This window comes from Erpetoichthys calabaricus, chromosome 12 (genome assembly GCF_900747795.2).
Source record: "Erpetoichthys calabaricus chromosome 12, fErpCal1.3, whole genome shotgun sequence".
Taxonomy (NCBI): domain Eukaryota; kingdom Metazoa; phylum Chordata; class Cladistia; order Polypteriformes; family Polypteridae; genus Erpetoichthys; species Erpetoichthys calabaricus.
Genome location: NC_041405.2, coordinates 91,324,766 through 91,396,854, shown reverse-complemented (window position 1 = coordinate 91,396,854; position 72,089 = coordinate 91,324,766). Strand labels below are relative to the sequence as shown.

Below are 72,089 nucleotides of genomic sequence, written 5' to 3'. Positions count from 1 at the left end.
GTGTTTGAATAACGTTCCTGTCTCTCTACAACCTCCTGTGTTTCTGCGCAAATCTGTGACCCAAGCATGACAATATAAAAATAACCATATAAATGGTTATATGGTTTCTACTTCGCGGATTTTCTTATTTGGCGGGTGGCTCTGGAACGCAACCCCCGCGATGGAGGAGGGATTACTGTACATATATACATATACATATCTACATATACACATATCTTTGGTTTCCTCCCACAGTCCAAAGACATGCAGGTTAGGTGCATTGGCGATTCTATATTGTCCCTGGTGTGTGGGTGTGTGAGCCCTGCGGTGGGCTGGCACCTTGCCGGGGGTTTGTTTCCTGCCTTGTGCCCTGTGTTGGCAGGGATTGGCTCCTGTGTTTAGGATATAGCGGGTTGGATAATGGATGGATGGACATTTGTATGCATAGCCCCATTTGCCCGTTTTCGTTTTTTTTCATTCTTCAGTAATATTTAAGCAAACCCGGAGCTTGTCAGTTCAAATCCTGGTACTGACACCACTGTGTGACCCTGAGGAAGTCACTTCACCTGCCTGTGCTGCAAAAAACCAAAGTAATGTAACAAATTGTACCTCAGATGTTGCAAGTTGCTGGAATAAAGGCATAAGTCAAATAGATAAATATGTATTATACACATAGGAACTATTCATTTATTTTCAGTTAAGTTATCTGCAGCAAACCTTTATAAATGAGGGTTTCTCCTTTTTAGATAGTGCAAACGGTTTCTTCTTCATTGAGGTTTTCTCTTGGAGAGTTTTTTTCATTTCCTTGAAAATTAAAGCAGCAGCTGCCAAAATATGTAGCTTTCTTATTAATTTTTCAACATTGTGTAAAATAACTTTATAAAGTAACATAAAAGGTTTAAATACTCGTTATCCTTTTACACTAAAATATTACTAAAGAGATACAAAAAAAGTAAAATGCATATGTTGTTTTTCTTTAAGGAGATTAAATACTACTGAAGAAAAAAAAAAACTTAAACAACCAAATGGGGCTATGCATACGAACTTAAAAGGTTTAAATAAAACAGAAATATATACCTTTTATTTTTACTTCCTTAACTTGTGGAGGGTGTATCCTGTAGCAAAGCCCAAAGTTTTTTCATGAAAGCCCGTTTCAGTCAATAAGTCTTAAAAACAGGTGTAAAGATATTGACAATAAGCTATGCAAACCCACCAAGACATGCAATCGTTTAAATCAAGGTGCGAGTCGAAAAACACCATCCGATACTATTAGTTAACGATTAACACATTTCTATATGTATTGTAAGCATACAATACAACTGATAATATGTTGCGCTTATTTATCTGGTGTACCGACATTTTTGCGCGTTTAACGGCTGAAATCTAACGTGGTTTGTGCCCTTCAGAATGAAAACAGTTAGCATTTACCTTTTTAATAAAAAGCGAGCTTTTAAGCCTGAGAAATCACTCAGTAAATGCACACGTTTAATTCTTGATCACTTCAAACAACTGAACTATCCAGAACATTTCAGGCATACATCCAGCATTCAAACTATGTATAAAAAGCACAACTGTTAAAGGAATTCAGCATTTCTTAATTGAAAATGTTCCTTTAATCCTCAACATGTCTCAATGAGTCGTTCTGGTGGTTTTACTTGACATTTTGATATTCTGGTTAATTGTGTTTGCAGTTGACATGTTCTTTCCTGATTTATACTTGTTTTCTCGTTAATATTTGTTTCGCTGGTGTTAGTGTTCTGATTAGAGGTTATTGGTCCTTTGCTGTCTCGACGGTTTCTTCTTAGAACAGCTCCTATTACACAATTCCGTCACATACTGCTCTATTGTTTCTCCGCTTTTCTGGAAACATGTAAAAAAACTTGTGCCAACTCAAACGTCACATTGCGCTTTGGGTTGCAATACGTTTCGAATTTTTCAGCTATTTTGTTCAATTTCATATTGTCTCCATCTTCTTCAAACTGAAAATTGTTATACACCTCTAGTGCCTCTTCACCAATTACTTGTAGAAGCATAGACGCTTTAATTTTTTCACTTTTCCTATCTGCTTCAATTGCAGCAAGATACAACTCGAATCTCTGTTTAAATCTTTTCCAATTTTCAGCTACATTTCCCTTTAACTGGAGATTTGGTGGGGGCTGTAATCCTAACATATTTTTTTTTCTCTTTTGCTAGAACGTTTTAGCGCTTTCTGATCAAGTTTTCGGGTTACTCACAGACACGCAACTCGTTCAAAAGCTGAACCTCTTCTTCACATTCCTCTTCCAATCCGCCACTTCTGACACCATGTAGTGATCTTGTTAGGTTCGTAGTTTAATCAATACACAGGATTGAAAGATATAACTTTTTAATAGACAGACTTTAGAGACATTTACTGTACAAGTTACTAATAGTTCTTTAGTTCACGCCCATTCTCCTACTTGCATCGGCATTCACAGGCATTACTAATCATTCTGTAAGTATCCCTTAATAGACCTTACTAATCAACTATCATTACAAAATCCAACGTGGTTTGTGCCCTTCACAATGAAAACAGTTAGCATTTACCTTTTTAATAAAAGGCGAGCTTTTAAGCCTGAGAAATCACCCCGTAAATGCACACGTTTAAATGCACATGTGTTAATATGCATGCTTACACAGTATTAAAAGACACTCAAAAATTAACGTCATTTACCTTTGTTCTCGCGTTTGATAAAAGGCGAGCTTTTAAGCCTGAGAAATCACCCCGTAAATGCACACATTTAATTGCACGTTTTAATATGTATGCTTACACAGTATTAAAAGACACTCAAAAATTAACGTCATTTACCTTCGTTCCCGCTTTTGACTCGGGCTGTAAATCTCTTCCTTGTTTTTAGTTCAAGTGATTACGTAGGAGGTGTGATAACGCGATACGTGACTCCGCCTCCTCCATTAGAGTATATGGTCAAAAAACAGGTTCCAGTTATGACCATTACACGTAGAATTTCGAAATGAAACCTGCTTAACTTTTGTAAGTAAGCTGTAAGGAATGAGCCTGCCAAACTTCAGCCTTCCACCTACACGGGAAGTTGGAGAATTAGTGATGAGTCAGTCAGTCAGTGAGGGCTTTGCCTTTTATTAATTAGTATAGATATATACATAAATAAATACAGTAAGACCCTGCTTAATGCAGGGGATATGTTCCAAGAAATCCCAGCGCTAAACGAGGTCATCATAACATGTAAATACTGGGGATAGGTGAAACAGGACAGAGACTAAAAAAAAATTCTTTTTTTTTAATTTTGTAACATGTATAATTAAATATTTTTTATTACATTTATTGACATTTTTATTGCTAATATCAATTTTTATTCATAAATAATTCATGAAAATCAAAAATATTTGAGGAAATACATAATTTATGTTCGTGATGGCTCTTAATGTTGCTAGAAAGGCAGCAGCTGCTTCTGTATCTCCACTTGCCGCTTCTCCAGTAATCTGTATGTTATGAAGATTTTTTTTTTTTTTTAAACCAGAAACCATCGATGGAACCATCCTCGACTAGCTATTAAATTTTCACTGGTATTGTCTTTTTCATTCTAAATGTGGTTAAAAATTGATTTCACTTTTTCCATTATGATTGCTTGACTCATCAATCCAGATGGAAAGACGTTTTTCTATTTCCTCGATCACATTGCTTCTGGAATGGGTAATTTTTGTTGCAGAAGTCGTTCTGGTTGTAGTTGCTGATGATACGATTTTCTCTTTATTTTTTAAAATTGTCCATATTGTTGAAGTTGACAAATTTAATGCAGTGCCGATATCAATTTAGTGTTCAACTGCATCTAATCGTCTGAGCACCTGCATTTTAGTTTCCAGCTAAATGTTTTTTCGTTGCAACCACTCATTTTAAAACTAAAAAAGGATTATTGTTCTTTATTACAGTAAAATGTTATGTTTATAGTATATCCTTACACAATAACGTTGATGACCAATCATAAATGACCAGTGACACAGCAGACATACGTAATGTACTGTATTGCACGGATATCAAACGCGCCGCGAGACTGCAGGAGAGTATCTAATTAAGTCATGTGATTGCATTGAAAACCGACATTTTCACCGAAAACCGTGCTTTTATGTGACTACAAAGTGAATCAATGAAAAATCAGTATTCAAAAAAAAAAAAAAAAAATATTTAATACCGAAAGAGCGTTAAACTGAGCAGCATTAAGCAGGGTCTTATTGTGTGTATATATATTAGAGGTGGGCGGTATGACCAAAATTCTATATCACGGTATTTTTCTAAATTCTGCCGGTTTCACGGTATTAGACGGTATTTTTTTCCCCCATGCATGAGTGGATGTTAACCACATTTTCCACTGCAATTACTGCAGTAGACTGGCTAAGAATAACCTATTCGACTGTTATGAGAATTGTACATCGTACAAAAAGACATTTTAATGTGCACACAAGTATTAATCCAGGTTTACATGGCCCCATAAAGTGATAGTTTTCAAGGGGGTGGCACTAAAGAGAAGGAATCACATTGCATAACAGATGCAGTCAAAATATAGAACCTTTTAATTGAACAAATTTTGCAAAGCTTAAACTATGATTTTGACAACATATTTTCAACCATCCAAAGAGGCATTTAGACTTAGTAAAATATCCAGAGGTGTTTGTCAAAAGTTGGATTGCACTGAACACGTCTTAGAAAAGGAATAAATAGTAAATATTTTTTGTAAACCAACTACACTTTCTGTTAATGTTAACAATCTCTGTCCACTGACACGTTAAAAGTGACTTTTTAAACAATTTTACCATCATTAAACTGCATAATATTTAAACTAATAAATAATAACAATAAAATACATAATAGTATTACTGATAGTTGCACCATTACTTCAAGGCTTCAAGCCCAGGTGCATTACACAGTATTCACCAAATTAAAATAAAATAAAACAAGTGCAACTTGGTGATGACATCTTACCAACTGTACCATCATTTAGGCAAACTGCATTAATATGGACCTTGCTTCAAGCTAAGCTATATACATAAATAATAAAACTGCAACTTGCATTTAAAATGCTGTTTGTGGTATAGCCCTTTAGAAGTGCATTAGGGCCACTGTGAAGAAAAAAAAATATGGACACGGAAGAAAAAAAACAAACTATATGTCGAGAATAAATTCGACATGTTGACTTTATTCTTGACATTTCCACTTTAATGTTGACACTTATGTCAAGATTAAAGTCGACATTTCCACTTTATTCTCATAGTTTATTTTATAATTACAGTAGAATGTTGTAAACTAAACTTCATCCTAAAATCAATGTTTAATTTACTAGATTTTCTCAAACCCCGTCATAAGTTAATGCAGCACATCAAATACTTTGTGTTAAGTGTTCCCCGACCCAGTCGTTAATCACTATGCTTCTTAAACGAACTTCCTCCGCACTAAGAGCAGGCGCCTGCAGCAATCACCGCACAGAATCCATTCACTTCATGATATTCCTGCTCTCTACCAAAACTTCAGCTCCTATCTTTCCTTTTTCTTTCTCCAAATTACCAATCACCACACGATAAACGTCTTTGTGAAATTAAAACTAGTTATTAACTTAAAATATCTTCGTTATACATGTTTAATTATGCCATCCATTCAGAGTTGCGCCCATCTCTAAACGAGTCGCCAGCACATCGCAGGATGAATACAAGCAAAACATACACTAGCAAGTACAAAAACAAGTACAACTTGGCTTGCAGTATTATCCACTAGTATAGAAACAGTATTTACACATCTGACGTTTTAAAACTAAAGTATCTCCAGGCGACGGACGTGACTCCTTTTTTTCGGCAAAAGTTCTTCTGTTGTTCAGGTTCAACTTTATCGTCGGCTTCAGTTTCAGAATGCTCTCTGTCCATTTTTCACATTTCACAGAACTTTAATTTATTTGCGCATTTATTTATTTATTTAATTTTGTCTGAAATAGTTCTCCATATACCTATGCTACCGCCCACTATTTGGTGGTGTAGCAGTGAAAAAGAGCCCTAGTGCAACAAATCTGTGTTTAGCGGTGTAGCAGTGAAAAAGGTCCCCACTTGAACAGTTTCCCGCTGCGCCACGTTCCGAACGTCGTTTAGGCAATTTAAACCGGTGTTGCGGTATAAGAAAAATCCATATCATAAAAAAAAAAATAAAAAACGGTTTTCGGTATGAACCGGTATACCGCCCAGCACTAATATATATATATATCTATAATAATAAAAGGCAAAGCCCTCACTGACTGATTCACTCACTCACTGACTGACTGACTGACTGACTGACTCATCCATCACTAATTCTCCAACTTCCCGTGTAGGTGGAAGGCTGAAATTTGGCAGGCTCATTCCTTACAGCTTACTTACAAAAGTTAGGCAGGTTTCATTTCGAAATTCAAAGCGTAACGGTCATAACTGGAACCTTTTTTTTATATTGTATACGGCCATAGCAGGCGGTTGCGTCTTGCATCATCACACCTCCCTGCGGCTGCTGCGGAAATCACCACGCCCCTCACGTAATTGACTGCCTGCCCATATAAAGCCGTTCTTCGCTGCGGTGTGTGAATTCCTTTCCTTGCTTCGCCAAGGAGGCATTCTTTTCAAAGCTTATCCACAGTTTTATAAACGAACGAGATATAAAGCCGTCCTTTTTCCTTGCTTCGACAAGGAAGCTAAGGTGCTATGCAGTTTTTTTGTGAAGCGGTCTTTACACATCTTTTTCGCTGTGTTATAAACGAGCGAGATATAAGGCCGTCCTTTTTCCTTGCTTCGCCAAGGAAGCTAAGGCGCTCTGCAGTTCGCCAAGGAGGCATTCTTTTCAAAGCTTATCCACAGTTTTATAAACGAACGAGATATAAAGCCGTCCTTTTTCCTTGCTTTGCCAAGGAAGCTAAGGTGCTCTGCAGCTTTTTTGTGAAGCGGTCTTTACACATCTTTTTTGCTGTGTTATAAACGAGCGAGATATAAGGCTGTCCTTTTTCCTTGCTTCGCCAACGAAGATAAGGCGCTCTGCAGTTTTTTTGTGAAGCGGTCTTTACACATCTTTTTCGCTGTGTTATAAACGAACGCCATATAAGGCACATTTCATCCGCAGCTTCTCTGCTTTTGTTTTCTTCGTTTATACAGTATATTTGAATCCCTTTCTTTGCCTGACTGCCTGCCGATATAAGGCGCTCCGCAGTTTATAAAGCACATTTAATCCACGGGTTCTCCGCTGTTTTATTGTTCATTTGTTAAGATTGTTATAGTTATTGTGTAGATATTTTACACTTACTTTAGTGTTCAGGTACCCATTTTATTTATTTATTCCGCGGCTTCTCTGCTGCTGTTTTCTTTGTTTATATATTTGAATCCCTTTCTTTGCCTGACTGCCTGCCGATATAAGGCGCTCCGCAGTTTATAAAGCACATTTAATCCACGAGTTCTCCGCTGTTTTATTGTTCATTTCTTAACATTGTTATAGTTATTGTGTAGATATTTTACACTTACTTTAGTGTTCAGGTACCCATTTTCTTTATTTAATCCACGACTTCTCTGCTGTTGATCAAGTACCCATTCCCTTTATTCTTGCAACTCTACCCCTATTAAAATGTCTATCGAGGTGATCACCATCAATCAAAGAACTATCACTTACCGAGTGGTGTGTATGCCCGGAGATGGCGCCTGCCTTTTCCATTCTCTGTGTTACATATTGCACGGACATATCAGGCTCACTTTTGATATCCGCAGGAACATTGTGTCTTATGTATTAAATGACTGGGACAGGTTCAAAGTGTGGACTGATGATGGTACAGGAGATAATTATACTACACAGGAGCACTATAAGACTGAAATGCTTAAGCCCTTCACCTATGGTTCTGCATATGAGTTGATGACTGCCGCTGAATTGTTTGGTTGTCGCTTTCAAGTATACCGAAATGGCCAAATATTTTACACCTTTGGAGAACCGTCAATGCCTCTTAAACATCTTAGATTCACAGGTGACGATTTGAGTAGTGGACACTTTGATGTTTATGAATATTTCAACTCTCAAAACATGGATGCGAAGTTATTGATGAAGCCAGTTGTATGCTTATATCGATTGACACATACCGAATGTCAGTTCAACACAAATCCAGCTCGAGCCGATTATGACAGCAGCAATCCAAGCTGTGAGAACACAGTAAAAAGGAGGCGTATCAGACGTCGTGGTAGATTTTCTGATGCAGCTAGACGGAAGCAACTTCGTGCAGCTGCCGCCAAATACTCGCACAAAAATCCACAACTTAATAAACACACTGTGGCTAAATACTCAGAAGCAAATCCACAAGTTCATAGGGACGCTGTGGCTAAATACTCGCAAGCAAATCCACAAGTTCATAGGGACGTTGTGGCTAAATACTCGCAAGCACATCCACAAGTTCATAGGGACGCTGTGGCTAAATACTCGCAGGCACATCCACAAGTTAATAGGGACGCTGTGGCTAAATACTCGCAGGCACATCCACAAGTTAATAGGGACGCTGTAGCTAAATACTCGCAAGCAAATCCACAAGTTCATAGAGCTTCTGTTTCTAGATACGATCCCAATAATGAAAAGCGGCTCATACGAAAAACAACAGGTTTGGCTCAAAAAAGCCAATTGTGGATTTGCGTATGACCCAAACATACATTATGAGTCTGACAAAACAGTACACATTGGATCCATTGATGTTCACTGTGACTATTGTCAAGCTCAGAAGTGGAAATGCGAGTCTCCTGGTTTGTGCTGTAACGGTGGTAAAGTCTCTCTCACTCCTTTACGTAAGCTTCCTGACCTTCTTGAGAGCCTGCTAAAAGGCGAACATCCTCAAAGTGAGCATTTCTTGAACAATATTCAAAAGTACAACAGCGCATTTCAAATGACGTCATTTGGTGCTAAACAAATCGTTGAGGGAAATTTTATGCCTTCATTTAAAGTTCAGGGACAAGTGTATCACTTGATTGGCAGTCTTTTACCTATGCCGAGTGAGGAACACAAATTTTTGCAAATTTATTTTGTCGGGGATGATGAAAAGGAAGCACAAATCCGCTGCGCTAATTTTTATATATATACATGTGTATATTATATATATATATATATATATATATATATATATATATATATATATGACAGCAACACTCATAACAATGACAACACAATTACATTGAGAATCATGTTACATTATTTTTAAAATGTTTCCTTTACTTTTTCATAACCTCTTTAACACACTACTTCTCCGCTGCGAAGCGCGGGTATTTTGCTAGTATATTATATATATATATTATATATATATATATATACACACACACACACACAGATGTCTCAGTGAGTCAGCCTATTTTGCCCATTATGATTTACTACGAATATCCATCCATCCATTATCCAACCCACTATATCCTAACTACAGGCTCACAGGAGTCTGCTGGAGCCAATCCCAGCCAACACAGGGCACAAGGCAGGAAACAAACCCCCGGGCAGGGCGCCAGCCCACCACAGCGCGCGCGCGCGCACACACACACACACACACACACACACACACACACACACACACACACTAGGGACAATTTAGAATCACCAATGCACCTAACCTGCATGTCTTTGGACTGTGGGAGGAAACTGGAGCACCCGGAGTAAACCCATGCAGACACGGGGAGAACATGCAGACTCCATGCTGGGAGGACCTAGGACACAAACCCGTGTCTCCTAACTGCAAGCCAGCAACGCTACCCACTGAGCCACTGTAACTCCCTACTACAAATATGCAGCATTAAAATAATTAACCATATTGTTCTTTGTGGCAGCTAAGGATATTTAATTGTGACTTCCATTTATTTAATGGTGTACAATAATTTACACATTACAACTATAAAAGAGGCCTTGCAAACCAATCTATTATATGGTGTTAGGCAGTACTGAAATTAAAATAAAAAAACATGATTATACAGAAGGAACTGTGCTGATGTGCTGAAAGTGTCAATGAAGAAGCTTTCTAAATGAAAAGAGCTTACAGTCAATAACATGGTTAACTGCCAGAGCACAGCTGAACACAGTTACCATACATAACATGATTTAGTTATCTACATTATTATTGATGTGTGTTTATTAATCTGCATGCACAGAATTGTGCCCTGTAAATAGAGTTAATATACAACAAAAATTATTGATCAAATTACAAGTCACCTACAATTAGACCTTTAATTTTATATTATTGTTCATCTCCCAATTTAAATAACCATAAATATTTGGGTTGCTGGTCAGCTTGAATAACCATGTGGAGCTGCCACGTGGGGCTTACCACCTGCAAGATAAAGGCCATAGGAGTGCCAGATATGTGTGGGTCAGATTCAAATGTACTGGAGTACCCAATCTTTTTGGAATCCCTGGAGGGTGTGCTAGAGGGCACACCTTCTGGGGACTCCCTCGTTCTGCTGGGAAACTTCAATGCTCACGTGGGCAATGACGGTGAGGCCTGGAAGGGCGTGATTGGGAGGAATGTCCCCCCTGATCTGAACCCAAATGGTGTTTTGTTATTGGATTTCTGTGCTCATCACGGATTGTCCATAACAAACACCATGTTCAAGCATAGGGGTGTCCATATGTGCACCTGGCACCAGGACACCCTAGGCCTCAGTTCGATGATGGACTTCATGGTCTTGTCATCGGACTTGCGGCCATCTGTCTTGGACACTCGGGTGAAGAGAGGGACTGAGCTGTCAACTGATCACCACCTAGTGGTGAGTTGGCTTCGATGGTGGGGGAGGATGCCAGTCAGGCCTAGTAGGCCCAAACATATTGTGAGGGTCTGCTGGGAACGTCTGGCAGAGTCCCTGTCAGAAGCAGCTTCAACTCCCACCTCCGACAGAACACTGACCACATCCCGAGGGAGATGGGGGACATTGAGTCCAAATGGGCCATGTTCCCTGCCTCTACTGTTGAGGTGGCTGACCGGAGCTGTGGCCGTAAGGTGGTCGGTGCTTGTCGTGGCGGCAATCCTCGAACCCGTTGGTGGACACCGGTGGTGAGGGATGCCGTCAAGCTGAAGGAGTAGTCCTACGGGACCTTTTTCTCCTGTGGGACTGCGAAGGCAGCTAATAGGTACCGGCAGGCCAAGCGTTATGCGGCTTCGGTGGTTGCGGAGGAAAAAATTCGGGTGTGGGAGGAGTTTGGGGAGGCCATACAGAATGACTTCTGGACGGCTTTGAGGAGATTCTGGTCCACTATCCAGTGTCTCAGAGGGAGGAAGCAGTGCAGTGTTAACACTGTATATAGTGGGGATGGTGCACTGCTGGCCTAGACTCGGGATTGTGTTGGGTCGGTGGGGGGAGGGGGGGTGGGGGGGAATGAGTACTTCGAAGACCTCCTCAATACCACTAACATGCCTTCCAATAAGGAAGCAGAGCCTGGGGACTCGGAGGTGGGCTCTCCCATCTCTGGGACTGAGGTCATCGAGGTGGTCAAAAAACTCTTTGGTGGCAGGGACCCAGGGATGGATGAGATACACCCGGAGTTCCTCAAAGCTCTGGATGTTGTAGGACTGTCTTGGTTGATATGCCTCTGCAACATCGCATGGACATTAGGGACAGTGCCTCTGGATTGGCAGACCAGGGTGGTGGTCCTCCTCTTTAAGAAGGGGGACCGGAGGGTACGTTCCAACTATAGAGGGATCATACTCATCAGCCTCCCTGGAAAAGTCTATTCGGGGGTCCTGGACAGGAAGGCCCGTCGGATGGTCGAACCTTGGATTCAGGAGAAAGTGTGATTTTCGTCCTAGTCGCGGAACAGTGGACCAGCTCTACACCCTTGGCAGGGTCCTGCAGGGTGCATGAAATTTGTGAATTTCCCCTTGGGATTAATAAAGTATCTATCTGGTTTGGTGGGCTCAGGATTGGGTCACTGCTTTTTGCAGATGATGATGTCCTGTTTGCTTCATCAGGCCATGATCTTCAGCTCTCCCTGGATCAGTTCGCAGCTGAGTGTGAAGCAGCTGGAATGGAAATCAGCACCTCCAAATCCGAGACCATGGTTCTCAGCCGGAAAAGGGCGGAGTGCCCTCTCAGGGTTGGGAGCGAGATCCTGCCCCAAGTGGAGGAGTTCAAGTATCTCAGGATCTTGTTCACGAGTGAGGGAAGAATGGAGTGGGAGATTGACAGGCGGATCGGTGCGGCGTCTGCTGTGATGCGGGCTCTGCATCGGTATGTCGAGGTGAAAAAGGAGCCGAGCTGTAAGGCAAAGCTCTCAATTTACTGGTCGATCTACATTCCTACCCTCACCTATGGTCATGAGCTGTAAGTAGTTACCAAAAGAATGAGATCGTAAATACAAGCGGCTAAAATGAGTTTCCTCCACAGGATGTCTGGGCTTTCCCTTAAAGATAGGGTGAGAAGCTCAGTCATCTGGGAGGAGCTCAGAGTAGAGCCACTGCTCCTCCGCATTGAAAGGTGTCAGATGAGGTGGCTCGGGAATCTGATTAGGATGCCTCCTGGATGCCTCCCTGGTGAGGTGTTCCGGGCACGTCTAACCGGGAGGAGGCCCCGGGAAAGACCCAGGACACGTTAGAGGGACTATGTCTCTCGGCTGGCCTGGGAAAGCCTCGGGCTTCCCCCAGAAGAGCTAGTAGAAGTGGCCTGGGAGAGGTTAACTCTGGGCATCTCTGCTCAAGCTGCTGCCCCCGCGACCTGATCTGATAAGCGGAAGAGGATAGATGGATGAATGAATGGTATCTGAAGGTTCCTCTAGGGTGCTTCTTTCTCTTGCAGGATTTGGCTCAAAGACTAATCAGCACATCATCATCTCATAATAGGCTTAAGTTTCTCTTTTGTAATTTTTCCATACAGTGGTTTCAGCTCTAGACGGTCCTCAAGAAATTGTGACACACAGACATGCACACAGATAGACAGACATACACCCATCATTGAGATATCAATGTTTTCGGTATCAGGGGACCCTAAAACATTGAGATCCCTTGAAAACCGGAGATCTACATTTTTGACAAATCTAAAGCTTTCGCTCCTCCCACATAGATGATAGGTTATGGTGGGGGAGGGCGCAAAGCCAAAAAGAGACAAGGGTATATTTTACTTTCTCAGCCACCTTGAGCATCTCTATACTGAGGTATAGGAACAGAGATGGCACCTGACAGTCGAACCTCAGATAAAAGAGGAGTAATGTGGATTACACATTGGCGAAAAAACATTGGACCAAGGCTTTATCTCGACATGAATACTAGAGAGGTTGAAAAGTTTACCATAACTGCCTAAACATAATTTTGTGTATCTGGCAAAGGCATATGACTTTACAATCAGTAATATCTTGCAGGAGGTCCAACAAGAGCATGGTGTTTTTGAGCCACTGCTATATACCATTGCTACATCTCCACACTGGGGTGAACCAATAGGCCATTTATCTCATATGAATAACCAAAATAAGCTCCAAAAGGAGGGTATGAGGTACTGTTGTGGCTGTTTTTTCACTCAAACAAATTGTTTAAATGCACTATTAATTTAAAAAAATGAAGGTTTTTATTTAAACAGTACAAATTGTTAATTAAAAAGTAAAACCATTTCACTATTAAAACTAGCTTGAAAAATATGAAGTAGTACTGGATAAGGTACTTTATTTCATTTAAACAATACAATTTACTAGCCAACCCGTGGCATAGCATACGCCGCATAATCAGGCCACTTTTTTTAATGATTTTTAAGCACAGGGAAAAATTAACATTTGAAAAATCCGTAATTTAATAAACCACCAAGAAAAGTAACATTGTAACAATGCACAGTACGAACCAACATACAATTGTCCGTGACTGAAAACTGGAGGACCACCGTCGCGACTTCTCCTCCCACTCGGGCTCGTAGGGCGCAGAGGACGGAACGGGAGGAGAGGGGGAAGGACGCCCATTCCGCCCCCTCCGTCATGCTAGTCTGCTGATTTCTCGTTCAGTATGCACTGCCTGCTCATGTGCCCACCCCCAACTTGTCACCGGAGTCGTTTTCGTCTTTGCACAGTCTACATGCACCTGTGAGTCACGTTGACTGTTCATTTTCCAAACAGCGCCTCATTCACTTTTGTCTCTGGTACAGTCCAAATGCACCTCTGCGCCACTTACACTTTTCATTGTTCTTTGCGGTTCTGGCTGCTTTTCTATATATAATCCACCAAGTCACCCGACCATGGAAGTAGCGAGAGGGGGAGTGGGGGTTTCGGGGGTGTACAAAGGGCAGGGACGTAATCAGTGCAAGCGTATGACCCGCACTTACTGGGAATTCCTCGTTCGTGGGGAACAATTGCAAGCCCCGGTTTCCAGCACGAATGGGGTTCAACGGCTTACCCACGTCTCTCTGCGCCGGGTAGACACACGTTGATTCATTCAGTGTAACGCACGTGCAGTTACCTGATGTAGGAATCTGTTTAACATTGAAAGAAGTGTTGTTTCCATGAAATACATTTGAACGGTGGCAATGGAAGGCAAATGAACAGTCAACGTGGCTCACAGCTGGATTGATGCCGTGTTTTGTGTCCCACGACCATGGTAGTAGCGGGGTGGGATGTGAACAAAGGGCAGGGATGTAATCAGTGCGAACGTATGACCTGCACTTACTGGGAATTCCTCGATCATGGGGAACAAATGCAAGCCCCGGTTTCCAGCATGAATGGGGTTCAACGGCTCACCCACGCCTCTCTGCGCCAGGTAGACACACGTTGATCCATTCAGTGTAGCGCGCGCGCAGTTACTTGATGCAGGAATCTGTATAACATTGAAAGAAGTGTTGTTTCCATGAAATACATTTGAAGCGGTGGCATGAGGACCATCTCAGACGACACATATTTGTCTCGGATGTGAATTGCTGTACGTAGCATGTAAAACAGTTTGCAATGGTGCACGCGGTCGTGCGTCGTAACCGAAAAGTCAACGTGGCTCAGAGGTGCACGTGGACTGTAGCTCAAACAAATATAAATGACGGCGTGTTTTCCGAGGCGTCGCGTCCGAGTTGGTGGGCATGGCTCTGCGAGTTGTCGTCGTATCCAATGGTCTTAGAGTTGGTGGGCATGGCTGTCTTGTGTGCTTTCCATGGGTGGCTACTTGTCGGCGGCTCAGTGAATTATATACGGTGGGCATGGCTATCTTGCGTGCTTTCCATGTGTGGCTACTTGTCGGCGGTGCGTGCTTTCCATGGGTAGCTACTTGTCGGCGGCTTAGTGAATTATATAAATATATAAATATATATATATATATATATATATATATATATATATATATATATATATATATAGAGAGAGAGAGAGAGAGAGAGAGAGAGAGAGAGAGAGAGAGAGAGATTATTTAAAAAAGCAAAGTTACATTAAAATAAATTTCATTTGAAACAATAGCTCATAAATGATAAATACACATAAGACAACAAGTTCAGACTGCTTAACACTAGAATTACCAGAGTCTATGAAAAAACTCATAGATCCGGCCCACCTTAAAACCATTCTCACCTCTCCGCCAGCATCCTTTGTCCTCTAAATGTGCCGATAAAAACAAGCTGCAAGTAGCCAGCTATTCCATCCCACCCACCGACTTAGAACATGCACGAGCATCTCCCAGCTCATGCCTTGAATGGTTATCTGGGAGTGAAGTGGAGTTTTAGGGTGGAAATAATAGATTGTTATTTGGAACACACGCATTTCATGTGTGTTCCATTTCTACAGTAATCTGTGTAAACACATTGTTAAAACAGAAACTTTTTCATATTTTAGTAATAAATGTTACAAAATGTAGGCATAAAATATAGAATGTGTGAAGCAGCATGAAGTCCAAACATCAAATAAACACCTTCACAAAAGGTTCAAGAACAATACAACAGCTTCCGTGGTGTAGCAGGCTTACTGACCATCAGAGACCGGAGTTCGGTTCCCCATTGAGGAGAAAGTATTCTTTTTTTTTTTTTCTTCTTTTTAACCTCAAACTGACATAAAATTTTATAAATTGGTATGTACTGTCAGATTAATGAGATCGTTATATTTTCATGTGGGATGCTCCTTTTAAAATATTTTTTAACAATTGAGACTGCAATTAACATGAACAAGTGCCCTTATAACTGTTATTTTTAAGATCCATAACACACAGACAGACAGAGCACTGCGTAATAGAGAGACAGACAGGCAGAAAAGTCACTAGATATATAAATAAACAGGGAAGGCACATGTACTGAAAGGAAAAAAAAAAAAAAAAAAGATCAACATGTGCGTTGATCCTGCTACACCGAATAAGCTCACGCGCTCTAACATCCCCCCCCCCCCCCCCCCCCGATCTGACTCCAAGTAACAGCACAAGTACAGATGCAAACCATGTGTATACTGTATACTATTAACAAAAAGAGCAGCTTACTACTGAAAACAGCAAATATAGGAGTGAGTGGGGATCGAACCGGGGACTCTTGATCACACTTGGTTTGCGTCTGTACTTTGTGGTGCCAACACAAAAACAAGACATTAAATATGATTAGTTAAGGAATTAAAGCTTACCATTAACAGGTAAATCAATTAGAAGAGCTTCTTCTGCCTCTGGAAGTAAATATAGTAAACAGTAATAGTAAATATAGTAATAGTAATGTTAAGCAAATTACTTACAAAAAGGAAATATTCTTGTATTGTACTCTCTCTTGGGCAGAGATTTAATAAATAAAATTACATAAAAAACAAGCAATTTAAAAGAAAATGTTAATTGATATTTACATTATTTTAAGAAGGTGGCATGGTTGGTGCAGTGGTAGGATTGCTGGCCTGCAGTAAGGAGACCAAAGTTTGCATCTCAGGTCTTCACTGCATGGAGTTTGCATATTTGTCCCGTGTGTGTGTGGGGGTTTCTTCCAGGTAGGTGTTTAAGTTTCCTTCCACAGTCCAAAGACATGGTGGATTGGCAATGCTATGTGTGTTTATGCCCAGCCATGGACTGGAACACTATACAAGGGGCTGTTCCTGCCCAGTGCCCTATGCATACTGGGATAGGCTCCAGCCTGCTCAGGATTAAGTGGCCTTAGAAAATGGTTTACACGAAATGACATTTTGGCCACAGCTAAACATTCATTAAATGAGACAGAAATTTGTCTATTTTTTACTAATCAAAAAATCTTTTGTTGAATAATATGGATAAATACAAATATATATTTTTTAACAGTTCATTCTGCAAATTTTAGATCACAATAACAAAATATGTATGCCACAAAAAGTCAATTTTGTCAATGGCCTTAAATAAGTAAAAGTTAAAAATTCTTACCTTGTATAACATGAAACTTATTGTTAATGGGAATAGTAATATGGGGCAGTTTCACTACCATATCAAATTCAGACAACACATTAAACCTTGAGAAAAAGAGAGACAGAGAAAAAAAAGTTAAAAAAGTAACCTACTATAAAACATTAGTCATAAAATCATTACTTTTACCAAATATTTTGACACTTAAAAAAAGAAAACAGTGTCAGTCAAACCAAAACAATTAATCAAACACCCCACCCGTGACCTGGAGAAAAAGATTATCATATATTGAGCAAGTTTGCAGACGCGGTCAAACCACACTTAAGCAGACTTAAGTAAAAATGCCAGCACATATTGGAAAGAAGTAAGGCACATCTATTGTAAACCAAAGTAACATTTCAGCACCATGCAGAACTAGCTGGAAAACTTAAATTACCTTTACTTTTCCAGTAATCAGTTGGTAATCATTTGCAATATGGAAATTTCAGACTTTTAAAAAGTCAATACATTTCTGGTGACTGGAACCAACCCTGGACAGTGTTAATATTGACTTAAATATGAATCTTTATATTTACTATTGTCACTGCCAGAAAGTTGTACTTGACTGCTGAAACCCTTGTCTCTTTCACAGTTCAAAGTGTTCTGTTAAGTAAAGAAAAAACTGAAAACTTGTTTTTGTGTACGTTTACAATTGTGCACTACCCTGCATTTGTGGCTGCTCCTTAGCATTTGGATCTATGTTACATTCACAAACCTGCTTAATCCAATTCCTAGTTTTGGGGGGAAAGAGCATCTATCAGTAGTACTGGGTGCAAGACATCAAACAGTTCTAGATTGGGTGCCAATTTGTTAATATGAAAACTCAAACACACACCCGCATGGTAAAAATCTACATTTATCAAATAACATAACATATACGTCTTTGGGGATGTGGGAGGAAAACACACACAGATGCAGGTAAAATGTGCAAACTCCACTTGAGTTGAACCAAACATGAACCAAACATACTGACTCAATGTGACAGATAAACAGAAAGATGGAAAGTATTTACAGGTTTTTTCGTTTTATATAATTATTAATACTTTGGGTGGGAGGAACAAAACATTACACAACTCCTGTTCTGTCTGCAGAAGGGCTGAGGGACTCAGTCATGATAAAGACTGGAAGAGGAAATACATTCAAAAATATAGACTTGTGCAATTACAAGACTTCAAAAATCCCATTGGTAAAACCAAAAGGAAAGACAAGGAATTGTTGTGAAAAATTAAATAGTTTAAAGATCATGATCTGGAAAATATACATTTTATATATACACATTAATATGTACATCAATGCCACCATTAAACCTGTGTACTGATCATGCAAAAGGTGTGACTTCTGAGACTACAGCCTTTAGCAAACAGGAGCTGCATTATGGCAACGGAACTCATGAAATGGCAGCATCAGTAATGCAAAATAGTTTTAGCAACTGTAAGTAACAATTAAATATCAAAGCCAAAATCAAAATTGAATTATTCATCTTTTAAAACATGAAATGGGCAAGAAAAGTTCTGGGAAAAATGTGCTTAAGGCTCACCTTCACCTTCTACAAAACTACTATGCCTAACTATTCTGGCACAGAGGACAATTTTCATTCAAGCTTTAGTATATTAATACATATACATAATATTACTTCTTTATGCAAAAAGCACGTTGTTTGGGGTGTTGCCAGAAAAAAAAAACACATTGGTTGTCAAACAAACTCATGTGTCTACAGTTAGGAACATTAAATGAAACTGGGTTCTGTGTTTAGATGGAAAGAAAAAGAAAAAAATGTTTTTTTAGCAATAAATCCTAAGGGTGGGTGTTGTGTTTACAATGTGTTTTATAGTGCAAACGTATTGTTCAAATATACTGTCTACCAAGTACATGCGCACTGATATTCATCCAGAGTTTACTGGAAAGAAAAATGCAGCAAAATAAGAGTTATTTGATGTGGGTACTATCTCTGTTTATATTTTAATTATTACACTAATGTAATTGTACAAAAACAAAACATACTGGCAATAACGACCAACTTAAATGCTGATGCAGTAAGCTGAACATTATTCAAAACAAAGAAAAAAAACAAAACATAAGCAGACACTGACTTCCAAGAAAAACACAATGAATCAACAGAGTTAAATTTAATACAAAAGAGATTTTAGTGTAAAGAATAAAAGCTATGGTAAAAAAAAATCTGAAAAGCTGAATAAAAATGTTAGGATATATTGGAAGTATCGTCGCATTTGACACAACTGTCAAAGACTGGTCTACATTGATTGAAAGAGTGTAACTTTATTGTGCCGTTAACAACATTGAAAATGAAAAAAGACAGCTCTGCTACTAAGTGTCATGGGCGCCAAAACGCTTGCTCTGCAGTATCCTAGCACCTGAGAAATCTCATTCGAAAACATTTACGAACATTGTTAGTACAGTACACCCCCAAAATTTGCAGGGGTTACATTCCTAGAGCACCCGCGAATTGTGAAAAACCGTGAATTTTGGATATGGCTAAAAAATGGCTATTTTTATAGTTTGAACCCTAAATATGTCCCCAAAACAATTTCAAACTCAGCTTAATACATTATCCAAAAAATAAGAATGTAAACCTGTATACTGTACTGCTATGACTCCTGCAGTGCTAGAATATAAAATACCGATGTTACCACTATATGTGCATGCAAGCACATTTCCATTGCCAGAAGCCTTAGAAGGTGCAGGGCGTTTCGGCGGCATCTTGGGGCTTTAACCCTTAAACTGCCACATACTTGAGGGTTACTGCATCCCTGGATGCCAAATACTTTTTTGCTGCACTTTAAGTAAACGTCGCAATTCACAAAGAAAAACTGAAATTTTAATGGAACACATTTTTTTTTCATGCAAAGAGCATCACAATTAGTGCAACACTGATCATTTTACACACTGCTAATGAACTGTAAAAACTAAAAAAAACTACTGGAACTATATGTACAAGGTGCAACTGACGCCATGGATGAAATTAAGTAAATCACCGAGCCAACTGTGCTTGAACTGGCAGCACGCAAGCACACAGAGGTAAACGCGGACACTGGCAGGCTAGTCTAGTGCAGCGGCTCAATCCCAGAGACAGTGAAGCTGCAGTGTGTCACGCTTGGGTCACAGAACTGCACAGAAACGCAGGATATTGTAGAGACAGGAACTTTATTCAAACACTTCATACAAACATGTCTCTTTCAGAAGTAAAATGAGCTCAGTATGCAGTTAGTTCTCAATTAAAGAATAGACAAACATCACAGGGGAGCACAACGGGAGCGGGACCCCCAACAAGAGCAGAGGATGTCTGGGGGAGGAGAGAGAAACAAAGCAATCAGTCAAAAAGGTCAGGTGCTGTTCAGGCTTTTAAGTATGCGTAGCGTCACGCAACAGAGCAGCCACAAAAAGCCCAGCAAATAAGGGAGCAATGTGGAAGTAGTCTATCAGCGTTTTTTAAGAGGGGTTTTTTGAGGAGCTTCTGTGTTTTCCAGGGGTGCGTTCAGCCCCCCTGGTCACAAGGGGCTGGCAGTGGTCATGAGCTGGCTGCTCAACAAATGTACGGCACTGACTGATTGGCTCCTGCGTGCTCACAAATGCCACTGGGAAACGACTATAGCTGGCTGTGGCGGTTTAAGGGTTAAGAGAAACAAAATGGAAAACATAAGAACACTCAGCTGGAGATGCATCACAGTCAATCAGCAGCAAGGAGAAATGAATAACGATGTAACGGTCCAGTGCCGCCAAGATTCACACCGTCGAGAAGACGGTGATTTATTTTTATGGGGGAGATTCCAGGGATGCACGCAGCCTTGGCCCAACCCGCACGCACTTACAAACAGAGACAAAAACAAAGCAAACCGGTAATCAAACAGCAAATAATGAATGTAATGAAAACAACGATATCCTTACAGCGATTACACATTAAATACAACAAGGCACCAACAAAACACACACAGTAAATCATGAAAAACAGCAACGGATAAAATGTAATGATGAAAATAGAAAGTCCAGAGATCCGCACGTTGAATGGGAATGTAAAGATAGTTCTACCGCTAGTTCCGGCCCCCTTTTTAAAAGCTGTGCTGACATCCTTTGACCCCAACAGCCCCAGCACCCTCAGCAGAAGACCAATCAGAGCCACTGCAGTGACTGCTGGGAGTTGCAGTTTCAAATTCTATTGGCTACTTTCACCATCCCAAGCAGTATTTCCTCTACAGTTGCTTCCTGTTCTCTCTACAGTGCAGTATTGCCACAAAAAAAGCCATAAAAATTGCGGGAGATATTTGCAGTTTCCGCTAACAATTATTAGATAGGTTCTAAGGAGAAATATGTGAATGACTGAGGCCGCAAACTGTGAACTGTGACTTCATGGGGGGTCTACTGTATAGTATAACCAAATATATTATGGAATTAAGGAGACTAGCCGAGTACTACCAGTTTGGTGTGGACTTTCTGATGCATTGTGAGACAGGCCAGTTTGCGGTAGGCAGTGTGAAAGCATACAGAGACAATTGCTTTCCAAAAGAGATTTGACACTGGAGCGAGCAATGAATATTGCCAATTCAATGGAAAGGGCTGCAATAGATCCATCCAAACTGCAACAAAAAGGACTTCAGCATGCTATGAATAAAATTTCTGTTAAACAACATAGGAAACAAGCATGTTTCTGCTGTGGTAAAGCATCACACAATGCAGATGGCTGTTGGTTTAAATAAAAAAGCTACAGGAAAAGTCACAAATTAAGGGTGAGACATCATCTAATGGTCATATTGAGAGAGCAGAATATGATTAAGAATATGGAAATGATGATCTTTTATGCCTTGAATCTTTCAATGTTACTGAAAATGATCATGAAACCATATGGATCACCCCTGAAGTATCAGGAATAAAATTAAAAATAGAACAAGACACAGGATTTGCCTTATCTGTGACTTCTGCTGCAGACTACAAAAAGTTTGTTTCCAATGTTGCCATTAAAATAGACTGCAGTGGTACTTGAGACATACACAGAAGAAAAGGTGTCCCCCAAAGGAAATGTATTAGTGCAAAACACAGTATTTAGACCTCTACATGTTACAGAAGGAAGGGCCAACCTAGTTTGGTCAGGAGTGGTTAAGCAAAATTAAACTGGATTGGCCTTCAATTAAAAGCACTGAACATGTTGTCACAAGGTGTTACTCGCAAGAGCACTGCTGAAGGACTGTCACAGTTGCTCAGGAAGTCACAGGAAGTTTTTTTAAAAAAAAATACTTGAACTTTAAAGATAATAAAATCATGTACTGAATTAAATGAAAATGTCACTGTTAAATTTCCTAAACCCTGTCTAGTTCCATATACTATCTGTCCTAAAATGGGGTTGAAATTACATAACTTGGTACATTTAGGAATGCTATCAAAAGTGGAGGGGGGTGAGTGGGCTACACCCATTGCTCCCGTTTTAAATATGTGGGGATTTTAATGTTACAATTACTCCAGTACTTCACACTGTTCAATTCCCCCTGATCTTGCATTGCACAAATTGATCGAGAAGCTCTTAACTTTAAGGCCAAAAATTCACACTGATGACAGACAACCAACCTTTAGTGTCATTTTTTAAACCCACAAGGGGTGTTTCTCTGGTCACCACAGCATGTTTACAAATTTGGTCTTTTTATCTAGAAGCACGCTCCTGTATATCGAATTCAAAGAACACAATTAACATGTCAATGCCGATGCCTTATCACTTTCACCATAACAAATTGAAAAACATACCTGTAGATCCACTTGATTATTTATTTATTTTATATATATATATATATATTTGCAGTTGGAGATCCACAAAGGGAGAAAAAACGAATCACGTATCATAAAATAGTTTTATTCCTGAGCTTTCAACCCCTATCAGAGGTCTTCATCAGAGGATAATGCTTAGACTTACAAGAATCAAAGGCAATATATAGCAACACATTCGGGGGCAGGGTGGGTGGAGGTGACTAAGTCCGTATGATCAAAAGGGGGGGGGGGGGGTTTACCGTTAAATTAAAGTGCATATGTCCTTCTTAAGTTGGCATATGCTGGGTTTATGTCCAAGTGTCTGTTGATGGCATTTTCATCTGATAGCCAAGACTCGGCCAACTCTCTGGCGCTTTTTGTACTGGCCTTAAATTTTACTTTCACGTTGTCCCAGTTGAAAGTGTGTCCTGTCGATTTAGTATGTGCATATATCAAAGGGTAAACCCCCCCCCCTTTTGATCATACGGACTTAGTCACCTCCACCCACCCCCCCCCCTGAATGTGTTGCTATATATTGCCTTTGATTCTTGTAAGTCTAAGCATTATCCTCTGATGAAGACCCCTGATAGGGGTTGAAAGCTCAGGAATAAAACTATTTTATGATACGTGATTCGTTTTTTCTCCCTTTGTGGATCTCCAACTGCAAATATGCAAACCGTATCACAGACCTTCTCTTCCATTCATATATTTTATATATATATATATATTTTATATATATATATATATATATATATATATATATATATATATATATATATATATATATATATATATAAATAAATAAATAAATAAATATAATCACAGCGCATCACTTTTTCCACATTTTGTTATGTTACAGCCTTATTCCAAAATGGATTAAATTCATTTTTTTCCTCAGAATTCTACACACAACACCCCATAATTACAATGTGAAAAAAGTTTACTTGAGGTTTTTGAAAATTTATTAAAAATAAAAAAACTGAGAAATCACATGTACATAAGTATTCACAGCCTTTGCTCAATACTTTGTCGATGCATCTTTGGCAGCAATTACATCCTCAAGTCTTTTTTGAATATGATGCCACAAGCTTGGCACACCTATCCTTGGCCAGTTTCGCCCATTCCTCTTTGCAGCACCTCTCAAGCTCCATCAGGTTGGATGGGAAGCGTCGGTGCACAGCCATTTTAAGATCTCTCCAGAGATGTTCAATCGGATGCAAGCCTGGACTCTGGCTGGGCCACTCAACGACATTCACAGAGTTGTCCTGAAGCCACTCCTTTGATATCTTGGCTGTGTGCTTAGGGTCGTTGTCCTGCTGAAAGATGAACTGTCACCCCAGTCTGAGGTCAAGAGCGCTCTGTAGCAGGTTTTAATCCAGGATGTTTCTGTACATTGCTGCAGTCATGTTTCCGTTTATCCTGACTAGTCTCCCAGTCCCTGCTGCTGAAAAACATCCCCACAGCATGATGCTGCCACCACCATGCTTCACTGTAGGGATGGTATTGGCCTGGTGATGAGCGGTGCCTGGTTTCCTCCAAACGTGATGCCTGGCATTCACACCAAAGAGTTCAATCTTTGTCTCATCAGACCAGAGAATTTTCTTTCTCATGGTCTGAGAGTCCTTCAGGTGACTTCTGGCAAACTCCAGGCGGGCTGCCATGTGCCTTTTACTAAGGAGTGGCTTCTGTCTGGCCACTCTACCATACAGGCCTGATTGGTGGATTGCTGCAGAGATGGTTGTCCTTCTGGAAGGTTCTCCTCTCTACACAGAGGACCTCTGGAGCTCTGACAAAGTGACCATCGGGTTCTTGGTCACCTCCCTGACTAAGGCCCTTCTCCCCCGATCGCTCAGTTTAGATGGCCAGCCAGCTCTAGGAAGAGTCCTGGTGGTTTCAAACTTCTTCCACTTACGGATGATGGAGGCCACTGTGCTCATTGGGACCTTTAAAGCAGCAGAAATTTTTCTGTAACCTTCCCCAGATTTGTGCCTCGAGACAATCCTGTCTCGGAGGTCTACAAACAATTCCTTTGACTTCATGCTTGGTTTGTGCTCTGACATGAACTGTCAACTGTGGGACCTTATATAGACAGGTGTGTGCCTTTCCAAATCATGTCCAATCAACTGAATTTACCACAGGTGGACTCCAATTAAGCTGCAGAAACATCTCAAAAATGATCAGGGGAAACAGGATGCACCTGAGCTCAATTTTGAGCTTTATGGCAAAGGCTGTGAATACTTATGTACATGTGCTTTCTCAATTTTTTTTATTTTTAATAAATTTGCAAAAATCGTAAACCTTTTTCACGTTGTTATTATGGGGTGTTGTGTGTAGAATTCTGCGGAAAAAAATGAATTTAATCCATTTTGGAATAAGGCTGTAACATAACAAAATGTGGAAAAAGTGATGCGCTGTGAATACTTTCCGGATGCACTGTATACAGGAAAGAGGTGATAGTTCTTAAAGTGTTTAAGTGGCAGCAACTTGATCTTAAATGTAAAAAAATGTTTTATTCATTCAAACAACAAAGAGAAATGCCATATGCTTAGAATATGCTGTCTTCTTCAGAATCATCATAGAACAACAACCTGTGTTGAAAATAACACCCAGAAGCACCTAAGAAAATCTGCAATTAAAAATATTCTTAAATTTAACACAGAATGTGTACAGATAGGTAGCCACATTATCAACCACATAGTACAAAGTGACTTGATCATCTTACCGTCCTTTTATGAGTAAGTCACTGAATCCAACTGTTCCAATCCAATCCTGTACGGTATGCTCTATCACGGGTAAGCAGCTTGACTGGCTGTTGGCCATTTAGATGAGTGACAGAAATTGCTGCTTATAATTTACATTTATGTTGTCACGAGTAGAGCTGCTGGGATAGGTAGGTGACACTCTTAGAGATCCCTCACCAAAGATGCCACGTGTCACCAAAAGTAAAAGTTACACTTTACCTGCTGTCACAGGTAAGCAGCTAGCTAGGCAGCTGTCTGTTTAGATGTGGGGAGGCAGAACATGCAGCTTATAATTTCCAGCATCCTAAGTATGCTACATATCGTAGATACTCGCATATTAGTCTATCTCGCAGATAAGTCGAGTGTATTGTTTAAGCCGAAAATTACGAAATTTGTTATGACCCGCGTATAAGTCGAAGGTAAAACTTGACAGCTATCAGAGATAGAGGGCGACAATCAGCTGTTAATGGCGACAAAACTCACTGTCACGTCACAGGCATTCCCTCTTTGCTTGGAGAAATGCTAGACTCGTTAACTAATCCTTGCGTGTGCGTGAGTTGTGAAATGTAAACAAAGGCAAGATGGCTTCGATATGTCACAAGGGAGCGAAGCGAGTGCAGAAAAGAAAACACTCTGTAGACGATGTTTTGCACATTATCGCTGAGTCGGACTCTGATTTTTCAGAATCGGATTTTATTGACAGTGGTCAGGAATCGGCTGCCAGCTGAACGCAAGGTTCGCGTGGGAGGAATACCCAGACACTGATCCGTGGGAGCCGAACTGGCTACCGGACTTCACAAGACAGCATGGCTTGCTGTTGGACACCACAGATCACCTGCTGCTGGACTACTTCAGGCTGCTCTCTCCTGATGCTGCTTTTCAGCTACTGTCAGACGAGACAAACAGGTACGCAGAGAAATTTTTTGAATTGCGGGCTGCGCTTGCATCGCATTGATAGTGTGCGTTGCCTTGGTTCTTTTGATTCCAAATCTGGTTGCACGTGGCAGCTAAATGGTAGGTTTGTTATCCAAAACCTGCAAAAGCTAATGCTCAAATTCAAGTATTTCACAGTTTAAAGAATTATTTAATGAAATTAGAAAAAAACTAGCTAATTAGCAATAGTATTGCTGGCTTATAATTATTTCAAAGACCATGGGAAACGGCAGATAACCGGTGACTTAACACCGTGAAGCGTTGAATGTACAGTATAATGTCATTACCCAAATTCTATGGACAATTGTGTTGCCCCGCGGATAAGTCGGTTCTGTTTTTTTGAATGAATTTTAAGGCATAAATTTTTCGACTTATACGCAAGTATCTACGGTAGTCATGCCGTCTCAGGTAGAATAGCTTCTGGCTAGAAGGTAGAAGTGGAACACTTGGAAATCGCTCAACAAACACAACATACTAGGGGATTAACTGCAAGTTAATACTGAGCTGTCAGTAGCAAGTTTTACCATCACCATGCTTAATAAAGAAAGTATCAGTCAGTTCATCTTCACTATTGTTATCTTATAGAACAGGCATGTCAAACACATGGCCCCCGAGCCGCATGCGGCCTGCATGACAGATCCTAGTTAGCACTGAACTTGTACAAAATGATTACTATCGTTTGTGACTGAATCATTCTGCATCTTCGGTGTTATTTATTGACTTTTCTTACTTCTGCCTTCTGACAAAAGCGCGTTTTCCCATGGCATTACGGTACCGGAAACATCATCTGCTAGTATAGCCACGAGCCTTGACCAAAGTTAATGAGCCGCAGCGTCACAACTGAAGTGCTAGGCTGCAGCAGCGGGCAGCAGGGGCGGCCTTAGGCATGTGCAAACTGTGCATCTGCAGTGCCGCCAAATCCCAGGGGCTGCCACGCCAATATATATTGAATATAAAACAGAAAGAGAAAATAATGACACAGCTGACGGCAATGTGGCCGAAAAACATTGTGTTTCTTGTTAATTAGTACGCTGTACATTAATCCCTCACTTATCGCAGGAGATAGGTTCCAAGGCCGACCGCGATAACTGAATTTCCGTGAAGTAGGGACACTATATTTATTTAATTTAACGTGTATTTGGACGTTTTTAAAACCCTCCCTGTATTGTTTACAACCCACCATTTACTCTATTAAAAACAGGGACAACTGCTAAGCAATATGAAATCGGTAGATAAGTTTACACTTACTGTATAGTGAAGTACACGTAGCAACTTGTAGGCGGTCATGACGTCGTCGACCTTGTTGCAAAGATTCCTAAAGCAGATTCCATCCAGACTACTGCCTTATCACGTCCACTTGCAACTCGTTTTGCACCCTTGTTAAAGGACACTACGGACGTAGATCTTATATGCTTTTCCTCCTTTTTAAATAAAAAGAATCGATGTCCTGCAGCGGTGTAGCTGTTCCCTTCCTTCAACATATCCAAAACTTTTACCTTTTCTGCAATCATTTGCATCTTCTGTTGGTGCTTGGACACCGACCCTGAAGCATTAGCAGGTTAATGATGAATGAGTGAGATGAGACTTCCTGGTTAATGCAACACTCCGTCACTGAGCCAATCAGCAGCACACAGGAACTTAACTGCGTGCTCTGATTGGGTAGCTTCTCAGCCATCCGCCAATAGCATCTCTTGTATGAAATCAACTGGGCAAACCAACTGAGGAAGCAAGTAAAAAGACCCATTGCCCGCAGAAACCCGCGAAGCAGTGAAAAATCCGCGTTATGAATTTAGATATGCTTACATATAAAATCCACGAAGTCATGAATCCGCGAAAAGTGAACCGCGAAGTAGCGAGGGATTACTGTATTTACAAATGTCGCTAGAGTCGGAGCAGTAAGCTATATGTAGTATTATAACATTCTGCCGTAATGAGAATATCATGGGTCGCCACTTGGTTTTCAAGTTATGGACACGCGTATATAGAAGCGTGTCATAAGCACGAGGCGGCTATGCAGTGTCCACAACGGACATGGCCATCTGCCGTGCATAAGATACCGTATTGACATTGCTAGGCGAAGGGGCCACCGATTCTTTCTCTGCCCAGGGCCACCACGAGCCTAGAGCCGCCCCTGCTAAGGCTACACTACTGACTGGGCTGCTGAGACTGGCCACTGGGCAGAACTGACCATCACGAGTAGTAATAGCCCACATATTTTCATGTTTTTTTGCTCTAGTTTCATGTAATTTTGTGCTAGTATTGTAACGAACAGTTAGTGCAGACTACAGCTGAAGATCTGAAGTGGACGCGAGAAGTTGGCGAGTTGTTTATTAACATATTTTTGTGATTTTGATTTTGTAAAATTATTGTAGGTCAGGTGGCTTTTTGCATATCGGCTTATTTTACAATATAAACTTTGAAGTAAACTTAGTAAAGTAAAATTTGATTTTTGGAGGATGTTTTCCAGATTGAATTACTGAGCAATGAATTCAGTGAGCATTTTCGTGATTTCAGTTCACACAAACAGGGCATTGTGCTGTTCTCTTACAACGCTGAGAATGCGCCTGAGAATATCCAAATGGAATTGATTGAAGTGCAGTCAGATTCTATTCTGAAGGCAAAATACAACGAAGTTGGTGTGCCAGGCTTGTATGCTTACCTGCCACCCTCGTATGTGCAGATACGTAAGTTGGCATCGAGAGTACTGTCTATGTTCTGAAGCACTTACCTTTGTGAGCAATTGTTTTCGTTAATGAAAGCTACCAAAACCCCACATCGCTCCAGACTTACCGTCGAGCACCTTTCATCCCTCATAAAAGTTGCAGCTGCAGAAGATTTCAAGCCTGATATTGACGAACTGGTTACTAACAAGAGATGCCAAGTGTTGGGACAAAAGAAATAAATCTCACACTGTAAGGCTCCTATATAAGCAATGAATATAATATAATGAATATCTATATATATATATATATATATATATATATATATAATTCACTAAGCCGGGAGACAAGTAGCCACCCATGGAAAGCACGCCGGAAGGGGCGTGGATTCACTAAGCCGCCGACAAGTAAGCCGCTCATGGCGCATACAGGAAGGAGCCACGCCCACCAACTCTAAGACCATTGGATACAACGACAACTCGCAGAGCCACGCCCACCAACTCGGACGCGACGACTGGGGAAAAAACGCCGTCATTTATGTTCGTCTGGGCTAGAGGCCACATGCATCTCTGAGCCACGTTGACTTTTCATTAGTCAACCTCAGTCAAACCTCGGTTCACACAGAGGCAGAGCGAGAGAGAGACAGAGGCACACACACAGGCAGCGCCAGAGAGAGACAGAGGCACACAGTCAGCCCAAGAGAGAGCCGCGCACACACACGGGCAAAGCCAGAGAGAGACAGAGGCACACAGGCAGGCAGTGAGAGAGAGAGCCGCGCACATACACAGGCAGCGCCATGAGAGACACAGACGCAGAGAGAGACAGAGGCACACAGGCATGCAGTGAGAGAGAGCCACGCGCACACACACAGGCAGAGCCAGAGAGAGACAGAGGCACAAAGGCAGCCTGAGAGAGAGAGCCGCGCGCACACACAGGCAGAGCCAGAGAGAGACAGAAGCACACACACACAGGCAGCGCCAGAGAGAGACAGACGCAGAGAGACAGATGCACACAGGCAGCCCGAGAGAGAGAGCCGCGCACACACACAGGCAGAGCCAGAGAGAGACAGAGGCACACAGGCAGCCCGAGAGAGAGAGAGCCGCGCACACACACGGGCAGAGCCAGAGAGAGACAGAGGCACACAGGCAGGCAGTGAGAGAGAGAGCCGTGCGCACACTCGGGCAGAGCCAGAGAGAGACAGAGGCACACAGGCAGGCAGTGAGAGAGAGAGCCGAGCACACACACAGGCAGAGCCAGAGAGAGACAGAGGCACACAGGCAGCCCGAGAGAGAGAGCCGCGCACACACACGGGCAGAGCCAGAGAGAGACAGAGGCACACAGGCAGGCAGTGAGGGAGAGAGCCGCGCGCACACACGGGCAGAGCCAGAGAGAGACAGAGGCACACAGGCAGGCAGTGAGGGAGAGAGCCGCGCGCACACACGGGCAGAGCCAGAGAGAGACAGAGGCACACACACAGACAGATAGATACTTTATTAACCCCAAGGGGAAATTCACATTCTCCAGCAGCAGCATACTGATACTATAAACAATATTAAAGATTGATAATAATGCAGGTAAAAAAAAAAGACAATAACTTTGTATAATGTTAAATGTTAACGTTTACCCCCCCCCCCCCCCGGCGGAATTGAAGAGTCTCATAGTTTGGGGGAGGAACGATCTCCTCAATCTGTCAGTGGAGCTGAACAGTGACAACAGTCTGTCGCTGAAGCTGCTCTTCTGTCTGGAGATGATCCTGTTCAGTGGATGCAGTAGATTCTCCATAATTGACAGGAGCCTGCTCAGCGCCCGTCGCTCTGCCACAGATGTTAAACTGTCCAGCTTCATGCCAACAACAGAGCCTGCCTTCCTCACCAGTTTGTCCAGGCGTGAGGCGTCTTTCTTCTTAATGCTGCCTCCTCAGCACACCACAGCGTAGAAGAGGGCACTCGCCACAACCGTCTGATAGAACATCTGCAGCATCTTATTGCAGATGTTGAAAGACGCCACCCTTCTAAGGAAGTATAACCAGCTCTGTCCTTTCTTGCACAGAGCATCAGTATTGGCGGTCCAGTCTAATTTATCATCCAGCTGCACTCCCAGATATTTATAAGTCTGCACCATCTGCACACAGTCATCTCTGATGATCACGGGGTCCATGAGGGGTCTGGGCCTCCTAAAATCCATCACCAGTTCCTTGGTTTTGCTGGTGTTAGGTGTAGGTGGTTTGAGTCGCACCATTTAACAAAGTCCTTGATTAGGTCCCTATACTCCTCCTCCTGCCCACTCCTGATGCAGCCCACTATAGCAGTGTCATCAGCGGACTTTTGCATGTGGCAGGACTCCGAGTTGTATTGGAAGTCCAATGTATATAGTTACAGTTGGTGGGCGGGTCTCTGTTAGTTGCTTTTGCGAGCAGGCACATGACCAGGCAGTGTGTATACTTCGAGAGCAAAGGTGGACGTGACAGCACCATCTAAGAAGAATCATATTTGTCGTCAATGTGAATCGCTGTATGCAGCGTGTAATAAAACAGTTTGTGAGGGGTATTCCATGGTCTTAGCAGTGTCTGTACTTCGATGTGAATCGATGTATGCAGCGTGTAAAACGCTGTATTGTATGTTGCCCTCTCCAGAGTTACATCTTTTCATTCACCTACAGTCGTATCCTCAAAACCAACCCCATTTGGACAACTGTCTTTCAGGAAGTGTTCACCAATCAATATATAAATTATGCGGTGTATGCTACGCCGCGGGTTGGCTAGTAATATAATAAGGACCTAGCTAAGAGGCTAAGACTAATTCTACACTGTTGTATGGAGACTGTATGGAAATAAATTGCTTTTCTTTAAACTTTAAGTGTTACATTTTTTAAAGTTTTCAGTACTGGAAAGAAAGCTACAGTAACTTTGTATAATAGTATTTGTTACAGTGCGGCCCGCTGATGCATGTATGGCAGTCGAAGCGGCCCACCAATGGTAGTGAGTTTGACATGCCTGTTATAGAACATTAAAAAAAATATGCTTACAAGTTACCATTTTATAAACAAGTTAAAAGCTTTAAAATATTTGTTCAGTTAAAATCATACTACCTGTGTAAACACAATTTTTAATAAGCAATTCAAACCTCCAGCCATTATAATTTTATTTCCTAAGTTCTCATATTGGGAATGGATGCAAAAACATTTTTGAATAAATTGCCTTACTATACACATCAGGCACATATATATTCATCAAAGTTTTCAGATGGGTAATTTATTCACTCATCATGACAAAGCACCTTTCAGTGTCTGATAGTACATCTAGTTCTACAAATGGGATTGCCTTATGTATTAAAATTACCACACCTCTGGTTATTTTTATATATCTCAAAAGAAAAATTTGGTCAATCCAGTCTCTTTGAATGGTCTTTACTTATTAAGAGAGTCCCTGTAAAATACTCTCTTAGCCTTTAGGCTTGTGAGGTGGGAGAATACTTTTTAGATCGATTGAAGTCTTTGACATTCTAGCTGACAAAGTTCAGTGGTTGGTTAAAGGAATACTGCTTCTGAACATCTGGGAACATTTTGTAATCTTAAGTAAAAGCCATGTGTTTTTTCAGAATTTAGCTTTAACACTGAATTCATATAATTATTGCAAGGTGTTACAGCCAGAAATCTTGGATTATTATGAAAACATGCAAGAAAATATCAAACAAAATGAGTAGAAAATAAAAGTACTTGTGGATCATCTAGAAAATACAACTCGCATCAAAGAAGTGGAATGAAAAAATAAAAAGTTTTAGAATCCAATTGCTAATTTCTTTGTGATGGGCTTGTAATGTTTGAGGACAGATACAGAAGGAGCAACATCAGAATTGAAGGACTCTTTGAAAACAATGAAAGTCCTAAAAGTGAATCATAGGGGAGAACTTTAAATTTGACTCTGAGATCTCAACTTCTTATAGCATATGTAGATCGAATGCCTTAAAACATTGAAGCCTGGTTGTTATATTTGATAACTTGATGTCTTGTCTCAGAAATCAGGAAGACTATATTCAAAAACAGCCAAATTAATATCTTGCTGTTTATTTTTCAAACAGTGCCTATACAGAGATAAAATCATGTAGAGCTTCTTGTTCCCAGCTAAACTGATTTATCACCTGAAGGAGCAGAAAAAGCGCTAAAAAGACTGATTACAACATACTTTAAAACATGAACAGGACTCAGATTGTGTCTCTACAAGGCAAAGAAGACTCTGCTTACAACTTGGTCCATCTGTAATATAATACGTTTGCTGCAATTTTACTTTCTTGGACACTTTTCAATCACTATATTGTGGTTTATTTTATTAAATATATGTATATATGTGTAACCATTAAATAATTGTGACAGAACATTTAACACAATGGTAAGATGATTAGACCTGTCCAGATGCATCATAGGTTTACATTTAAATACATTAACATTTGAATACAGCTGTTACAGCTTGCTGTGTCCACAAAAGGAACATACCATTAGATCCATATCTAAACTTAATAACTACAACTGACTTAAGTCTTTTCTATTTTCTCAACTTCTTTTCATTGTGCCTGTGATGATGATTGGTCTGTCTTGGAATGGATGCACATATGATTATCATCTAATATCCAATTAAACCTGTCATTATTTGCTAAGGAAATTGCCCATTTCAAAATGTGGCTGATCAAGAACCGTTAGAATTCAGATTAAAAATCACATTATATGCAGGTAGAGACGAAACTTTTTTTTTTTTTCTTAAACTTGTTACACAATGTTTCTTTGTTTATGTTTTATTTTTAATCACTGCATGATGCACTGGGCTAATAACTGGAAGTGAACTTCATATGAATTTGAATTAAATTCTAACTTCAAACAACAAAATACATAAATTAGTGTACATATATCAGCACTACTAGAAGAAATAAAAAGAAAACTGCACTGTCTTCCATACCATTGTTACACAAGCTTGTATCTTAAGTTTCACCATTGCTTTTCGCAACCGCTATTCAGCCACTGCTAGTTCACTTTCGAAATGCTTAGGAGATAAAAGGGATGATCAGAGAAGGACTTGAACAGAAAATTTCACTATATGCAGATGATATGATACTATATATATCAGATCCACAAAATACTGTGCCTGCAGTCCTAACAGCACTAACAATTTCAAAAGATTTCTGGTCTCAGAATTAATTTGAATCAAAGTGTGCTCTTTCTAGTGAACTCTCAAGCACACAATATTAGATTGGACACCTTCCCTTTCATCAGTTTAAATACCTAGGGGTAAACATCACAAGTAAACATAAAGCTCTTTATCAACAAAATGTTGCTGTCTGCACGGAAAAACTTAAAGCAAGACTTGCATAGATGGTCTACACTTCATCTCACTTTAGCTGGAAGAATTAAAACTGGCAAGATGAATATCCTTCCTAAGCTTCATTTTCTATTTCAAAGCATTCAAATATACATCAATAAATCATTTATTAAAAAGTCAGATTCAATCATAACCTCATTTATTTGGAATTCAAAACATCCACGCATCCAAAGGGCGACGCTACAAAGACCTAAGGCAGAACATGGCATAGCTCTACCCAACTTCTACTTTATTACCATCCATCTTCTACCGCTTATCCGAGGGCGGGTCGCTGGGGCAGCAGCTTGAGCAGTGATGCCCAAACTTCCGTCTCCCCGGCCACTTCTTCTAGCTCTTCCGGGAGAATCCCAAGGCGTTCCCAGGCCAGCCGATAGACAATGTCCCTCCAGCATGTCCTGGGTCTTCCCCGGGGCCTCCTCCCAGCTAGATGTACCCGGAACACCTCACCACTGAGGCATCCAGCAGGCATCCTGATCAGATGCCTGAGCCACCTCATCTGACTCCTCTCGATGCGGAGGAGCTTCGGCTCTACTCTGAGCCCCTCCCGGATGACTGAGCTTCTCACCCTATCTTTAAGGGAAAGCCCAAACACCCTGCGGAAGGAAACTCATTTCAGCCGCTTGTATTCGCGATCTCGTTCTTTCGGTCACTACCCATAGCTCATGACCATAGGCGAGGGTAGGAACATAGATCGACTGGTAAATTGAGAGCTTTGCCTTGCGGCTCAGCTCCTTTCTCACCACGACAGACCGATGCAGAGCCCGCATCACTGCGGATGCCACACCGATCCATTCTTCCCTCACAAGATCCCGAGATACTTGAACTCCTCCACTTGGGGCAGGATCTCGCTCCCAACCCTGAGAGGGCATTCCACCCTTTTCCGGCTGAGGACCATGGTCTCGGATTTGGAGGTGCCGATTCCCATCCCAGCCGCTTTACACTCAGCTGCAAACTGATCCAGAGAGAGCTGAAGATCATGGCCTGATGAAGCAAACAGGACAACCTCATCTGCAAAAAGCAGTGACCCAATCCTGAGTCCACCAAACCGGACCCCCTCAACACTCTTGCTGCGCCCAGAAATTCTGTCCATAAAACTTATGAACAGAATCGGTGACAAAGGGCAGCCCTGGCGGAGTCCAACTCTCACTGGAAACGGGTTCGACTTACTGCCGGCAATGCGGACCAAGCTCTGACACAGATCGTACAGGGACCGGACAGCCCTTATCAGGGGGTCTGGTACCCCATACTCTCGGAGTACCCCCCACAGGATTCCCCGAGGGACACGGTCGAACGCCTTTTCCAAGTCCACAAAACACATGTAGGCTGGTTGGGCAAACTCCCATGCACCCTCTAGGACCCTGCTAAGGGTGTAGAGCTGGTCCACTGTTCCACAACCAGGACAAAAACCACACTGTTCCTCCTCCGAGGTTCGACTATCTGACGGACCCTCCTCTCCAGGACTCCCGAATAGACTTTTCCAGGGAGGCAGAGGAGTGTGATCCCTCTGTAGTTGGAACACACCCTCTGGTCCCCCTTCTTAAAGAAGGGGACCACCACCCCAGTCTGCCAATCCAGAGGTACTGTCCCTGATGTCCATGTAATGTTGAAGAGGCGTGTCAACCAAGACAGTCCTACAACATCCAGAGCCTTGAGGAACTCCGGGCGTATCTTATCCACCCCCGGGGCCCTGCCACCAAGGAGTTTTTTGACCACCTCGGTGACCTCAGTCCCAGAGATGGGGGAGCCCACCTCCGAGTCCCCAGGCTCTGCTTCCTCATTGAAAGGCATGTTAGTGGGATTGAGGAGGTCTTCGAAGTACTCCCCCCCACCGACACACAACGTCCCGAGTCGATGTCAGCAGCGCACCATCCCCACTATATACAGTGTTGACACTGCACTGCTTCCCCCTCCTGAGACACCGGATGGTGGACCAGAATCTCCTCGAAGCCGTCCGAAAGTCATTCTCCATGGCCTCCCCAAACTCCTCCCACGCCCGAGTTTTTACCTCAGCAATCACCGAAGCCACATTCCGCTTGGCCTGCCGGTACCTATTAGCTGCCTCCAGAGTCTCACAGGACAAAAGGGTCCCGTAGGACTCCTTCAGCTTGACGGCATCCCTCACCACCGGTGTCCACCAATGGGATCAGGGATTGCCGCCTTGACAGGCACCGACCACCTTACGGCCACAGCTCTGGTCAGCCGCCTCAACAATAGAGGCATGGAACATGGCCCATTCGGATTCAATGTCCCCCACCTCCCTCAGGATGTGGTCGAAGTTCTGCTGGAGCTGGGAGATGAAGCTATTTCTGACAGGGTACTCTGCCAGACGTTCCCAGCAGACCCTCACAACATGTTTGGGCTTACCAGGCATCCTCCCCCACCATCGAAGCCTACTCACTACCAGGTGCTGATCAGTTGACAGCTCCGCTGTCTTTTATACTCAAGTGTCGCATATTTTTTTTTTTTTTTTTTGCAACTTCAACAGCAATATAATGCACAGCGCTGTATTTGAGCCACAGAGAGAAAAAAAAAAAAATTAAGGACATGTTTATTTTGTGATTAAAGTGGAAATTTCGTCTTTAATCTTGAAATGTCCACTTTAACCTCGTAGTTTATTTTATCATTAAAGCAGACCGTCGTAAACGTCATCCCAGTTTTTAATCGCTACAAGCTTCTTGGATCTGACAGCATTGGCAAGCAGCAATAGATCACCATACAGAACACATTAAGTGTATGATATTCCAACGCTCTGCAAATTTAGAATCTTTAGATTTATACTTGATATCACTTTCATGGTGAAATGCATTAAAGTATGTATGTTACATTTTACAGATAAATCGTTAATTTCGTTTAAATAATGAATACCGTTAATAATTACACACATGGGGGTGACACGGTGGCGGAGCGGTAGCGCTGCTGTCTCGCAGGGAGTCACATCACTGGTATTCCCTGCCTGGATTGTTTCTGCCTTGTGCCCAATGCTTGCTGGAATGGATACATCCCTGGATTGATGGATTTAATCATTAAACATCCTTTTCAGAGATATTGCGGTAAGGGTTCTATTCAATAAGGGCGCGCACAAAAAGGTGAGCTTCAAAAGGGCGACCTCAATTGGGCGCGGCGAAAAAAAGGCACGTGTAAATAAAGGCGAGCTTCAAAAGGGCGACCTCAATTAGGCGCAGCGAATAAAGGCAAACGCAACAAAATTATTATAGAAAATTTATTAGATAAAGGCAATGATTGAACGTATAAAAAGGCGAAGGCAAGAATATTAAAACAACCAATTAATTAATGCATGAAAGTCTAACGAACTATTTCTAAAGCTCTCTATTTCGTTGTTTTCTGCTCTTACTCATTGTTGTGTTACACTTGAAGCTGTAGATTATGTGCAATGCCACGTAGATATTTTATTATTATTATTATTATCTATCTATTATCTAAATTATCTACGAACGCCTTTATTCGCAGCGCTCAATTAAGGGATAAGCAACATTAAAAAAAACAAATACAATTTTTGGCTGGAGTATTCATTTAACATTTTTGTCACTTTAAAATATGAATGTTTTCACATAATGTAATACAATTGAAAATCTAACAGTAAAAAATATTTGTAATATAGTACTTACACATACTCTCCAGTTCGTTCAAGCAAACGAAGCAGCCTCGGATGTTTCTGTCCATCGAGTACCTGCCAGCCACTCACAGAATGAAACCAAAAGTTAAGGAATAAATGGCAGACAAAAGAAAGGAATTAGCAAAAAGTGACTGGAATGTAATGTTTTACATCTTTATCCAATATTTTTTATTTTGATCATTTATCTATGTATGTATGCACTGATTTGCCACACCTTTTAAACTGAACATGCAAATAATTAAAAACAGCAAAAACTCACATTAGTCGATTATGATTCCCAGAAGAAACTTTAAAAAGTCCAACTTTTAATACCCTTTTACTCTTACACCTTTAAAATGAATAGTTCTAATATTCCAATGCAATCCTGCATCACAGCCTAATTAATTTATCTGCAAGATCACTTTAATTTTATAACCATATAAAGTTACAAGTTAAAAATATACACTCAGAGATGGGATATATTTTTATACAATCATTCAACTTTGATACTCCATGAAATTCTTTGAAGTCAAAATAGAAGTTTATTATTTTATGATGTTTTATGACTACTCCACTTACTTATTCTATCCAACAACTGAAAATCAACAAACATGTCTAAAAATCAATGAAATATCAAAATGTCATTTGCTCTTTTGTAGCATATAACTACAGTATCGAGGCCATGTAATGGACTGATGCCCTGTCCAGGGTTGTTTTCACTCTTGCTCCCAGTGATTTCTGGGATAGGCTCTGGCCCCTGGCAACCATAGTTTTGAATTGAGCATGATGGAGTTTGTGAAATTAGTTTCAGTTACATATACATCCATCCATCCATCCATTATCCAACCCGCTGAATCCGAACACAGGGTCACGGGGGTCTGCTGGAGCCATGATTTACTAAGTGATTAATGAGATTTAAAGTATACAGATTTTAGAGTTTACTGTGTACATAAATAATACATCTTTATAAATATCTAGTGTATTTTTGTAGCTTGAGATGATTCCTGTTGAATGTCCTTCTCTTTTCAAACCTGGATAGAGTCTTGTTCCTGAGAAAGCCTAAACAGAACCAGCAGGTAAGTCTATGGAAATTATGCTGACTGCTGTCAATGCCTAAAGGAAATGTTGCCGAGGACTGAACTGACTATAAATGTAATGAATTATTATTATTATTTTGACCTTTGCTCTGTGAGAACTGCAAAGTTTGACTGTTGAGGATGCTAAAGGACAAATCTTTATCACCACCCCCAATTTTGAAGCTGACATAACACACAACATAACAAGGCTCAGTATCTATCTATCTATCTATCTATATTATATTATATATATATATATATATATATATATATATATATATATATATATATATATCTCTAATTCACGAAGTCCATGGCAAGCAAGACAGAGCCACGCCCACCAACAATTCACTAAGCAGCCAACCATGGCACACAAGACAGAGACCATGGGATTAGCAAGACAGAGCCCCGCCCACCAACTCTAACCCTCCCCCCCAAGTCCACCCTCGCTCTCGAGGCACACAACACCTCACCAAACACCGCCTCAGTCGCTTTCATCTCTGCTACAGTCCACATGCACCTCTGAGCCATGTTGACTTTTCATTTTTTTTTTTTTTTGGTTCTGGCTGCTTTTCTATATATAATCCACCAAGTCGCCCGATCATGGGATACGCACGCAAGACAGAGCCCCGCCCGCCCGCCAACTCTAACCCTCCATCCACGTCATGGGATACGCACGACAGAGCCCCATCCACCAACTCTAACACTCCTCCCACGTCCATTACGTTCACATTGTTTTCCTTTTATTTCTGATCCCGTTCAACAACTATATGGCAATATCGACTTCTCAACTGTGACTCCTGAACAACTCAGTACGTGAGCTATATTAAGCGTCACCAATGAAGACTTGCTACACTTTAATGAACAAGTACTGAAACTTATCCCTACCGACGAAGTAACTTTCATCAGTGTTGACTCCATCGTCAGACGATCCTGCAGATCAAGTTTTATTCCCCGAAGAATTTCTTAACAGTCTTATTTCCACTGGCATGCCTCTGCATAAACTCAAAATTAAAATAGGTTCAGTCGTCATGCTTCTCAGAAACGTCATGCCAGCAAGAAGTCTCTGTGATGGCACTAGACTGACTGTTACCAGCATTCACCGCAATGTACTGGAGTGTAAAACTATCGCAGCTCCTACCTCACAAACTGTCCTTATTCCCCGGATATCCCTGACCCCATCAGATTCAAATTTGCCTAGACAATTTCCTGTTAGATTGGCCTTTGCAATGACAATTAATAAGGCACAGGGACAAACTTTCAAAACGATATGCCTGTATCTGCCAAAACCAGTGTTCAGTCACGGACAATTGTATGTTGCTCTCTCCAGAGTTCCACCCTTTCATTCACTCACAGTCGTATCCTCAAACCCACCCCATCTGGACAACTGTGTCATTCAGGAAGTGTTCACCCATCAATAAATAATTATGCAGCGTATGCTACGCCGCGGGTTGGCTAGTAAACTAATAATAACACTACAACAATAACTTTCTCATACATAAACATGAATGAGATCTTTGTACATTATTTATTCAATGTAGTTTTTTGCACATCAAGGCAGGCTTCCACCTTCTAAATATTATATCTAGACTAACTTTTAAATAATCAATAAAAAATATTCCACTTCTGAAGCATCAGAACATATACAATTAAATACTGCACAAGTAGTCAGAGACCTGCAAAGTTGATAGGATCAAATGCTGTAGGATAGGGTATAGGGCCAATTAACTGTGAACTTCAGCAAATTCACTTAACCAAGAGCAAAAAAAAAAAAAAAAAAGTAACCTGCCCGTTTACATGGAAAATAAAAATCAAGCTTTAATTAAGGAAATGTAATTAGCTGCAAGTCATTTCCAATACAAACAATGCATTTATTTCCCACAGAAGAAAATGTAAACAAGGATGTACCACATAAGATGACAGCAAAACGTATTCAGCCACTGGAATATACCACTTTCCAAAAATACAAAGCAAAATACAGCAGTTCACCAGCCATAAGACTAGACTGACCCCAATCACAAAATACCTCAGATTCCATAAAGTAAGTAGGCAAACAGGATAGGAATGATGTTTTTCATGCATCTCTACAAATAAATCTGTAGCGTTCGCCTAAACCTTGAAATAATATCGGACATATAAGGTTTACTAGTAAACCACTGATATCCTGCCCTGTCAAGTTTGCTTCTCCACTACAGCGAATGTGAGCTCCTTTACAAAGCGCCTTACGGCCAGCAATGGAGTTTTAACTGTCAATGTAAATGATAAGCGAGTTCCGTTTATTCTGTGCCTGAATGAATAACACTGTCACACGGATGCTTCGTGTTTTTGACATACCTGCACAGGCTTATGAAATAAAATACAACACAAAAACACCTATTTTCCTATCGCCATGAACGGGTCTACCAGGACTAAATATTATAAAGTTATTATTTTTTGGAACAGCTACGCTAAATCAAGTATGCGTGCATCTATGTGTAAAGGAGTCGTTGCTCTCGGCTGAAATCACCGGGCCACGCCGCACAACCACCCGTACGCTGTCCGTGGTCTCCTCGTTCATCTCCGATCACCCCGGTTTTAACATTTTGTCACACATTGGAAGGATATTAAAATGCACTTGTCCCTTGGGTTCAGTCTATCGTCCAATGCAGGCTCTGCCATGCTGCACTTTAATCCGGTCTTCCGTTGTTGACTTTACGGCCACAACACTCCGAAGGCCCGTCCAATACAGGCTCCACGCCGGCAGCTGGCTAGCTGGCTGGCTGGCTGTCCGTCTGACAGGTTCTACCTCCCGCCCCCACCCCTCCCCCGAAGCTGACTCTACTTTCTCGCGGCGAGGAGCCTACCCAGCTTGTCACTTCACAAGCCAAAAAAGGTGACCGTCCAGCGAGTCGTCGATGTCAACAAACTAAGACGAGGAATACAAAAGCGCGCCCTCTTTGCTTCTCCGAGTCGACGACTTCCCAGACACACTCGGCCTGATGCTCCTAGATCGGCTTGCACAGAGCTACTCCCACTTTGGAGTTTTGCGGGCACACCGCCATCTAACGTAAAGGACGACTAAGGCAAAGGAAAAGCGAGTCCGTCACTCCGTTTTTCGAAGTTCCTGCAAAGGGAGCAATTTTGTTTGAGAAAAAGGGGCGGTGTTTTCCTCCTTTAGATCACAACTACAGGTGATTGTAGCAGAATTGATTTGGTTATATTAGTGGAAATGGAAAAATTAACCCCTGAATTTGAGAAGTGACTTACAAGATCTGGTCGTAATTAAATCAGAACGTAGGACATCTAACAAAAAATTTGCAAAGTATTCTATTGGATCAAACGAGCCTTTAAGTAATAGAGTAGCCTGTGCATTTTACGTTAGAAATGTGAGTATAGAAAAGGCTAGTTCAAGATAAATGATCGGATTTTTCAGCAGAACTGATGGCCATTATTTTTGCTTTAGGAAGGATAAATGAGGTTAAAACTAATAGGTCGTTATCTTAACAGACATATTAACATCTTTGAAGGCCATAGATTCAGAAAACACACACAAAAAAAATTAAAACATGCCTTAGCTGTCTTGTATTTGACTGTGATAATAGTATTTTTTTTGGACTCTTGCTCATAAGGGACTGTTTGGACACAAACTTTGTATAGAACAGAAATAAACTTTAAGGTTCCTTTAGGCAAATGTGAATTTAAATGTATAATTTAGAGCTTTGTGTTTGTTTGTGTGTGTTTATTTATCTGTTTATTAGTTTATTAAATGCACTAACGTAAAAAGCCAATTTTCCCCTTGGGAAGAAATACAGTATCAATCAATCTATCTATCTAAAAAGTCAGTTTTTAGGGAATGGCAGTGATGAAGGAAGGCATATGTTTTGGTCAATACCTCTAATAAGGAGTAAAAATAAAGTGTCTTTGAGATAAAAAAGGAGTAAATTATTTTTACTAGATTAAAGCTTGGGGATGTTGATCTGAATCAATACTATTATTATATTGGCAAGCCTAAAACCGGAAAATGTGATCAATGTGGTATTAAAGAAATATTAGAACACAACATGGCCTTGTTTGAAGTATAGTCGGACAAGGTGAAAGCTAATTGGTAAATTTAAGCAAAAATTACTCCTCCTTAGTAATTTCAAAGAAATAGTTCATAATGTAATCAAAATAGGAGTCTATTTAAAGTATTTACTATGTATCTAAAAGATATTGAAATGTGTAAAACATTATGGAAGAGTAAGTAAATATAAGTAAAATAGGTCAGTAAGTTAGAACCTCCATCCCATAGCTGGCAGTAATGGATCATTACTTATGATCCCAGTTTTGTCATTTTCTGGAAAAAGAAGAAGACCTCATCTGTGGAGTCTGCATGTTCTTTGCTTGTTCAGGTAGTTTGTTTTTTGTTTCCTTCTGCAAAAGATGTGTATATTCATATAAAGACACATCTTAATGGATAGTCACTCTAAATCTCTTTTCAGGTTCTACTAGCTACATCTCTACAAAACAAAAAAGATTTCACAAAGGAAAGTTTGTCAGTTTTGTTAGTTAATAGCTGATTTTCTAGATATTTCATCCAAATATTTTTAAAAGTTGTCAGGGTTTCCAGATCTTGAATGACTGGATTACCACAGCTTTTAAGTATTTCAATCTTGAATGTATATTCCTGTAATTTACATTGGTGTGTAATTCAATATTTCAATATTTAAATCATCTTTATGGGCACCTGGTTTAGCTTCCCATGCAGTCTTTACTCTTCTTGATAAAAGAGGTTTAATTCTCTTAGCCTATCAGAGTGGGTGCTGCTGTATAGGCCAGGGAAACACCTACTTCATCTTCTTGGCCCAGGTTCAAGGGCAGGAGTGTCAAGCTTACTAAGATGTGCTGCAGTAACAGGTTTTTATTCCAGCCACTTTGTTAACCAGTAATAAATCACTATCAATTTTTGAACATACATACAGTATGTCTGTTACCTTCATTTGTATTGACTTGTTCTTTAGCATTCAGAGACATTGTTTCTTTTCTCCTTAACCAGTAGCTAAACAATAATGACATGAAAAGTTAGCCAACAGATGACCAGCTGATACAGTGGTCTCAAACTCAGTTGCCTGAAGGTGACCATTGAAAAACGTTGTTTCTATAGTTTGCTAGTGCTCACATTCTGCCACACAAAGATTTCTGAAACATTTGATTTTTTTTCTTGAGAGCATCACCCAAGAAAGGAGGAAAAGACTAGATAAGTACTAACAATTATACGCATTCACTGTTTCTTTCAAAAAATAAAGGACAGTGAATCTTTATATCTGAATACACTGTGGCCCTCCACAATCTGAGTTTGACACGTCTGTTCTAGAGTAATACAGGCAAAAAGGGTTAATATGTTTAACTATTCCTTGCACTCACAGCCACTCAGAACCTGCCTTTTCATCAGAAGACCCAAGACAGTAGCCATCAAGTCCATAGCTAGACGTGTATTCACATATTCTAACACTGTGGCATTTCCACTTGCCAGATGATATGGAGTATGGTCTCTTCACCCGAAAGAAAGCATAGGTGTCAAAAGTATTTGTTGACCTCACACAGAAAGAACCACTTCCTGGAGTAGGTCTGAAAAAGCAAAACTCTACTGTTTTGTTGCTGTGTCAGACCAGAGGCAGACAACCTACCTACACATCATAAAATCAACAGCACATTTATGACATGTAGCACCTCTCCTTTCTCAGCTAAACCTGCCAGCAGGTTCCTTGCAGTTATATGAAGGTTTTGCTTTGCCTCCCTGCACAGCATACAATCTGTTTTATCTATCAGTTTTCTTGGTCTTCCAGATCTTGCCTTGACCTCTGTGGCTCCCCTTAACTGCCATTTCTTAATGACATTAATTTCAGACTGTGTAAATTGTTAGCTGGAAGTACTTTAGCATCTTTTTATAACCTTCACTGTCAGTCAGTTGCTTAGAAGAGCCCATGGTTGTTGACTGACACAAATGTTTGAAGAGTCAAAGTATTTATGAGGCTCTGGAATTATCAGCTGACAATTCCAAATGGCAGTCCTGATGAGGCTAATACATAACAAGCTAAGCCAGACCTAATGAGTTCTGAGGCCTTACAGATGAAGGGGTGCCCAAATGTTTGCAAATGCCATATTTATTCTTTGATTGTTTACACAAATAGTTAAATCATAACTGTTCATTAACATTTTCATAAAATGCCATTGTTTTAGTTTGTTTACTGTTGAAGTTGTAGTTACTATTTTTACATCAAACATCCAAACCTTTGTATGGAACTGCATATTTAATTGTATTCATGCCATAAGTAAATAGAGAAATTTTACATTTGTAAATATACCATTATGCCATTTTTAACTTTACTTATTATACTAACTACGTAGAGGGTTTAGATGTTAAATCAGTCTTTTGAACTTTCATTTAGCAAGAGTGAAGAATAAATTACTATGCTTTATATTCTTTTTGGCACCTTTTATGTGTCATTCTATCAAAACCATCAAAACTACACTTAAGTCTGATTTTGTGGTTAAAGTATACAATTTACATTAGTGTACAGTATTCAAGAGATACAACATTTTGTTCTTCAGCTTGTTTGTTTATTTGTTGTTTAATGCATTATGATAAACTAAAATTTGTTTTGTGCTGTTTTCCACCCGAAGTCTGATTTCTCTAATTATAAGACGTGAAGGGGACATCTGATTGTTAGTTGCACTCTAATATTTTGAATCATAGGCCTAAAAGAATACCCACTTGTTTTTTCTTATTACTGTATATCCATGATCTTCCAACGCGTTATTTCATTTATACAACATATTTTTAGGTTTTTGCTACATATTTTACATTATAAATGCAAAGAAACATTGCCAATAAATATAGTTATTTACAGATGATCTGAATTTATTTTGTAATTATTCAGATTACATTAAACTAAGTAAAGTAAAACTGTTCCCAGGAAAGAAGATCAAAACCAAAACAAAAAAATAATTCTAACAGTTTCAGGAAACAAACCCCAGGCAGGGCGCCAGCCCACCACAGGGCACCCACACACCAAGCACACACTAGGGACAATTTAGGATCGCCAATGCACCTAACCTGCATGTCTTTGGACTGTGGGAGGAAACCGGAGAACCAAAAGGAAACAAATTAACTTTTATGTTAGATATTAAAGTTCTTAGATACTACTTATCAATTCCAATAACTTATTTCTTAACATATTCTAAATTAAGTATGTACATAAACAAAGTTTCTATTTTAATTTTCTTTTTTCTGAAGCCCTTATAATCACTCTGTTATTGTGTGGCTATTCTGATCTTATGAATGGCATAAGGGCTAGAATTTCTATGCACCCAAATCTCATTCTCAATCTTTTCTTCAGCTCTCTCAATAATCTCTGCTGTCATCTCTGGGGTGAAGACATTTTCTGAAGTATGGTATGACCGGGCCAGTCGACGAAAGGATGACTCAGAAGATGTATCATCATCAGAGTCATCTGTTTCTTCTTGCTTGGGCTCCTCTTCATTCACTGTTTTTACCTTTCCATTCAGATCAGCGCAAAGATTCTTTACATCTTGAACCATAGTCGCCTTCAGTCCAAATATACAGAAAAGGAAGACAAGGCCAGCACAAATCCCAGAAACAAAGTACAATGCCACTGCTTCTGGGAGACCTAAGGATGAGAATGCACAATTAAGTAAGTGTTTAGTCTTAAACAAGTTGATCTAAGTCACTTCTAAAATGCATTCATCATGATAATTTATTCCCAAATAGTTTAACCAGGAAATGTACCTAATATAGTATTTTTAAATCATGAGCACAATGTTGGTTATATAATTTTAAAGTATTATCATGCTTAAGATATGCTAAAACACTAGCAGGGACTTTTAATGAAACTTTTACAAAGTCACACTTAAGAATAATTAAAACTGCACTGAAAACACAGGACTAAAAGTATATACTGTACTGCTAAACTGATGCAAATTATATGCTTGACTGAGTGTTGCTTTACAAATAAAATTTACAGAACATCTTTTGTATTTTAGAAATGCAGTTTTACTTTAATCGGAATTAAAACTGAACTTTTCATTTTAGCAATGTAATCATTTCTGTCTTATAATTTTTTATATATACAGCATGTCTTTTCAGTTATTTCAAACAAAAATATAAATTAGTGTTAAGGTTTCTTTAATGGTATTTGTATCATAATGATACATAGCTACCTTGAGCTAGCAACAATGAGCTTAAGACAAGGATCAGCCCAATACATTCTAAAAGTAATTTACATATTTTAAAATATAAGTCCATTACTGAAATTAATACAGAGCATGCATTAAAATTACACAAAATAACACATTTCACAAAAGCCTTTACTGTGATTTTTTTTTCTTTCATAGTCATAAAAATAACTATGATGACCTAATGTTTCTGAGAGGTAGAACTTTATTTGTCCCCAGGGGGAAATTTATCTTTTTACAGAAGCTCAATATATAAATAAAATGAGTATATTATGACAAACAACAAACCCCTCTCAAATATACTCTAGAATGACTAAAGTGAAAGAAAACTTGAAAAAGAAAGAAACATGTCTGATGGTTTTAAATACAATGAGCATTAAGCCATAGAATGCAGTGTGTTAAAACAGCCACCGATATAACACGCAGGCAGATGGTACTACTTACAACACCATATTTGCACCAGTAATCGTGTCCAACAATAAGCCTGCACAGATGTGAGGCATAAAGGGATAAATTTATGGAAGGTAGACTTCATGCAGTATTTTCACAAGGCTGTTTTAGTTAACCATACTGTAAAGAATTCAGTAAACCAAATTATTGTTTCCTTTCTGCACAAACTGATTAGTCAGCTATCATCTAATTTGTAGTTCTTGAATTGCATTCCTTGGAAACTGTTACTACTTTGTAATAACTCCTGAGACTGAGTTCATGCCCTGGCTCAGTCATAGTCTACATGGAGTTTGCACATTCTTCCCATATCTGTAGGGAGTTTTTCTGCTGGAAAACAATCTTATTTTCACATCCCAAAGATGTGAGTCAGGTTAATTAGCCCAGTATGAATGAGTGTTGACATTTATCTGAGTGTACTTTGCAATGATGAACTGGCTCTCCACCCAGGGATGCCTACTGCTATGTGCTGGATGCTGCTGGGAACTGCTCTCTATCCCTGAAACTCCTAATTTAGAATACTCAGTTTCAGACTGATGTGCTAACATTGTTTGAGAGACTATACTCTATTGTAACTCCCTTGAATATGCATTAACACTCAGGGAAAAACTGCTCAGACAAACATTGGGAGTCTTTTGTTCACTTCAGTTATTACTTTACAAAATTATATAAGTAATATAATGTAAATAAACTGTTGTGTTTAAATAATAAAACCATGTACAAATTAAGACATCCTTCATGATGCTGTGAGTCAGAAAGTCCCAACAAAGCACTTTTAAATCATTCCGATTGTATGTATATATACATTTTTTCCTAAGTAGCTTTGGATAAAGGCATTTGCTTAATAAATAATAATAATAATGTAATACTCTTGTGTGATATCAAGGTGACTCTAAATGCAAAACACAATCTAAAAACTAACTGTAGACTACATACACAAATGTGAGTTGGGTATAGTTCATGTTTGTCCTAAATATGACCACATGTCCAATTTTCTACAGGATTGAAATTCAGAGAAACACAGGAAAGGATGGAGTCTCTCACCAAAGCTTAACACAGTTGTTTGTTCTCTCCCCAGAAAGGTGGAAACCTCAGTCCTTAAGAACTGAACTGTTAAGTCCTGCCTTGCCAATAAGCAAGGTGATAGACAGTCTCCCTAAGCGCCTCATCACTATTGTGGCAACCCTACAAGAAAGATGGGAGAAAACTCTTTCTTCAGGGAAGAGGAAAAGAGCCAAAGAAAAAGGAAGGAAAGGAATGAGGACCAAGGAACGAGTGTCCATTGAGGAGACCAGAAGACTCTCTGCCAGCAGTATTTTCTTATATACACAACAAATCCCAAAACAAGGACGTAACCAGTTCTCTACAACTTTTTACTAATTTGTTAATAATTTCTTCTAAAAATCTACAGTTAGTTCTTGATTCAATGTTAAGTTTTCTAGAAAACATAACATAGTAAATTTGCAGAACTGTGTGTTCCTCAAAATTTGCAGTATGCTGTACAAAGCAGATGCTGCAAGTTTTAAAAATTGATAGTGTGTCTCTACTAATGAAACAGTAATAAATGCATATTTTGAACATCTCTTAACGCTAGCAGCAAAGTTATAACTGTAAAAGCTATTATGTTTTAAAAGAACACAAACTCCTGCTGAAGGATATAATTTTAATGTACTTTCTTTTAACTGAAACAATGCTACCAGATCTGGATGAAACATGGTGACCCCCAGGATTCATTCTAACCGATTTCATGATGAGTAGCCGTGTCAGCTCTTCACTAAAACACCTTGCTTAATTATATCTTCTTTTTTTTTGGTGCCCACATTAGTCATTCCTAAATGACTACAATAAGTCTGTTCAGGCACAAAGCAGAAAACTGTACTGGAAAAGTTCATTCATGACAAGGCATACTCATGTATACATGGCAAATTTTGCAGTAAGATTATGCTGTCTCACATATTTTCATTTTAAACATAAATCAACGTCACATTAAAATAAATTAGAGTTCAAAAGCTTTGAAAAATTTAGTTGTTTATAGATTTTTAGTAAGTCAAATTCCAGGAGGGGCAGCCTCACGCTTATAGACAGCAAACAGAGACGTACCCCACACTCGGTTAATGCTGGCCAAAGTGCTGGTAAATATCACCCAGTTCTGCTGAGGCCTGATTACTCCAGGACCAGTGTACCAGCCACCTGCGGGTAAAGAAGGACTAAACTTAGGACTAGACAGGGAATCATGAATTTTCAAGAACTGGTAATAAAACCAAATTAATATTTTACTTTTGGACTTGGATGTTTACCTTGACTACTAACTCGTATACAGTACAGTACTTTTCTGGTAATCTATTTTTGTTTCCACCCACCCCTCCCCCTTGCAAAAATTTCATATGCAAAAACTAGATTAAAAAACTTTAAATGGGAATTGTTTTGCTTTTATTTAGAAAAAAATCTGCCAAAGTGGTAAGCAAAATGTATTTGACAAGATTTCTTAAAGTAAGCTAAATAATCGTAAATACAATTTTTTCATAAGTCAATAATTCTTAAAATAAGGAAAACAAGATTTAATGTCACACTGTAAAGAATTTTCCACTTGCTTTGATTTCATTTTTTGCAGTGCAGCCAAGCTTAAAAACTAGCACAGTAAGTTCCGAGGTCTCCTTTTCTGTTCTGAAAAAGATCTTGTGCTAACTGACTATACCCTCTTTTAATCCGTCCTTTTTCTGAATGTGCTCTTTTACACTATGTGGTCATACAGAGCAAGAACGCTCAATGCAAGGCATAAAGCAAATGGAGCAACAGTCCATTGCAGCGCGCTCTCATGCATTCGACACTCACAGTCCTTTGCAGCGCACTCTCACACTCGACACTGAATTTCCCATTTGACATAAACCACACATCCTTCTGAGGTAATATGAAACTATAGTAACCTAAGAAAGCTGTACAGACATAAATAGAATGTATAGATGCCACACCAGCAGTGAGCAGATAAAGAATTAAACTCTAGCCACTGAAATAATGGTAAACATTCTCACCATTATAATACATTTATTCAATTCTATTCACGATTATAAAGCACCCTTCTCAGTGCACAGACTCAGAATGTAATTTAAGGGTCAGCACTATCAATTACCGGTATTACACAGTACCAGTAAAACACAGTTTTACTTCTCTTTATTTTATAAAATAACATCATCATTACTCTTCACTACTGTATAATACCCCAAATTAAAAAAAAATCAATTCTGATTTGTGCTAAGGGTGGGTGTATTCAGCTAGCATTATCACCCACGCTCAATTTTCACAACCTCCACATATGCCACTTTTGTTTGTCTAATTGCTCTTTAAAAGCACTGTGTTATAGTTATCCATGCATCTATTCGAAAAACATCTTTATCTAATGGGCCGCATGTGGTGGACACTTATTCCAGCAGCATTAAACACAGGGTAGAATTTCTCCAGAGCACACTCACTCATGCATTTTTCCTGCTTAAGGATTGTGGGAGCTGGAGCCTGTTCTAGTAGTAGCAAGCCAAAGACAGGAAGTAACCCTGGACGCACACACACACTTCCTCATTGGGTTTGTTTTAGAATCTCCTATTTCTGTTACACTTATCTGTTGGTATGTGGATGAAAATACAGAGGGAATGTCAAACTCAACATAGACAGTTTCCAAGCTTTGATTAGAACCAAGAACTCTGGAAGAAACCACCATACCATCCACTCTCACTCATATTGAGTCAGTTCTCCTTAAGCGTGCATACTGTACCTGATGTCTATTAAAATTCGCATCATGTGCAGGGGTTTCCATGACCCATGTCGCTTGAGCTGTGAAGCAACAGCTAATTGCTGCCACCATACTGTTATGGTTTCCAGTTGTTGCACTTAGAGGCCAGTGTCTTTAGTTTTTGGCCACAAAAAGCTCATGAGCACATCTAGGTAACACTGACCTTAAGCCAAAGCAAATCCACTACATTTCACAAAAAGGCTTTCTGTGTCACACAAGTTAGTAGGCAATGTTACTAAAGAGATAATTAAAATACAATGTCATGTCATTTTCTAACCTGCTTAATCCAGACCAGGATTACAGGGGTTGCTGGAGCCTATCCCAGCTAGCAGAGAGCATAAGGCAGGAACCAACCCTGGACAGGGTGCCAGTCCATCGTAGGGCAAACACACACACCTAACACACACTAGGGCCAATTTAGTGTCACCAGTTCACCTAACCTGCATGTCTTTGGACAGTGGGACAAAACCTCCACAGGCATGAGGAAAACATGCAGACTCCACACAGGGAGGGTCCAGGATGCAAAGCCGTGGTCTCCTTACTGTGAGGCAGCAGCGCTACCACTACGCCACTGTGCCACCCTAAAATACAATGTGGATTTTTCAGTTCAGATAACACTCAAAGACTGTGATTATTGAATCAGAGCAACTTTTATCCTTATCAATCAACAAAAAATTCATTGAGATAAATTTTTCTCCCACTGGTTTGTTTCAGCCAAGGAAGAATGCACTGTTACAGCGTTACAATATTTAAGATTCCTTTATTTAATATAAAAGTACAACATCATATCCTGAAAATAACAGAGTAGGATCTCTTCTGGCAGTAAATGGATTTCAACCAGAAACCCTCTAGATACCTACACATATCCCTAGCCTCAGAGCCACCACTCTGCCTAATAAGACAAAGTCCTCTGGGACGCAAAACCAGGGCTCTTTAATGGCAGGTAGCAGCTCTATATGTACTGTATGTGTGCAAACAAGGCAATGCTTAGCATTATATTATTTTAAGGTTTGGCCAGAGTGGATTCAAAAATATAGTACGCTTTTCCACTCTTAAGGTCTAAGGAATGAAATCTTAGGAATTTAACACTTGTAATAAAAGAAATGCAGATATTCTGTTGAACTGAATGTGAGGAAAACTATTTTACCATGGTTGTAATCGGAAATAGAAAAGGGATCTGGTGCCTCTCGTCCAGCTTCATCCAGAAGGCTTCTTGGTACTAAAAAAAATACAATTGATTCTGTTAAATGAGGGAAAAGAAAGCAGAAAAAGGTGCTTAAGATGTGTGGCAAGACCAAATGTCAGGCCCATAGGAAATATGTACAACTCAAAGGTTGATCTTTGATGGCTCATGAGACTTAAAAGAGATTCTCATTTTTGTTTTAAGAATGAACTATGCCACAGATGTTTCTCCTAAAATTCCTTAGGATAAATAGTTTTAGACAGAAAGGAGACATGAGATACAACTGAGGTAAAGGAGTTAAATATTATAATTTGGTTTGAAAAGCATGTGATATTTTGTAAGAGCTCTTCTTAGTCTTGAAGACTCTGTGTCTTTTACTTATTATTAGACTGATGTCTTTATCCAAGGTAACTTTCAACATCTGAGATATGATTGGTTACATTTCTTTTGTTTTACCAGTTCAAGCACAGGCAAATGAAGTGACCTTCTAATGGGCACATGGTATCAGTAGTGGGATCTGAATGCACAACCTCGGGGTTTGAAGTCCAAATTCTTAACCACTATACCAAACTGCAATCTTTTTCTTCTAGAATGAGTGTGCTTTAATTGGAGCACAGCAATATAAATTAGAGCAACTAATAGTATTATTCAGGCACAAGGACTACAAGTTTGTAATCAAAGTTAAGTATTTTATTACCACAAACAACTGTCCATACATTTCACCACATGGTACTGAGAACACAATGCAAATATTTTTAAATTGTTAAACAAAGACACTACTTGGAGAATCTGAACCACTTGTGTGATCTTTGCTGAGATCTCTGCTGAAACTCAAGAGGAGACACTTGTGAGACTATCGGGGTATTTTGTCTGAGGAGAAAAATCAGAGAAGTAGGAGACAAAAGAACATGTCTCCATTTTATTTCTTTCTGATCTCATTGTTGTCCAGTAGAACCAAATAGATATTAAGGAAATCTCTTTTTTGATTTTTTGTTCTTATGAGGGGTCTTTTTGATGTTTTGTTCTTATGAGGGGTCATGTCCCCAAACAGATGCTTTAAAACCATGGATTAAATTGTAGATTATATTCTTTATAAATGTAAAGGGCTTGGAGATGATTTGCATTGTATAACATACAGACTGGACTGTCTGAGCAAATCTCTACACTTCTTCATGCACTAAATGAATCTGAATCACTGGAGGTTCTCTCCTGCTGCTTTTCCTGTGGAAACATTTTGTTAAAGTGAATATTATGAAAGTTTTACCTTTATCTGTGCTTTCCGAGCTGACTTTTTGTTTGCTATAGGATTCCTAGAGGCTGAAACCTATCTCAGCACCATTGGGTGCAAGGTGGGATCCAGCTTTGTAAAGGATGCCAATCCACTGAAAGGCAAAGTCACACATAAACCCACACTCACTCATGTTGGGCCAATTCAGACTCATTATGTGATGAAAGAGGAAAACAACATGTTAGGGGAGCACTCAAATGCACGCCATCAGAACATATAAATTGCAGTCATTATAACAGTCACGACTGTTACTACAGTCAGTTAGGCACTCTCCTAAGTGGAATGCCTATAGGAGAATGGTGAATGAGTTAGAAAAAGGAGGATTCATGGAATTAATTACTTTGAAGATAATAGTAGGCAGCAAGATGGTTATCAGGATCAACTTATCAGGAGACTGTAAGGCTGCCTAGCCCTTATGTTAAGGATGAGGGGGTTTAGAACTGCAGGAACATATGGGACTGCCAGGAGAATTCATCAAGGATAACAATGGAAGTTTGGCAAAGCTTTCCTGGCAATGACAAAAATACCAGGCTGGGAGTATTCTCAACAGTGTTCTCAATTAGGCGTTGAATCCAGGAGCTATGTGGAAATAGCATTAACTATTGTGCCATCTTTGTGCCCACCAGATGCCCATATGTTGTGACAGTAACCCTTAACTAGTTGACCTGCCTAAAATGAGGGAGTAAATATATTTATCACCAATTATTCAAATGATCATAAATGGCAAGCTCACTCATATCTTTTTCAAGCCTTTAATAAGCAAACATATTTCTTCTAAACGCAAGAATTCATATCAGTAAACATTTGCTGAAAAAAACTTTTTTCCAGTTACAAAGAGCAAATGCAAATTACAAGAAGAACCTACCACACGTATAGGATACCCTCAGGTGTTTTCTCAGTCCTGGGTAGCACGGATCACCAAATGTCTGAGTATCAGCAGTCAGGGAGCAGTTAGGTTTGCCATGACACCTCCGTGAGACTTTCTTGAGAGTTGTGTAGGAAAGACAGTCTGGCAAATACAAAATGCAAGATCAAATGGAGCCTAAAAACCCAAAGCCCTCTCTTGTAACTGACTCATCATTAAAAAAAAGTTTCCAAATCAATTTTCAATTATGAGTAGCCCTAAAATTAATATTTAACAATTCTTCATATAAAATTAAATATGCTAGAAGTTTGTTTACTCACGGACATGGCATTGGTACAATAATGCGAGGCCGTAACCTTCCTGTTGTGTGTACTGTAATGCATAATAAGATACTGCACATTGTCGCCACTAGAGGGGGCACGAATCCTCAAATAGAATATAAAACGTCTTTTTTCTGAGCAAAGCGCTGCTACTTGTGAGGGCAGCGTAAAGGAGTTTAAAGTACTAGCCATACAGCTTCAGTGTCGTCCATGGATTTTAAACATGCTACACACACAATATGTTCTTATCAAATCATAAAGGAGCTCACCTATGTCGGGCCCTGCGTTATCTTGTGGGCACTCGGGATTTGGCTGATGGAGATGACCAAATGTAGCAGAATAAATAGCCAGGACTGTCTGATTCCTGCAAACCAGTCTCAGTTTCCCATTCTCACAGACGGTCTTGCTCCGATGGTTTTCTTCAGAAATCATATAAAGAATATGTATTAAGAAGAAATGAAAGAGAAAATATGATTAAAGTGACTATATAACAAGTGTGAACTACAATTGCCAGTCAACACTTTAACTTTGAAGAAAGCTTCCAGATATTGTCCCAGTATTCTCTGGCAGAATACAGCTATATTGAAGGAAATCCTCAGGATGTTTTCATGGTAGTCTTTTCTTTGTTTGAGCCTTTCCTTCCAACACTTACTTTGTGAACTCCGTGTTAAGTTTGCAACAAAGTGCGTTAAGCTAATGGACTTAAAAAATAACATAAGCAAAGCTTTGGAATCTTTCTTTATGTCCAAGAGTTCAGACTTAGATGCTCTTATAAGCAGGGAAATTATTCTTCTAATATAATACATGCGTAGTAACATAAAGAGGCAGTGGCTTGCAGGTCCCGGATTGTGGGTTCAAATCCCATGCTCAGTCAACGTACTGTATATATGAATGTTAATCTACATGCCGAGTCTTCCTCCCACCATCCCTAAAAGACATGAGTGTCAGCTTGATTGGCTACTCTAAACTGTGTCCAGTGGGTGTGTACACGTGTGCGAGTACTGTATTGCAGGGACAGGCCACGCCTACCTGTAAGCCCCGATGTGATTGGTTATAGAAAGATGTGACGGATGCATCAAGTAAATGCACCTGTGCAGATGAGTACTGCAGTTATATTGAAAAGCGGAGCGCCTCAGTCAAACTGAATGCTTCTCGAAATCTCCAGATGGAAAGATTTCAACACATTCTTTATTTTTATTTGCTGCACTAAATACGATCAAATTTAGTAACTATATGGAACTTTAAAAATGGTACACACCAAAAAATGAAACATTGGATCAATTTTAAAAAAATGCACGTCTATTTTTTTAAGTTGGGCAAAAATGCTTTTCAAATTAGTTGAATTTAAATATATTTTCTTAAATCTGTCCCAAACAAAATCTTAATTTAATTCAACAAAAATATATAATTATATATCAATATTTAAATGTTTATTTCTTTATATGCAAAAAAAAGAAAAAGATGAATTGAATTATATTGGGTGTAACCAATATTCACATAGACATTTACACTTCATCAGCACAATCAGCTAAAAATACAGAAGAGTATTTAAATTCACTTTGGATGAGTGCAGAATTTGTGTAAACTTAACATTAGTAATTCTGTTATATACTGTAGGAGGCAAAGAAAAAATCATTTTGTGATTTTTTTTGTCTTAAAAATGAAGGTGCCAGAGTGGTTCTTCAGAGTGATGCTACTGGGGAACTATTTTAGATTCCCAAAAGACCCATCCACATAAAGGTCCCAGAAAGAGCCTTTATTTAGATCTGTAACAGACTCCATACAGTAAATAATCACGACTAGATGGTAACAGACATGTGAAATACCAGTAAGTCATGATTTTAAAAGGACTCTCATGCATACAATAATGCAGGCCAAGTTCAGGTTTTCTTAATCTTTTAGTGTCCTGCTAGGTTGCCTACCATACATTGAAGGTTTTAATTTTTTTCTACAAATTATTTTTTTTCAAAGCACAAAGAACAAACTTCATATGCAAACAACCCATCCCAGAATGAAATGGAGATTGGTCAAGTGAAGATTCAACAAGGAACCACACAACCCAGTAAAGAACCATAAAGTGCCATTAAAGAACCAGTATTCTTAAGGATGCAGAGTGGGTAACAAATTTGCCAATATGAAAAAAAGTATTATAAATCACCTTCCACAAACACACAAAATCTGCGGCATTCAGAAAAAAATAATTGCTAACAGTCTTTAAATTTGTTTTCAGCTGTACAAATATGTGGAGGTCCCTTGGAACACAATGCAATGAAAGGAGTGGATCTTTATGCAAATGTAGCTTATTAATCACTTACATAAAACTTGTTAATTTTGAGTTAAATCAATTTATTTTAACTGCATATAGTGAAAATGGGCATACCATGTTTTGAGTATTAAAAAAAAATAATTCTGAGTAACACTAACTTGCTCTCTATGGGTGACAGGGCTTTTATAGCGCCCAGACTTTGGAATGACCTCCCTAAATTAAGGAGATCAGCTGACACCATTCATTCTCTTAAAAACAACTTGAAACTCATCTGTTCAGGAAGGTGTTAAATTTAACCTGACATTCTGCCTCTTCTTTCAGTTTACCCCTCTGTCCAGATTTTCAGGATAATTTGTGTGTGTGTGTGTGTGTGAGTGTGTGTTATATCACAAATGATGTCATTTGTTCAGGCTTTTTCTTTTAGTATTGAGTTTAGTATTTTACTCTGATTTCCACTGTGGCAATCCTTAATGGGAGCAGCCAAAATAAGAAGAAGAAGACTCTGGTTTATTGTCTTTTATTCAATTTAATGCTTTGTATATTCTGTATTTATCTGTTTTAATGTTCCATGCAGGAGATATTAGTATCAAATGTTGCATATACATATCAAATGATCTTTCTGAGACTCTGTGAAGCACATTGAGCATTGGAAAGGCATTACACAAATTAAATGTATTATTATTATTATTATTATTATTATTAATAAAATAAAGTAAAGGAAGCAATCCCTGATGGTGAGTAAGCTTTTGTTAAAAGAAAAAATACTTAATGGGTTTGTTTGAATGTAATTTAATTGTGTTAATGTGACATCTAACAGAATTAACAAAATAACAAGAAAAACCTATGCAATTTCAACAGATACAATTATTTTAAGTTATTTTAAATTAAACTAGGGGGCTCTGCCCCCTGTTTGCTTTGCTCGCCAACCCCACGCCCTGCACTACACGTCAGCCACTTCACGTCTCTGCCGCTCGCGTATGTGGCTTTCACTTTCACCAAACAACAAATCTTTTAATTCTCGTGGATACGCCTCTTCATTGGGAAGCAACACTACTTCTCCCTGATGGCAACATGAATTAGATAATCTACAAGTCTCAGACTTAAAGTTTAAATCCAAACAATATCTACATACTTCTGTTATATCACCTATGTCCATATATTCAATCTCTTTTCGCTGTTCCGTTATTTCTCCAAGTAATAATTTCTGTTTGTTTGTGCTAATGCGATCTTTACTATCATTTTTTTGAGACTTTCGAATTTTAGTACTTTCATTATTTCAAACCTGCTCTGCATGTGTATCACGTCAACGTTTTTGAACCTCTTCACAAAGTCCTACTTTGTCATCTACTCTTTGTCTTTTATTTCCGACCCCGGGTGGGGTTAAATCTTTTGCACAAAGTCTCATCTCGTGGGACATGAAATTATCTCTCTGAAAAAGTCTTGTCTCGTCCAAGGCTAAAAAGTCATGTCTCACCCCAGGATTTGTTTTATATAATAAAGAGATTAGATATATAAAGTGAACCATTAGGTCATTTTTGCATTACCTAATTTTAAATTTTACTACTGGATCAGAAAAAAATATCATGTCAAGAAGGAAGAAAAGGAAGAAATAAAAACAATGAGTAGGCAGTCAAAGATTCGTTAAAGTCTGAAATGTTTGAGGTTATTAATTTATTCCTCTTTTCTCCAGTTGCCAGTCCCAAAAGTATTGAATGCATACCATAAATATTGTTGTTCAGTGGTGTACTTTCATTTTGTATGCATTGCCACTCCTTATTTTAAAATAAGGTTTTCTAATAACGACCCTTCACATTTAAAAGTTTGGAAAACTAAGATTAATACATGACAGCTTATTTCCATGAAGCAACTGATTTTAATGACATAATTTGCACCTTTCTCACAATTAAACTTAAAGTTATAGGTGAAAAGTGCAACATGGTGATACTACGTTTAGCCTATCCATCATTCAAAGCCCTCAGTTGGTCATTGTGAGAGTGTAGCTTGCACATCAATCTATCCAAAGATGGAGTGTTGAGCTAATTGCCAGTCCTAAACTGGTCTCCATTGTGGTATGTGCCTAAGTGAACCCTGTGATTGAGTGGTGCCTGGTCCAGTTTGGGTTCCTGCCTTTCACCTGGTGGCCTCGTGTGAGTCTGAATTGGATTAAGCAGTCTTCAAAATGTTCTATTAGATTATAGAGACTATACACATATTTGCAAAACTTCCAGGTGTCCTTGCGCACATGCAGGATATATTGTCCTCAGTGACACTCTTGTCATTACCTTAGTATATGTTTGACACATCTTGTGTTGATGATTTTCATTGCCCTCATCTGTATCCTCTTTTCTCACAGTCAGAGCATTTTAAGTCCCTGCCACTGCTTCATGTACTCTTTACCTGACCAAGCCCTCCTCTCCACTTGAGAAACAGACAGAATTCAGGCCCTTAATGATAAGGTGGGAGGGGAACCTAAGAAAGACTAAATTTTATACTTTAAAAAATACATTAAACTTGAACTTCCCAGAATATTTCAGTTTGTTTGTGAGAGAATGGATAAAACATAATTTTTGACAATCAGACTTTTGTTTCCTACTCACCGGGTTTGCATTTAAATGAAACAATAAGATATTTGCTGGTGGACGGACAAGGGTCACTGCCAAAAACACGACTGTTGACAAGCAGATGACAAGAACGCTGATCCTGGCACTCATCGTGCACTTTCTTTAAAAAAAGAAATCAAAACCAGAAAAGTACTTTAGAGGGCTTTTATAAGATAAACTTAATATAGAAAGAAATATGTTAAAATGTTCCTTCCTTGTTCATTTTATGAATTTGTTTATTATAATATAGAGAACATAATATGAAATAATGGACACAAAGCAGGACAGGCAAGTGAGCCATGACACAGCCAGGTCATCGCAGGGCCCAGTCACACTCAGGACTCGTGTACAGATCTCAGTAAAACTAAGACACATTTTCATGAGATGTGAAAGAAAAGGGGCAGCCCTGAGAAGAGTTATGGTGAGACTCTGTAACCCTCTTTAATTTACCTACAGTAAAAGACCATTTTTAATTCACAAAAGACATAATAGTGTAAATGCAGGGGGTTCCCTCCTTCTTCATCAAACACTTACTGCCATACTTCTTGCTCTGATTGATTCTTCACATCATTTCACCCACCAAATCCAGACTCCGATATCTCAGATGCTGGTTATCTTTATTCTTCGTCCAGGAGCTGCTTTCTGGTCCATGCATACTTCACATATGCCTTAGGCAGTTAAGTGCAAATTACGTCACTGCAGCCCAAGAAAAAATAAACTCCTACTGCTGTCCCTTGAGAAAAACAACAAGTACTATTCTGGTCTGCTTCACCCTGACGCTATGCAAAGGGCACAATGACATCAAGTGGGGCTAACACAATGTTCTCCACTTCTGTTTCCAGCCTGCTAAATGTGGCTATTAACCTACCTCTGCTATTGCATGTCATTTATTCTCAGCACTTGAAAAAAAGTGTTAATTTAGTGGCATACAGTAGTTAAAGAAATAGTTTTCAGGATTCACACTGCAAAAAATGTCCACAAAACAGATCTGCCCAATGTATCACTAAACAAGCCCTGTATCAATTTTCTTATAAATCCTTCGAAGGGAAACATAAGCACCATTCTTAGAGCATTAATTTGAATGAAAACCATTATACCCTCAAAAAATTGTCATAACATTCCACCCATTCATTTACAAAAAGTTCAATGAAGCTTCCCTAAAAATGTATATATTGATGTGTTACAATTCATGATTTGGACTTTCCTAAAATTTGAGTCTAGCTACATATACTCTTTACTATATAAAAATGTGAACATTTGCATATATACAGTATGTAACTTATTAAGGGATATGCAGCATTACTTTTTCTAAATAAAAATATATCTCTAAAGGCCTCTTGTCCTAACCTTGTGTCATGTTACAAAAGCAACATAGTCTTAGCAAGTGAAAACACACTAGCAGAATATTTAGAAACTCCACAGCTCTCTACCTGGATAGCTATCAATGATGAGCAGTTGCGGCTTTCCGTGCTGACATCCCCATTGGTAGGACACAGATAGTCGCTGGGGATTTTTCGTCCATAGAAGGCAGACAGGACACTTATGCTGGTTTTGTGTGGACACGTCACAGAGAGAAGTTCACCATCACATGCATGGGCAGTCTGATTCTTCAGAATTTTCTGTAAATAAACTAAATAGAGAGGTGTCTGTTCATAGGGCAGTAGTGACATCAACCTTCCAGATAAGATAGCCCAGGGAACATGTGCAAAAAAATAACACCCATTTAAGAGAATTCATTCAGTTCATTCATATAATGATACTAGCAAAATACCCGCGCTTCGCAGCGGAGAAGTAGTGTGTTAAAGAGGTTATGAAAAAGTAAAGGAAACATTTTAAAAATAACGTAACATGATTGTCAATGTAATTGTGTTGTCATTGTTATGAGTGTTGCTGTCATATATATATACATATACACACACATATACAGATATATTATATATACATATACACATATATTTTATATATATATATATATATATATATATATATATATATATATATATATATATATATATATATACACATACATACATACATACATACATACATATACACACATAGATGCACTTACAATAACATAGAAATCAATATAAACAACATTAACATCATTATCATATGAGAATATGAAGTAATATATAAGAAGCACATTTCATATAAATATAAATTATTAAACAGTAAAATCTTCTTCTATAATTTGCTACCGTGGCTTTTCGTTGGTCTGTCCAGGATTTTAAATCACATGTAGCTTGCAAACCGTTTCACCTATTGACTTGAAATCTGGTACACATATAATACGTCACGTCTGCTATCCGCTTTATGGGTGATGATTGTATTACTCTTTTTATGTTTATTTTATTTTAGAATCAACTCCTATCTGCGCACACCAGGGCGGCCGTGGGCAGATGCGTATGGTGTATTCACTCCATGTTATTGTGCATTGCGCTGTCACTGGTATTTTGATAAAAGAATTTGAACAATATATAAGAAGCGTATAAATTATTAAACAGTAAAACATTAACATTTAAGAAGTAAAGTTACATTGAGTACTACTGCAGTGCCTTCGGGTATACCTCATTTTTTCTTTGCCCATTACATGCTTAAATGTATAAATTTTTTGGTGTACCTACCCGAGAACACGTGACATATAACCGACCGTGGGAGAAGCATGGATTTTAAACACGCGTTGAGTTCATCTGCTGGTCTCCCTCGTGGAATAACTGGTAATGTTTGAGTAAAATCTACAGTGAGTAAAACGACATTACCTCCTTTTTTTTTTTTTACGATCTCTGAGATCTTGCTTTTTTCGGTTCAAGGCTTCATAAGCTCTTTTATGTTCCATGGTGTACTTAATAAGTACTAATTATCCCAAACCATCATCTTTGAATGTTGCAAGACTTTCGCCTTGTATGTAGATCGGGGTAATTACATTCATTGCATTCCTAGTCTGAATTACAATCTGATTGTATGGGTGGTTACCTGGCACTGCAGGGTTGCCACCCATCGTTTAAAATACGGAATCGTGCCACGTTTGAGAATGAAATTGCGCGTCCCGTTTTGAATCAATACTGGACGGGATTTATCCCGTATTTTTTTTATCATTTTTTTTTTAAAGCAGCGTGTCATGCAAATCATCCCACACGCATTTTATGAAGATGCGTCCTTTCCTACTTTTGATTGGGTAATACTTGATGTCATCGTTAGTTTGATTGGTCTTTTTAACTGTCCAGTGAGGAGGGCGTGTCTTTTAAGTAGAGTCTGCAAAGTGTTGGCACTGAGATGTGGCGTCAGCGCCATAGTTGAAGCCCCTAACGTTGCGGTCAGCAAGTCGGCTAACATCCGCCATGTGCCATCTTTCAGTTGCGAGAAGCAGATCATAGAATGGTTGAAACTGTTGCCCCTAACGTTGTGCCACGGCGTGTGGTTCGTTTATACCTCGTGTCTTCTCATTAAACTTTTATCTCGCGAATATGTTATTGCAATCCGCAGCGGGAGCGTTTCTATAAACTTAATTTAAACTTACGTTTTACACCGTGCTTTGTTTCCCTTATGAACATGCTTGTATGCTTCACTCGCTCCCTTCTCAATTGTTTAATTAATTTTTTGCTCTTCGCTGTTTGCGGCTCTCCCTCCATTTCCCCCTACTTCGTTCTTTTATCTCGCGAATATGTTATTGCAATCCTTAACGGGAGCGTTTCAATAAACTGATTGAAAATAGTTTTGCATTTTCCTTTTTAGTAAAAGGCGAGCTTTTAAGCCTGAGAAATCACCCCGTAAATGCACACGTTTAATTGGACATGTGTTAATATGTATGGTTACACAGTATTAAAAGACAGTGAACAACGTCAGTTACCTTTGTTCCCGCGTTTGATAAAAGGTGAGCTTTTAAGCCTGAGAAATCACCCCGTAAATGCACACGTTTAATTGCACATGTGTTAATATGTATGCTTACACAGTATTAAAAGACAGTCAAAAATTTACGTCATTTACCTTCGTTCCCGCGTGTGACTTGTGCTGTAAATCTCTTCCTTGTTTTTAGTTCACGTGATTACGTAGGAGGCGTGATGACGCGATACGTGACTCCGCCTCCTCCATTACAGTGTATGGACAAAAAATATGTTCCAGTTATGACCATTACGCTTTGAATTTCGAAATGAAACCTGCCTAACTTTTGTAAGTAAGCTGTAAGGAATGAGCCTGCCAAATTTCAGCCTTCCACCTACACGGGAAGTTGGAGAATTAGTGATGAGTGAGTCAGTCAGTCAGTGAGTGAGTCAGTGAGGGCTTTGCCTTTTATTAGTATAGATAATTGAACAAAATCACCAGAAAATTGTAAATGCTATGTTTTCAGATGAATCACTTTTTAAGCACAGCATGTTCTAATAACACAACGTAGCATTGTCATAACTGCCTAACCCAATTTGTGGTCATGATGCCCAGAACGTCTCCTGAGGCAATGGGCACAATACAGGAAACAGCCACAGACATGGTGCTAGCTAGTCCATTAAACCTCCATGCATTACATGTATTATGTAGGACTGTACCATTTTCAGTATTTTGCATTATTGTGTGGATTAAGTGGTGTTTGCAAATGCATGGATGAATTATTGCTATCTCTTCTTTGGAGATATAAAAGGATGTTTCTGGAAGCTGAAGATCTGTTTCACATTATCTCTCAATTTGTTCCTTTACTGCATTGATTGATTGATGAATTCAAGATCTCACACTAAGGAAAGGGTGGCATGGTGGCGTAGTGGTAGACCTCACAGTAAGGAGACCAGGGTTTGCGTCCCAGGTCCTAGCTGTGTGGAGTTTGCACGTTCTCCCTGTGTCTGTGGGGGTTTCCTCTGGTTGCTCTTATTTCATACCACAGTCCAAAGACATGCAGGCTAGGTGGATAGGTGACATTAAATTGGCTTGGGTGTGTGTGTGTTTGTTCGCCCTGCAATGGACTGGCACCCTGTCCAGGATTTGTTGCTGCCTTGTGTCCTGTGCTAGTTGGGATAGGCTCCAGTAGACCCATGTGACCCTGAAAATGACATGGCATGACACTAAGGGAATATTTACATGATAACTTTTAAATCTGGGCAAAGTTGACACTGCTACCTGACTCCCACTACCATACCCTGAACTGGATTATGCAATGAATATCAATATTATCATTTTTTTTTTAAATGCATTTCTGTAATTTACCATATTGCAAATAAACAGAAAATAATAAATGTGTGAAAGCAGCATCTAATGCTTAATGAGTTTTTACTGTTTAAATACTGTATTATATTTGAGAAAAATAGTTTAACATCTTTATATTCTGCGTACAGATGTATAAATGCACTCATAAAATTTGTATTTCCAATTCAAATCATGTTCCGGATTTGTTTTACTGTGTGTCAGTGTCTCCTCTCTAAGAATGGTCAATAAACAAAATCTTAGCGATAGAGATAAATGCCTTTGTCTTGAGCTTCATACATACGTAAAGAGGATCCTTTTTGCGTGCTTTGAAAACACATGATACGCAAACTTTCTTTGTTATAAGAATACAAAGAAAACCATGGCTTTAACTGCCCAGAGGGAAACAATCATTCACATTCAGTTCCAGGTTTTATCTCCAAATATGCTGTACAATAACAAGAGCTAGGAACGTCTGTTATCTCAGTTGACCGACAGATGTTACAAATGACTGTTCCTCCTAAGGTATAAATGTGTGATATTTATATAATTTAATGAGCTGCTAACCTGCAGCTATAAAGAAACTATAACAAGCTTTCTATTGTTTTTTTCAAAGCAAGAATTGTTCCCCTTTATAAATTGCAACAACTGTGTAAGACTTATAGCGGCCAGTTCTAATCATATTTTTACAGTTAAATAGTATCTGTGACCTTCATTGTAAAAAAATGAATATTACAATTTAAATCCATTCAGGTCGGCACAGTGGCACAGTGGGTAGCGCTGCTGCCTCGCAGTTAGGAGACCCGGGTTCGTTTCCCGGGTCCTCCCTGTGTGGAGTTTGCATGTTCCTCCCATGTCCAAAGACATGCAGGTTAGGTGCATTGGCGATCCTAAATTGTCCCTAGTGTGTGCTTGGTGTGTGTATGTGTGCCCTGCGGTGGACTGGTGCCCTGCCCAGGGTTTGTTTCCTGCCTTGAGCCCTGTGTTGGCTGAGATTGGCTCCAGCGGACCCCCGTGACCCTGTAGTTAGGATATAGCAGGTTGGATGATGGATGGATGGACATTCCAATCATCCATCCAATGGCACAAAAATGGAATTTATAAGTCAATGAAGTGAGAAATGCTTCTTTATACCCATCCAGTCTCCCAAGCTGATCTCCACTCATCAGCACAAACTGTTATCTCACTACTGTTACCGTGTTCAAAAGTTCACTTTTTAAGTAACAAAGAATAGGTTAAAAACAAGTGAACAATCATTGTTTTATCCTTAGCTTACATCTGTCATATTATGAGGACCACCGACTTTTGAGCATAACCCCTTCTCCGTTACCCCCACACCCTTACACAACAGCTACTACAAGAGAGAAGAAAGCACTTTGGTTATTTTAGTATCCGGCGTGTTTTTTAAAAATATTTATCAATTGTCACACTAGAAACAAATTCAAAATGAATACGTATTTATTAGTGTTAAATCATTTAATCCACACATGAATTCTTTATATACCGTATTTAAAAGGCTAAATTTGTTGCTTTGTAGAACAGTAAGATTATGTCACATGTGAATTCCCTTCTTTGAGAGCTACTTTCTACATGGATGACATTAGCATGGAAGGAATTAAATAAATGTTAGCTAAATCAGATAAATAAAAAGTAATGTACAATATACTTTTATATCTCATTATAATAAAACCTCAGATGTCCAAAAGCAATGGTGTTAACCAATACTGATTTGAGATCTTTTCAGGAGCTGACAAATTATTCAAGAAAAAATGTGCTAAAGCCTTTTTTAACAACTACACAGAACAATGGCTTTCATAAGGCAATGACTTCACCTTCTTTATCACTCTCTGCAGCCATACTACATGAGGCTGCCTTCATCACGTTCAGATAAAGAAGTCACTTTCTTCATACTAGTGTTGAATGCTGGACTTTCTTAACATTTTGCTAACAAACTAGTCTTTCTTTTATGCATTTTATCAAATTTCAAATTAAACGTGTTGACAATTTATGCTGTTTTTACTTGCCTCTCCCATAGTATTAATGGACTTTGGGGGAAGCATGAGTCAGTTTGCTTCTCCTTACACGCCTATATGAAATGTCATTTGTTTTCTGATGACAGACCAATAGATGAACTGCATTATGGAGCAATGTAGGGCGTTGTTTCACAAGGCTGATGGGTCAGACACACACACGCACCTGGGAGCATAATGGTGAAATGGAACATGTAATTTTGAGAGGATGATGCACCATTACACATACTGGAGGTGGCTGTGGAAGAAGATGGTGAGACACAAGGTACATTGGCTCAAACGCTGACACACTCTGAGCTTTTATAATTATCTATCAAATGACCTTTGGTGGTGATCACAGTTCAAGATATGCTTACATGTTTAATGGATATGTGTGCATTTCTAGTCAGAGCAAAGGCAGTGTAAGTAACTTACTAGGGTTTACAAAATAAGTCAGTACATCAGACTGATCTGGCAGCATTATGGTTTCCACGTTTACTCATCAACCATCACTCCAAGGTATGGCAATGTCATTATACATTACACGCTCAGATAAACTCCTTATTAGTCTTTTTTTTATGGACAGCTAGCATGTTTTTTAAATGCCTTCCTTTGCCATGTGGTAGCATCACTTTTTTAATTATCTTCTTTGTTTTGTTATCTTTTTTTTTTACTTTCAGTACCAGGCAATGAAAACAATAAAGCCCTGTAATGTCAGTTGTCTGAGGACTATTCATTGTGAGCAAAGGCAATGCATCCAAGGCAAGTTTATAACAACAGCTAAGCTTGTTTCTGGTTTTTAAGCATTTATGTGAAATTACAGACATGAGCTTTAAGCTAAAAATCAACACATGTAATGTCACTTTTTTGTAGAATTGTCATATAAAGTCTTGAAAGTGTAACCGTCCCATTTCTACCTGAAACCATATACTGAGCAACAGCCAAGCACAGAGGAGAAGTTGAAAGAGGAATAGGATAGTTAGCAGTTGCTCATCTAAAAACGATCAAGCAGCAGTGTCGGCAACACAATGAAACTTTATGCAAGGAAATGCGCAGTCAGTCTTATAAATATTGACAAGTGTTTATGTCCAAAATACAAGAACTTACCTGAAAACTGGGGAGCAGTGAGAATTCTAGATGAGAAGAACAAGAAGGAGATTGGCCACCACACCACAGTACGTAAAATTGCCATTGTGTAAAGCAATGCTTACAAATGCAACAAAATATAACAAATATTTGACAACCTTCTCTTCCAAAGCAGCATCCAGCAGCTGCTAATAGCCAATGACACTCTGGTCTGAAACACTAGACAAAGACTTTTTTGTATTCTGCCTTACAGAATACCAGTAATGTGTTATGATTTTAACTCTTGGTTCTCCACTCCTGATATTGAAAACATTGCTATGTAAATATTATTACTTAATACACAAGTAATGCATCTCTGTATCCATGCTAATGAGAGATGGGGCAACTGTTCTGCTTACTCCTTGTGCCCCCAGTCTCCTCGACTCACAGGTATTTTTTTTTCTCCTCACTTTTCTGCTTAAAAGCTACAAGAATACCAGATCACAGAACTGCCAGTTGCCAATTAGTTTCTGTGTAACTCCGAGTGAAGGTATTTATTTAAAGAGCAAATGGTGATGTTTGTGCTACCTGCCCACGCCAAAAAGCTTTAGGGCCTCGGTAGCCTCATCCAAGGAATTTCTGTTGCTGTCTATTTATTCAGATGTTTGAAAGTTTCCAACCTGCCACAAATAGGAACTGCACCCCAGCCACTGGGTTAGTTGCCTAGATGTGTATACCACCAATGGAACTACATATGCAAAACCTTCCCTGATACTAGAGATCTCTCTTCACTGGCCTCAAACACACCAACACAGAGTGTGTCCTGTTTTAGCACTGTGCTTCTCAAGTCAGTTATGTGGACCCTTTCCTGACCTTCTGGCTGAAAATTCACCTCTTTGGTTCTGACCTCGCCACTGGAGTGAGTTACCCTGTGACATACACTTGCACCTTTATTAAATCAAATTCAAGGGATGCTTTTAGGGGAGTACATGAGAACAAAAGGCTCAGAAGAGCACCTATAGAATGGATGTCACAGCTTTTGTCCCCTTGTGTGGTAACTTATCTACATAATAACTTCAAGTAGCCATCCATTCTCACTCACTCTCACTCACTGTCTTCTTTTTGCCTTCCGTCACACTTCCTTGCTGCCAGATAAACAGTTGCTCCAGCTTTCCTCTTGACTTGTAAACTCAACATGACTCTTGCAGATACTGTAATTTTAAGCATTCAAGTTTCCCTAAAAACATTCTTTGGAATTATTTACTTACAAGGAAACCCATAGGAAGTTCTGGAGCCATGTTAAGCTCTCTCTGGTGGCCCTAGGAGTTCCTTCCTTCAGATGACCAATGTTGGTCTTAAAAAAGTTCACATAACCATGGAAGCATCCAGACTGTCCCTCCTATAAAGCAAGCAAAGGAGGTCCCATTTCTCCCATTATGAGCACTCCCCTGCCACCTGAGAGTCTTCTGGTTCTCAGCCAATACTACACAACCTACCATATCACTTTACTGTCCTGAAGTATTCTGAATAGGGCGCACTACATCTGCTCAGTCAGAGTGTGTATGTTTTTTTAACATGTACGTTTTTTACATGAATACCCATAAATTAACTATATTAATAAGCCATTAAAATAATCCCAAATGTCCTCTCCCTTTTTCAGGGCTTTTTGTATCTTTTTCACTTTTTGTCATATAGCTTTGTTACAGCTCGAGTGGAATTTATACTGGTCAGGAAGGGGCAAGCACAGTTCCTGGAAAGTATTACATGCATAGTTTGAATGCTGTCTCTTGAAGGATGCAACTGAGCACTGCAGCTCTCAGAAGAATGTAGTAATTTATCTTGTGCAAACATCTGTTTCTTTATGTATTTCTTTCAAGCTTGCTGCAGTTTTGCTGTCCTCCTGGATCTGTAGTTAATAATCATATCTACTGTCAATCAGCCATTTTGACAGACTAATAGCCTTCATCTTAAGACTCTGAAGAGCAAAATACAAAAAACAAACAAGTTAGAAAATGTACACATGGCATAACATTCGGGGGCTTAGTGTGTGTTTGAAAGTTGGGGCATTTTGATTTTTTTTTCATTATTTACTTCTTCAAACAGACAGATACCACATTTTGTATTAAACGTTTTTGTAACAGTTAGTCATATCCAAAACTAACAGTCAAAGTATAATTGTCATTATAATGTCACACACATGTGAACAGGGGAAAGTTTAAATGCTCTAGAATTCTCCATCTTTCCAAGGATTGACACTATGTGATAACACCTTCTTTTTTCCCTACCTCAGCAGACTGCAAGATTGGAAGCTTTTCCATCTCCGACATCACATCCAGTGTGCATCCTCCCGACTATGCCACTGTAAAAACAAGAGGACACAGATAAAGGGTTGAAGCACCCATGGTCATACCTCATATAATTGAATTTCAGGGCAAACCTCATATAACTGAATTTCAGAAAATAAACAAAACACAATGTAAAGTGTTAAAGAAATGTCTTTTCAGACGGGAGTCTGGTTCTGACTGAATCAAAGATGGCTTCCAGATATGTGTACTCCTGACAGGAAGAGGCAAAGTCCAGGCACCATCACCAGAACCCTTAATCTGTCTTCTATGTGCACATGCATAATAATTACTAGAGTTCATAAAATACATGTTTGCTAATAAAATTTTACAATATTGCAGTTAAAAACCAAGCTTAAATAGGCTGCTGATGGCTCAATTGCTTTTCACAGAGAGCAAGTGATATCGGAATTGCATCAATTGATGTCCTATTGTTTTTTTTTAACATTTTATTGAATTTATTAAAATCAAATAATATTCCATACAAGCAAGTCAAGTTTTACTAGGTTGTTAATTGTTGGTTGTCAATGCTTTTTGGCCAAGTGTAGTTTATATTTCTTAAGCTTAACGTTTTTGAAAGACGTACCCACTGAAAAGTTAAATTTATGTTGAAGTCTCTACCTAAAATTGATGGCCACAGCAGAACAGGATGGACAGCAGATCCTTGTGGTGCTTTGCTGATTAATTATAGCGTCAATGAAATTCTCACTTATTACAATCTGCAAATAATGCAGCAGTGAGGTTGTTTTCAATGTAATGTAAATGCTGAGTACACATTTGTTCCTTCTGTGCTAGCAGAGCCACATTTACATAGATTTTTCCTTAATTTATCATTTTTGAGACAAGTGTAAAGATTTTTTGGTTTCCCTGTTTTTATATTTTACTTTTATGATGACAGAGTTACAGTTTAACTGACCTGGGATAGCGAGACTTCAAATAGCAGAAGTATAATCAGGTGGCAGAGGTTCGCACAAGCTGCTTGTACATGCAGCAGCAGAAATTACATGAATAAAGGAGGCAATATACAAAATATACAAGCTGAAGTAACCGTTCTCAAGGCAAATTTGAAACCATAAACTTATCCATAACTGAAGTCTCACAGAATGTTTCTGTGTTTTAGGACAGGTGAGT

At 39.3% G+C, this 72,089-nt stretch overlaps 2 protein-coding genes across 3 annotated transcripts in view; both read right to left on the bottom strand.

The window, feature by feature from the left end:
• ocrl (OCRL inositol polyphosphate-5-phosphatase) overlaps nucleotides 1–38,496 on the bottom strand; it is a 165,298-nt gene extending 126,802 nt beyond the window's left edge. Inside the window, exons 1-3 of the mRNA XM_051934970.1 lie at nucleotides 38,350–38,496; nucleotides 17,262–17,347; nucleotides 16,511–16,549 (exon numbers count right to left, since the gene is read on the bottom strand). Coding sequence (XP_051790930.1) covers nucleotides 16,511–16,549; nucleotides 17,262–17,322 — 100 coding nt within the window. The 5' untranslated portion in view covers nucleotides 17,323–17,347; nucleotides 38,350–38,496. The remainder of the gene's footprint in view (nucleotides 1–16,510; nucleotides 16,550–17,261; nucleotides 17,348–38,349) is intronic.
• A 7,775-nt stretch (nucleotides 38,497–46,271) lies between these two features.
• Nucleotides 46,272–68,853, bottom strand: si:ch73-335m24.2 (protein eva-1 homolog C). Of its 2 annotated transcripts, XM_028814656.2 has the most exons (8): nucleotides 68,659–68,853; nucleotides 61,807–62,006; nucleotides 60,374–60,497; nucleotides 55,780–55,929; nucleotides 55,191–55,334; nucleotides 53,002–53,073; nucleotides 50,174–50,263; nucleotides 46,272–47,061 (listed from the first exon to the last, which is right to left on the bottom strand). In XM_028814656.2, the coding sequence occupies exons 1-8, from the start codon at nucleotides 68,741–68,743 to the stop codon at nucleotides 46,685–46,687; spliced, it is 1,242 nt and encodes a 413-aa protein (XP_028670489.1). In that variant the 5' UTR covers nucleotides 68,744–68,853; the 3' UTR covers nucleotides 46,272–46,684. The 2 variants fall into 2 exon arrangements, with proteins under 2 accessions (XP_028670489.1, XP_051790917.1); XM_051934957.1 differs by lacking the exon at nucleotides 50,174–50,263 and having other exon boundaries at nucleotides 68,659–68,852.
• Nucleotides 68,854–72,089: the final 3,236 nt, after the last annotated feature.

Coding starts and splice junctions, on each gene's coding strand:
- si:ch73-335m24.2 (XM_028814656.2), bottom strand. CDS start 68,743: ATGGCAATTTTACGTACTGTGGTGTGGTGGCCAATCTCCTTCTTGTTC. Junction 62,007..68,658: donor CACTGCTCCCCAGTTTTCAG/GTAAGTTCTTGT, acceptor CTCTCTATTTAG/TTTATTTACAGAAAATTCTG. Junction 47,062..50,173: donor CAGCATTAACCGAGTGTGGG/GTACGTCTCTGT, acceptor TCTCATCCTTAG/GTCTCCCAGAAGCAGTGGCA.